General features: G+C 40.8%; 1 protein-coding gene and 1 long non-coding RNA gene across 2 annotated transcripts; one reads left to right on the forward strand and one right to left on the reverse strand.

The window, feature by feature from the left end:
- Positions 1 to 15,612: 15,612 nt before the first annotated feature.
- Positions 15,613 to 34,626, reverse strand: RAB33B (RAB33B, member RAS oncogene family). The gene is made up of 2 exons (XM_040250480.1): positions 33,962 to 34,626; positions 15,613 to 18,407 (listed from the first exon to the last, which is right to left on the reverse strand). Exons 1-2 carry the CDS (start codon positions 34,208 to 34,210, stop codon positions 17,967 to 17,969), a joined length of 690 nt encoding a protein of 229 aa, XP_040106414.1. The 5' UTR covers positions 34,211 to 34,626; the 3' UTR covers positions 15,613 to 17,966.
- A 1,149-nt stretch (positions 34,627 to 35,775) lies between these two features.
- LOC120870921 lies at positions 35,776 to 38,813 on the forward strand. Its single transcript, XR_005722895.1, has 2 exons — positions 35,776 to 35,987; positions 36,541 to 38,813. It is a non-coding gene; the product is annotated as an uncharacterized LOC120870921 (long non-coding RNA).
- Positions 38,814 to 60,948: the final 22,135 nt, after the last annotated feature.

The raw sequence follows: 60,948 nt of genomic DNA on the forward strand, positions 1-60,948 counted from the left end.
ATGGGATTCTCCAGGCAAGAACACTGGAGTGGGTTGCCATTTCCTTCTCCAGCGGATCTTCCCGACCCAGGGATCGAACCCAAGTCTCCCACATTGCAGGCAGATGCTTTAACCTCTCAGCCACCAGGGAAGCCCTCAAAGACTTAGGAACAGATTTACAGTTGCTAACAGGGAGGAATGGATTGGGATCTTGGAATTAGCAGACGCAAACTGTCATATATAAAATGGAAAAGCAAAAAGGTCCTATTATATAGCACAGGGAACTGTCTTCAATATTCTCTAATAAACCATGATGAAAAATAATACAAAATATATAGATAGATATGTATATGGGTTTCCCAGGTGGCTCAGTGGTAAAGAATCCACCTGCTAAGGCAGGAGATGCAGGTTGGATCCCTGGGTCAGGAACCTCCCCTGGAGAAGGGAATGGCAACCCACTCCAGTATTCTTGCCTGGGAAATCCCATGAACAGAGGGGCCTGGTGGGCTGTAGCCCATGGGGTCACAAAAGAGTTGGATACGACTTAGTGACTGAACAATACTTAAAATAAGTAGGTATGTAAAACATTCACTTTCCTGCACACCAGAAACCAACACAACATTGTAAATCAACTACATTTCAATTAAAATAAATTTAAAAAACAAAAACAAAAAGAATCCCTTGCAGCTAGGGCTGGCCAGAAGACCCAGTTCTGGCCCAAGAGATGTTGGCGGCGAGTGGTGAGTCAGTGAGTCAAGCCTACGTGAAAGAAAGAGACTCCAGCAGGCGTGCTGTCTTCATCTCCTGAAGGTGAAAGTGAAGTCGCTCACTTGTGTCTGGCTCTTTTCGACCCTATGGGCTATAGCCCGCCAGGCTCCTCCTTCCATGAGATTTTCCAGCCAAGAGTACTGGAGTGAGTTCCCATTTTCTTCTCCAGGGGATCATCCTGACCCAGGGATTGAACTCAGGCCTCCAACATTGCAGGCAGACTCTTTACCCTCTGAGCCACCAGGGAGTCCTAACATTCTCCACTTTTCACCCAGCAACCAGAGACGAGCTTTTCAAGTAGTGATGTGGGTCATTCCATTGCCTTATTGAATCCCTTTCCATTGCGTTTAGAATAAAATCCGAACTAGGCACACTGGCCTGGCTCCCTCCACATCCCCAGTATCAGCCAGCCCATTCCCCTACACCCATCCTCCAGTCGGACCTTCTGTCCCTCAGACTTGCCAAGTGTAGCCCTGGCTCGAGGCCTTGACACCTGCTGATTCCTCTACCCAGCGCACTGCTCCAGGTCTTTGCACGGCTGGTATCACCTGTCAGCCCTTCACTCACGAGTTTGCCTTTGAGATGGCTTCCTGACCGTCCTCCACTCAGCCTCTCTATCTCCCGACCCAATTTGTTTCATTGTTATCTAGTACCCCAACCCAGTTATGTTGTTTCTTTGCTTATGTTAGTTGTCTGTCTTCTATCACTAGAATAAAGGCATTCCTGAGGTACAGCCTTTTGTCTCATTTATTGCTGTGTCTTTAGCACCTTGCCTGGTACATGAAACATAGCAGACACTCATTCAGTACTTGCTGAATAAGTGAATGGGTTTTGCCTATCCATCTCCATCTTCTATTCACTTGTTGCTGTTCAGTCGCTAAGTCATGTCTGACTCTTTGTGACCCCATGGACTGCAGCACGCCAGGCTTCCCTAACTTTCACTGTCTTCCAGTGTTTGCTCAAATTCATGTCCACTGAGTAGTGGACTAACAATTCATAGTGGGAATAACAAGTGCCTAACACAGAACATGTATAACCACTTGATCAACTCCAGGAATGGATAATCAGGGAAGCCAATCTGGTACCAAAAAAAACCCCAAAACTGTAAGGGAACAATTGTGATTGGCCAAGAATGGAATGTAGTAAAAAATACTGTGTTACTCTCATTGCCCAATAGCTGTTTGGGTTTTTTGATTGCTGTTTGATTTTTCTTTTTCACTTTTGTAAAAAATTGAAGTATGGATGGTTTACAGTGTTGCCCAATAGCTGTGTGGATTGCCCCAGCTCTGAGCACCGCAGGGGTTCTTGGGAGGAGACATTTGGAAGTGAAGGTGACCCAGCCAGTCAAAATGAAATGCCTGCTTCTGGCAAACTCAGCCTCACATGCCTGTGAGGTAGCTTTCACTGTCTGTTTAAATTTCCATTCCTCTTTACTTCCCCTCCTAATAGGCCTCCTTTGTTCAAACCAACTGCTCTGATTCATCTCCTTAGGATTCCCTGTACTGAATAAATTTCAACTCAAGAGGTAGCAAAGATTTCTGGGACGAAAAGAGCCTGCGAAGTTAGACAAGCTTTGATCAATCCCCTTGTAGCATATAGTTTTAGGAAAGTTACTTCTCTAAGAGAAGGAATAATACCTCCCTCATAGGGTTATTGTCAAGATCGAAGGAAATAATACATAAAGCACCTGGCCCAGGATGGACCAGAATAATAAAGTTATAAACTGAAAACAAACAGGTGAGCTTGGAGGGAATTTAATGAGGAAAAGAAGGGGGGAAATGTGTGATGTTTGATTTATAACAAGAAATATATATCCGGTCTTCATTCCCAGTTCCTGGCTCACAGATCCCCAAACTCTTGGGATTTCCTAAGTGATAAAAACAGAGGGAGCATCTTTTGTTATAATATTTGATCTTTTGCCCTCAGTTCCTAAACAACAAAGGTAAAATTGGTGTCTTGTTATTAATAACAAGTCTCTTTTAACCACATGCACGTTTATGTCAATGTAAGGTGACTTCTGGACACCTGGAGGTCATCTAAGGATGGAGGCTGGTTCCCAGTGGAAACAGCCATGTGATTAGAGGGTTGGAACTTTCGGGCCCATCCCCTAACCTCCAGGGAGGAGACAGGGGCTGATTGATTCACCATCCATCACCCATGGTCCACGATTTAATCAATCGTGCTTATGTAATTAGGCCTCCATAAAATTTCCTAAACTATGGGGTTCAGAGAGCTTCAGAGTTGGCGAATCAGAATGGATCCATGTGACCGGAGGCTGGCCCATCTCGAACTCCGCAGGACAGAAGCTCCTGTGTTCAAGAACACCCCAGACCTCACCCCATGTATCTCTTCATTCCTTTAAGATCCTGTTATAAACTAGAAAATAATCTAGAAAGTAAAATGGTTTTCCTGAGTTCTATGAGTGTCTCTAGCAAATTAATTGAAGCCAAGGAGGGGTCACGAGAACGTCCAGTTTATCACCAGTTGGCCAGAAGCACAGGTAACAACCTGGACTTGCTCCTGCTTGGCATGTGACGTGGGGGCTGTCTTGAGAGACTGAGCTCCTAACCTGTGAGACCTATCTCCAGATTGAAAGTGTCAGAATTTAGTTAACTTTGTAGGACAACTTGTCAGTGTCTGCTGAGAACTGGAGAATTGCTTGGTGGTGTTGGAAAACACATGTTAGAAAAGGTTTCCGTGAAAAACCTACAGCAGACCTCATATTCTGTGAAATGCCTGAAGCATTTTCTTTAAGATCAGGAATAAGACATATATGTCAGCTGTCACCTCCCTATTTAATATTGTGTTGGACATCTTGGTCAGTGCAATAAAAAAAGGATAAAGGTAAAACATGTATAAGAATTGGAAATAATGATAAAGGTTGTTCTTATTTGCAAGTTATTATTTATGTAAAACACCAAAAAGAATCTACAATAATTAGAATTATTGTTTTACCTGGTTCCTAGATAAAATCAATACACAGATATCAGTTGCATTTTCAAACAACAGCAAAAAACAATTAAAAGCTGTGTAAAGATAACCTTCAAAAAATAACAAAAAAAAATGAAGTTCTTAGACCTGTCAAGTCCTTTAAGAAAAAATTATAAATTATTGAAAGACTAAAGAAAAATCTGGGGACCTCCCTGGTGGGTTGGTGGTTAAGAATCTGCCCTCTAATGCAGGGGGCACAAGTTCAATCCCTGGTCGGGGAACTAAGACCCCACATGCCTTGGAGCAGCTATGCTGGTATGCCACAACACTAAGCCCACACCCCACAACTTGGAGAGAAGCCTGCCAGCTGCAAGGAAGGGCCCCCCCTGCAGCAACCACAGACCAAATGCAGCCAAATAAATGAATAAATTGAAAAAAATGTAAAAACCTAAATAAATAGAAAGACGTACCGTACTGAAGACTCAACACTGTTAAGATGTCAATTCCCTTAAGTTCAGAGCATTCCAATCAAAATCCCAACAGAGCTTTTCGTAGAACTTGGAAAGTTGAATGGAAATTTTAGGTAGAAGAACAAAGGTCAAAAAATAACCAAGACTCCGCATAAAGGCAAGGGACTTGCCTCACCAAATATCAAGATATAAAGCTCTAGAAATTAAGACAGGTAGTCTTAATTGGTCCAGTAACAGCCACATAGATGAATGGAATAAAATTAGCCCAGAAACAGATCCAAGAATATATGGCGCCCTTATTGACAAAGAGTGATCACTACAGATCATTAGAGAGAGAGTGGCTACTTAATACATGGTGCCAGAAAAATTAGATATTCAATATGGGAAAAATACAAAAGTGGGTTCTCACCTTATACTGTATAAAAATCAATTTTAGGCGGATTAAAGACATCAGTGTGAAAAACAATCATAAAACATTTAGAGTAGCTTAGTGGGACATCCTTTTTCACTTCAGGGTAAGAAAAATGGTCTTAATTAAGACACAAAAATGCACACCATAAATAAAATGACTGATAAACTCAATGGAATTAAAATTAATAGCACCTATTCCTTGAAAGACACCCTAAAAAGACAGAAAAGATCCATAAATAGGAAGAAGATAATGCCACACATATAATGGGCAAAGGAGTCATTATCCAGAATATAAAGACTATAGACCAATAAGAAAAAGACAACCCAATAGAACAATAGACAAAAGATAAGAATTTCACAAAAAATGAAGCACACATAAAAATAAATATACTAAAAATGTCTTATTAGTAAACAGGGAAATACAAATTTTAAATAATTAAAGTCTGTTTTACTGTCATTAGATTAACAACAGCAAAAAATTTGTTGGACAGTATCAGGTGTTTTGAAGTTCTGCCTCAGGGCCTTTGCATATGCCTAAAAATACTTCCAGAGAAGGCAATGGCACCCCACTCCAGCGTTCTTGCCTGGAGAATCCCAGGGACAGTAGAGCCTGGTGGGCTGCCGTCTTGGGGTCGCACAGAGTCGGACACGACTGAAGTGACTTAGCAGCAGCAGCAACAACAAATACTTCCTTCAAATCTTCATATATCTTGTTCATTCATATCTGACTCAGATCCAGTTCAGATGTTACCCTCCAAAGGCCTTCCTGATTGTGCTATCCAAACAATGCCCCTTGGCTTCCATCATTCTTATTCCTCTAACCTGCTTTACTAGTCTTCAAAACACTTGTTAACATTTCACCGCATTTATCCTATACATGTGTGTGTATATAAACACACATATATTTGCTATTATCATTTTTCAGAAACTTTTGAAAGTGGGTGGCTGACATGCTGAGTAATTTTCAAATGACAAACACTCAAGAGAAAAGGATGACTGTGTAGGAAACAAATGACATTCAAATAAAAGATACTGACCACAAAGATACATAAATTTTTATCCATAATCAAGGCTACCCATAAGCAGAAGAAATGGAATTAGTGCTTCCTTCTTTCCATCATATAGTTATTATTTTTCAGTACACTTTGATGGCAAGTTGCTAATATCAAGGTACTTTACCCCTAAATATACTTCCATAAGTAGCTCCTCAGATTCTTCCACTTAATCTCAGTATCATTATCACAACTAAAAATATTAACAATCATTCTGTAATGCCATCTAGTATATATATACAGTCTTCATTCAAATTCCCAAGCCCTCTACATCATGTCAAACATATTAAAATGCACCTACAGTACTGTTTTTCTGAGATAAAAAAGTTTTAACAATTTAGCTACAAAGTCAGCCATTTCATCTGTAATCAATTTCTCAGCAAGCATGGTACATGGTCCTTTTGAAGGGGAATAATTAACCTCCTTTTTTTAATTATTATGATTTTTGAATATTAACATTTTGCTAATAATAGCCTAATTATTAGTTTGTAGACATTTAATTAAATGATTCTTAGCTGTGTTTTATTTTCATATTTTGGGGTCAATCCCTTTTTTTTCTAGGTCTCAAAAATTGTCATCAGTCTTCAGAAAGCTCTTTGTCTTAGGCTCCATATAGTGGCTGCCTAAAGAGTAAAGAGCCTGTGGAGGCAGGAGTTAGAAATGGGTGACTCAGCGAAGGGCCTCCAGAACAGAGATCCATTTAAGCCTGGGAGGTCCCTCTTTCTGCTCAGTAAAGGGCCTCCAGAACAGAGGTCCATTTAAGCCTGGGAAGTCCCTCTTTCTGCTCAGTAAAGGGCCTCCAGAACAGAGATCCATTTAAGCCTGGGAAGTCCCTCTTTCTGCTCAGTAAAGGGCCTCCAGAACAGAGATCCATTTAAGCCTGGGAGGTCCCTCTTTCTGAGACACCTGTCATTGCACAAGTTCCAAAACTTGGGCTGCAGTGAGAAGCCCTGAGTCTCCAAGGGCGGCAAGGGTGAGAGATTCCTGCCTATGCAGTCCAGTGTCAATGGGCCACCTCTGAGGAAAACAGCCTTTAAGACAGCAGCCAAACAGGGCAAATTCCCATTGGCTACCTAGTTTCACATGGTAATGTATGTTTCAGCGCTGGTTTGCTGTACGACACAGGAAGCCCAGATCTGGTGCTCTGTGACAATCTAGAGGGATGGGATGGGCGGGAAGTGGGAGGGAGGTTCAACAGGGAGGAAACATATATATTATCTATGGCTGATTCGTGATGATGTATGGCAGAAACCAACACAATATTGTAAAGCAATTATCCTCCAATTAAAAATAAATAATTTTTAAATTAAAAAATAAATACCATATACACTAAAAAAAAAAAAAAAACAGTAACCAGATATAATCTGAGCAAGGCTCTGGGTTGGTCAGGAACTCCAGACTGGCACAACCAGTTTGGAAGAGTCTGATGGCTTTTTGTTTGTTTCATTCCATTTCTGCAGTGGAGGATATCCATTGCAGAAATCAAGAGTATCTGGTCTAAATTCAGTTCATAAGGCTAAAAGAGACTCTGGCTATAGGAAATGTGGGGACAATGGTTCCCACCAGACAAAATACAATACAAAGCAGAGAAGTTTGTATTAGAAACAACTTTGTCAACAGCAGAAGAAGTCTTACGCTTCTAAGAGGATTTCATTAGCATATATCAATTTAATAATAACTATGTTAAGGCATAAAAGGGAGTAGGTATTATTACAAACTGTTACTGGCCCCATTTTACAATGGGGAAACTGAGGCTGAGGGACGTGTAACACGGCTTGTAGGGTCTTGCCCAGGTTCAGCTGGCAGAACCTGATCTCACTTGCCATCACGATACAAGAGAAAAACATGAGGACCTCAGTGTTTTAAGTTTACTAACATTAAGAAAGCCTGCTTTGATTTTGTTTTGTTTTTGTTTTTTTAAGCTTAGCAAAGGAGTTAAAAGCAGAGTGACTTCATTTTTACTTTCATGTAACAAAATTCCCAGAAGATACATGTTCTCGCCAAAATCTGAATGCAGTATTGCTCTAGCATCGTGCCGGGCTTGAACTGCTCATTTCACCAGACATGACTCAACCATCATGTCAGGAATATTTTTTCCTTTTGAAAGCCCTTGGAGTCAAATCATTAACGAATCAAGAATTGTTTGAATATGAGTGATTTTCAAATGGCGAGCACTTCGGGAAAGTGGGTGACTGTGGAGGAAACAAATGACATTCAAAGACTAGATGCTGACTGTGAAAATGTGGAGATTATTATAGATAATCAAGGCTACCGCCAGCAGAATTAAGGCAAGTGGTTCCTTCTCATTCCCCCTGGGATATCCTAGGAAGGGATGGACTAAGGGGAGTATGCCTAGCACAAATCCCCAAGCAGTGGCTTCTGCCTCTTCCCACGTCGTTGAGAGTTGCTGCTGTTCAGTCGCTAAGTCACGTCCAGCTCTTTGTGACTCCATGAACTGCAGCACAGAAGGCTTCTCTGTCCTCCACTATCTTCCAGAGTTTGCTCAAATTCATGTCCATTGAGTCGTGATGCCATCCAAGCATCTCATCCTCTGTTGCCCCATTCTCTCCCTGCCCTCAGTCTTTCCCAGATGCTGCTACTGCTAAGTCACTTCAGTCATGTCCAACTCTGTGACCTCATGAATCGCAGCACGCCAGGCCTCCCTGTCCATCACCAACTCTTGGAGTTTACCCAAGCTCATGTCCATTGAGTCGGTGATGCCATCCAGCCATCTCATCCTCTGTCGTCCCCTTCTCTCCCTGCCCTCAATCTTTCCCAGCTGCTGGTGCTGCTAAGTCCCTTCAGTCGTTGTCCGACTGTGTGCAACCCCATAGACGGCAGCCCCCCAGGCTCCCCCCATCCATGGGATTCTCCAGGCAAGAACACTGGAGTGGGGTGCCATTTCCTTCTCCAATGCATGAAAGTGAAAAGTGAAAGTGAAGTCACTCAGTCATGTCCAACTCTTAGTTGACCCCATCGACTGCAGCCCACCAGGCTCCTCCATCCATGGAATTTTCCAGGCAAGAGTACTGGAGTGGGGTGCCATTGCCTTCTCTGATCTTTCCCAGCATTAGGTTTTTTTCCCAATGATTATCTCTTTGCATCAATTGGCCAAAAAGAATCGGAGCTTCAGCATCAATGAATATTCAGCGTTGATTTCGTTTAGGATTGACTGGTTTGATCTCCTGGCTGTCCAAAGGACTTTCAAGAGTTTTCTCCACACCACAATTCAAAAGCATCAATTACTCGGCGTTCAGCCTTCTTTCATAAAGAGACACAGCCCAAATCCACAAAGTACAGGAGGACATGCATGCCAGCAGCTCAGGGTGTTTCACAGACGCTGATGGAAGTGTGCACCTCAGTGGTCTTCAAACTCTTCAGACCAGACACTCTTATCAGAAAGAGTGTGTGACCAGCACTTCTGTAACTAAGCAGGACCCTCTGAGGCCTTCCCAAAATAGATTCCCCCTCATGTCCTCCGCTGACCTTCTGTCTGTATAAAAAAACTTTAGTCAAAGGAAAACTTCATCAGAGAAGTAAGAAAATGCAGGGGGGGGAAAAGGAAAACAAGCAAGGCGAAAAAAAAAATTTTTTTTTTAGCCATTAAGCCAAGCCAAGGACATTTAGTTCCTCCTCAAGGGTTATAAACAATATTCTGAGTCATGTCCTTTGAGGTGTTTTGCAGATACTGAAACCCCCCAACAGGAGGAAGAAGTCAACTGACCCCAGAGAAAGAACACAGATCCCAGACTAGTTGGAACCAGAAGGTTGATGACATTCTCTCTCACCACCAATCAGAAGGATGTCCATAAGTTGATCAAAACCCCACAATCCCCCTCTCACTCTGTCTTTAAAAATCTTGAAAGCCTTTGGGGAGTGTGAGTCTTTCAAATACTAGCTACCCTGAACTCCACACTTGGCGCCCTGCACTGAACACTGGGCTTTTCTTCACCGCAGCCTTGTGTTGGTAAACTGGCTTTAGTGTGCACGTGGGCGAGCACACCCAAGATCGCTTTGGTAACACTTCCAGTGACTATCCATTGGTTCACCTAAAACTATAGCCACAATCAAGGGACTTCCCTGGCAGTCCAGGAGTTACAACTCCATGCTCCCACTGCTGGCATGGGCACAGGTTCAATTCCTGGTCAGGGAACAAAGATTCCCACACTACATGGTAAAAAAATAATAAATAAATATGTAAAAAACAAAGGAACTTGCAACTGTTTAATAAAAAAAAACAACTGTAACTACAGTCTGTACTGATAACCTTAAGTAGATTACGAAACATACACAAAATAGAAATTTAAGAGATGAGGTGAAGTATAGTTTTAAATAATTATTGTATTTTTCACATAGTCTTAAAGATCCTTTTTATTCTATCTCTCACATAGCCCTATTTAGCTGAAAATAATTTTCAGTGAAAATGGTAGGATTAAATATGCTTCATTATTTTGAAAATCTTTAATACTTCAACATAAAGCATGGCAAAAGTCTAAATATAAACTCAGTCTACATTGATACTCACATTTTATGACTACCAAAGTTAAGAAAAAAATTAAAAACCCATGAAGATCCTTAGGTCCAAATAGAAGAACATCATTCACAGGCCTAATTAAACCTTGATGCTGAGTTCTCAATTCCATCTATCAGATATGCAAAGGTTTTTACTGGAAACCATTTGCTAGATATCCACCTCCCCAATTCATTCTTGCAAACTAATTGTTTCATTTTAACAAACAGATCCAAAGTCTAGCGTAAAGTCTTAGTTTGGAAGAACTTTAAACAGAATGGAAAATTCTAACTTTCAGAATGCTCAGATAGAATTTTTATAGGTGACACAGACTTTAGAAATGAAAGCACATCAGATAAAAGCATTTTCAGACACCCACTAGGAAGAAATAGTGCTTTTCTAAAAAACAACTATTAAGGTAGCATATTCTTTAGGATGAAATACATTCCAGACATTCATCATTATAGAAATGGCCAGTAATTTGAATCATATTTTTTTGTGACAGAAAAACATACAGCACATCTCAGTTCCAGTCTTTTAATAAGACCGCCATGAGATACGCAGTGAGTCATCTGAACAAAACATTCTCGTGGTCACTCTCTGTGATGGTTTTAAGAAAGGTCCACAGGTGTTCCGACAGGCCTCCATGCAGATTGGAGTTTATGTCTTCCCACTTTCAATCCTGGCAGGTTTTTTGTGGGGTTTTTGTTTTACAACATTCCACCAGTGCCTCTTTGATTCATCATTTTATCCGCTATATTTGTCCTTTAGGATTCCTATTATTCCCTTCCCAGCCTCCCTTTTATTCTCTTTGTTGTTGTTCAGTTACTAAGTCGTGTCCAACTCTTTGTGACACCACGGTCTGCAGCACCAGGCTTCCCTGTCCTTCACTGTCTCCTGGAGTTTGCTCAAACTCATGTTCACTGAGTCAGTGATGCCATCCAACCGTCTCATCCTCTTGCCCTCAATGTTTCCTGGCATCAGGGTCCCTTCCAATGAGTCAGCTCTTATTCTAATCCAACTTCATTCTTTCTCTTTCTTTAGATCTTCTTTCCCCAGCAGGTTTTCCTCGATCAAGACAATAGAGCAGGGCTTCTGAGCCAAGTGAGAAAAGAGCCTGAGCATCTGCAGGTGTGTCTGGGGCTATTGCTCAGGGTACCTCCAGCCATCCTAGCAGAAGTCTAGCTACCGTGAGGCCACCATGTGGGGATACCAAACAGGAGATGCCTGGGCAGTGCCAACTGTTCCAGCCCCAGCTGTTAGATGCCTACAGCCTCATGAGAGACCCAAGCCAGAACTGCCTTGCTGGACAGCTCCCCAATTCCTAACTCACCTCAACAGTGAGAGGTAACACACGAGTGTGGTTTTATCTATTAAGTTGTGGAAATCTTTGTTATGCAACACTGGAGAACATGCATATTAACTCATTGAATTCTCATAATAACCCTATCAATTATTGTCAGTCCCCTTTAAAAATGAGAGGTCCCTGGCGGTCCAGTGGTTGAGACTTCACCTTCCAAAGCAGGATCAGGAAACTAAGATCCCACATGCCTCTCAGTCAAAAAACTAAAATATAAAATGGAAACAATACTATAACAAATTCAATAAAGACTTTTTAAAAATGAGAGGATATTGAAGCCCTGAGAGATTTTATCATTAGATTCAGTCCCCCTGTAGCTAGACCTCAGAGTCTATGTGCAGTGTCCATGGCCTCTCAGAAAGAAGAGGACAGATGCAAGGGTCAGAAGCAGTGGAAGCAATGGATCCTGGCAGGAGACCAGACACGGGAGGTGCAAGAAAGGATGCCTCAAACAGAGCCTGGGGGTTTTGAGGAAACATGAGGGGGGTGGGAAGTTTAGGGCAGAGGATTGTAAGTTTGGATTTTGACGTATCTAGTTGCGTGTGTCACTGGTACCCTAAAAGGAAGATGGCCCACAGGAATTCAGGGGCCAAGTCAAGGCCCTGGAAGTGGGTTGGGGAATCAAGAGCCCTCTGAAGATGAGCTCACAAAGGGAAAGGGTGTTCAGCTAGAAGAGAAGAGGAAGAAGGATGAAGGCTTAGGGAGTGCCTCCTTGTCCAGTTTATGATACACATGACCTGTGATTAAGTTCCCAGAGTTTTCAGAAAGTTTAAATGTGTGCAATACAGCGTCTGTGGATATACAGTGAACTAATAGACTCCACAAAGCAGATAACATTTACTAATCTTATATTTGCTTAAGAAGTTTGTGAATTGTGGGCCTGACCAACTGGAGGCTCTCTGTCAGTAAGCCAAACTTAGAGGACACGTGATGGAACGGGGACTGGCAGACATAAACGCGAGGAACACTGATGAACCACTTGTGTGTTCTCAAGTATCCTGCAGAGCGAATACACCACTTCAGATGCATATCCGGGTTTGGGGAGACCAGATTTCTTTTTGGTGGATTTTACTTTGGTCCACCTTTTCTTTAAGCAAATGACTACATAACAACAAAAGCAAAAATAAGCAAGTGGGACTCCGTGAAACTAAACAGCTTCTTTGCAGCAAAGGACGCCATCAACAGATTAAAAGACAACCTGTGGAATGGCAGAAACTTCACACACCACAGATCCAGTAGGGAGTTACTATCCAAAATACACAAGAATCTCATGCAACTCAATAGCAAAAGTAAGTAAATAGTGTAGAAGTAGGAGAAGAGCCTGAACATGCTTCCAAAGAAGAAATACCAGAGGCTGACAGGCACCTGAGAAGGTGCTCAGTATCACTAATCGTCAGGGAAATGCAAATAAAAAACCACAATGAGATATCACCTCACATCTCTTAGGATGACTATCATCAAAAAGAAGGATGTGGAGAAAAGAGAGCCTTTGTGTACTGCTGCTGGGAATGTAAACTCTACAGCTACTATGGACAACAGTATGGAGATACCTCAAGAAATTAAACATGGACCTACCATATGATCCAACAATCCCACTTCCGGGTATACAAAGCAAAAAAATCACTCTCTCAAAAGGATCTGTACTACCATACTCATTGGATCCTTAATTCACAATAGCCAAGGTATGGAAACAATCTAAGTGCCCACTGACAAATGAATAAAGAAAATATGATACATACACCCCCATGCAGGAATATTATTGTCTTAGAAAGATGGAAATCCAGACATTTGAGACAACATGGATAAATCTGGAGGGGCTCGTGCGAAGTGAAATAAGCTAGCCAGAGGAAGATAAGTGCTGTATGGCATATTGTTCTGTCAACATCCCAGTTGAAAGTTCTTTCTTCTAGGCTATTACAGTAAACTAGCCCCCATATCTCCATTCTCAACCTTCCCCTTGCCAATGGAATTTTAGGCATAAATCTGATTATTTTACTTACTTCCTTGCTAAAATGCTTTCACGCTTTCTTAAGCATTTCATGTTTAAACGCTTTTTCTACCGATAGCATCGCCAACTCAATGAACGTTGAGTTTGAGCAAACTCTGGGAGATAGTGAAGGACAGGGAAGCCTGGCGTGCTATAGTCCATGGGGTCATAAGGAGTCAGACACGACTTAGCAGCTGAACAACCCATTGTCTCAACAGTAAAGCTCAAATGATTTCATGTGGCTTTTTCCCTTCAGTTCCCCAAAATTCCTTCTTCCCCAAACATGGAAATTTGCTAACTGGTCTTTTCTTAGCTACTGGTCTTATGCTGGGCACCTGAATCTAGCCAAGTCATCCTAGACATTTTGACTTGGGACTGACGGTCAGTTTCTCTTTGGATTTCTGCAGCATGCAAAAGCTCAGAAGCGGTCAGTGGCCATGTTTTCTGCCAAGTGAACCAGAAAAGTGGAGAAATCCAGTAACAAAGGAGAGAGAGAATGAGGTGTGGAGAGAGAGAGAATGAAGGTATGCAGCGAGTTGAGCCCACAGATAGGAAACTGCTCCATCCCAGCTCTTCTTTAGATTCCAGGACAAGGATGCAGCTTGACCCAAAGTCAAACAAGTCAGGCTCTGGCAATAAATGTCCGCTTGTAGACTGATGTGTGGAGAAGGCAATGGCAGCCCACTCCAGTACTCTTGCCTGGAAAATCCCATGGACGGAGGAGCCTGGTAGGCTGCAGTCCATGGGATTGCTAAGAGTCGGACACGACTCAGCGACTTCTCTTTGACTTTTCACTTTCATGCATTGGAGAAGGAAATGGCAACCTACTCCAGTATTCTTGCCTAGAGAATCCCAGGGATGGGGGAGCCCGGTGGGCTGCTATCTATGGGGTCGCACAGAGTCAGACACTACTGAAGCGACTTAGCAGCAGCAGCAGCAGCAGCAGCAGGCTGATGTGAACTGAACTTCTGATACCTGCCCCCAAGTCAGTCCTAATTCCACTACATATGGCAACTTGGAGGTTCAACCACACCCTGCCTTGCTGGTTTCATTTCCCAGTGTTCTGACCACCCCTTCATTTCACCACACACTCACACCTCTGCACCAGAGCCACAAGGTCATGCCATTTCTGTGCTCATGGTCTTTTGTATCTGCCTCTTTAATTACATCTACCCCATGACATTGTAGAATTCCTACTGGTTTATGTATTATTTTCTAAGTTCTTCAAGGACAATCTTGTTTATCTATGTAGCTCACCACCTAACACAACTGGAAAGTGCATAGCAGGTATGTGACAAATGTTTGATAAATCAGGTTATTTCAGCAAACGCAGTGTTAGCGTTTGCAACAGAGGATTCCCAGGTGGCACAGTGGTAAAGAATCAGCTTGGAAATGCAGGAGAGGCAGGAGACTTGGGTTTGATCCCTGGTCGGGAAGACTGATCCCCTGGGAGAGAAAATGGCAACCCACTCCAGTATTCTTGCCTGGACAATTCCATGGACAGAGGTGCCTGGCAGGCTACAATATCCAGGGGGTCGCAAAGAGTCGGACACGACTGAGTGGCTGAATGTGCACATACAGAGGCTCTAGTAAGTCTGCCCCCAAAAGACCAACCTATTGTCTTATTATTCAATTAAAAAAGCAGTCTTTCATGCATAATGCAATTTTGTGTTTGAACAGAAGAGGAACATATATGAGATAAACGGACCAGGGAAAGCAGTATGAACTTGAGGCCCCAAGCCCCAGTCCACATTCTCCTAGAGCAATTATCTGATACAGAGACTGTAATTTACATTTGGCACATCTTTCCCAAACATTTTATAGTTATTCATGCTTCTAAATCCTTTGACCTCTAAATCTAGAAATGTTAATCACTCCTGTGGTATCTGCCAATTGCACTGAAGTGTTTGTTCTTAAACAAGGTGGACTACACAGCCTCACAAATAAAAAAGCTACCCTATCAGCTCATTTTAAAATTTAGGGATTTTACCTGAAAACTTCTTTAACCTCAAATGTATTTCCAAATAAATTTTCAAATGAGTGTTTTTGTTTGTTTAATATATTACACATTACCTAGAAGCCAAAGAAAAAAAGAGAAACTTTTTTTATTTTCTACTCAACCAAAGAAAGAAAATAAGCTACAATTTCCTTATGTCAAAGCTGGTTTATTGAACTTCATGAGGGCAAAATTACAGTGACGCTACTCCACAACAAAATTATTTAACTCTGGTTTAGATTTCATGAAGAAATGTATTAGCAACATACTGTCAATAAAGCACTGTCATTAAGAACTAACTTTCTTATAGCCTGGATTAGCTTCCTTTGGTGTTCTCCCAAACTACGACTTTTCCAAAACATATCTGAGGTTTTCAACTATAGGACACAGTTAAAATAAACTCGCACAGAAGTTATAAAACTTGTGACTTGTGCTTTAAAAATTAATAGCCACCATTTTGGAAGTGATTTGTCAATAGTTGGTGAAGTGTTTTATAAATGTTTTGGAAAATATCTAAAAGCTTCATCCCCATTCAACTGATAAGTATGTTCTTTTTAAAAATGAAAACATGTATCAAAAAAATTGAAACAATAAATCACCACCAATGGGATACAAATATTTTTAAATTAATAAATATTAAGGTGGAAAAAATAAGTCCTTTCAGAGAACTTTAAAGGATACTTACTACTAACTCCTTACAAAAAGAAATAAAGTTAAATTACTTTTTTAAAAATTATTAATAACAGCACTGAAAAAACATAAATGTGCTTGGAAAGTCTGTAAACTTTCTTCCCCCACTTTAGAAAATGTTTTGATAAGCAATAAACAGATTCCCTTCTTTAAAAAACTGTTAATACCCACAACAATTGTAACAGCTGTCATTGTTTTGCTATAAAAATAGTTACAAATTAATATCAATTTAGATAAAGTCAAACCACTTTTAATTCTAGTATGATAAGAAAAATGGATTAATCTCATTAAAAACAAAGAATTTCTCTTTCCTTAAGGTCTCATGTTTAAAACAGGATAATTATTTCCTCTAATTATTATTTTCAGTTAGTTTATTTAATAGAATTATCTTGTTTTTATAACTAAATTACTCAGCCAGGACCACCATGATGATTAAGTAAAAAATTCTAAACTAGATCACATATTTCATTGGTTTCCCACATTCTGAAAATATTTTAAATATAATCACCTTTTGGCTTAATTTCCTCTAAAATGGTAAATTCAGCAATCTTTCAGTATTAGCGAATGTGCACACTTCAGTAAGAGTTCATGGCTTACGTTCCATTCATGTAATAGCTTCATATGCAAGCTTATTACTTCCTATGTGCAAAGTCTTACATTCAAAACAAAAGTATTTAGGGTAAAATACTTTCTGAAATATTCTTTCCATCACTGAGGGATTGACTAGATATTTTTTAATACCTAATTTATTTTTCCTACTGAGAAGGAGTGGTTTGTTGTGACCATAAACTTTGAAGATTTAAACAGCAGTATACTATGACACAATTCTATCACAGAAATAAATGGAGACTCACAGCAATTACAGGTATGCCCTCAGAGTTACAATCCAAATGGAAGAGAGGATGAATGCGTTTAGGCATTAAGTTGATTGGGGGTGGGGGGAGCATGAGATCCTACGTCAGACACACAGCTTGAAATGACTAAATGCCAGGGATTGGAAGGTCTCTTGTGGCAGCCAGGAGCCATGTCCACTTATTTCCTCTCAACTATAACTTCTCAAATCTTTCCATTAGTTTTTTACTATTTAAATATATCAAAGTAAAGTATAAAGCACCTTATGATGTCATTTCATTTGCATTAAAATCTGATTTACTTCTGCATATTTTATAGAATTACTCTTTTTAAAAATAATGATGACATTTTTAAAGACCTGATTGACACTGATTACAAAGATCAAACGTCTAGAACTGTTGGGAAAGTCATTCTTTCTGGGCTGAGAACCAGAAAACATTCTAGGTCTTCTTCCACCAGATCTGAAGTCTTGGCTCTTAAAATGTATCAATAATAATGCAGTTAATATACTAACAATACACAGAAAGAACTCTATGGAGAGGCAAATACCAGTTTTTATCCTATTGAGAATACTTCTTATTCAAAGGACATACCAGTAAGTGTCCTAAACCCTTAATATATTTTTTCAATTTCAGGAACACAGGATTAAACAATCACTGACTCTTAAAATCCCATTATGCTCTCATATGAAGCCTCCTCCTTGAGCTCTCAACGCAAAGATGTTCTGATTCATCCTAATATTGCTTCATTTCAACCTCACCTGAACAACTTTTTCCTTGTGGTGTCACAGTGACAAACTGGATTAAGTAGACACAAAATACAAAAATAAGCATGACAATAATAAACAGTAACATGTCAGGATGATCCACTGTATCTGAGATTAAATTCTATGACTTATCACTGTCATACTTCGGAAGTATTTCTTTAGTCAATATTAGATACTGTAATAAAGACTGTGATTTAGCACCAGCATGTCATTGCAGGCTTTGGTTCAGGCTTCAGGGTAATTCCGTTATCAGGGGGTTGACTAAGCATTAAGGGTTTGTGGCTCTTAAGCTTATGAGCCAAGGTCATAAATATAGCTTCCACATGGTCATTATCATTGGGGTTTTTAGCAGAGGTTTCAAACAAAGGCATACTGTGTGTGTCAGCAAATTTTTGTGCCAAGTCTGTGGGTACCTGAATGGCACTTCTCAAGTCACATTTATTTCCAACAAGAATCCGTGGTATATCAGTGGCTAGCAAATGCTGTTTGCATTCTTCTATCCAAGACGGCAGGCTATGAAAACTCGCCATGTTGGTCATATCATACACGAAGACAACAGCATGCACATTTCTGTAGTAGTGCTGGACCATGCTTTTTCTGAATCGTTCTTGTCCCGCTGTGTCCCATAACTGGATCTGAAAGTGGAAAAAAGAAGAGAAAAACTGAAAATTTCATCCAGTTACATACATAGAAAAATTTCACTACCATTGCATGGCCCTTTGTACTTCTTCGCTTATACTACTTTGCTCGCTTCTGCTGCTGCTACTGCTGCTAAGTCGTTTAAGTCGTGTCCGACTCTGTGCGACCCCAGAGACGGCAGCCCACCAGGCTCCCCCGACTCTGGCATTCTCCAGGCAAGAACACTGGAGTGGGTTGCCATTTCCTTCTCCAATGCATCAAAGTGAAAAGTGAAAGTGAAGTCGCTCAGTCGTATCCGACTCTTAGCGACTCCATGGATTGCAGCCCACCAGGCTCCTCCATCCATGGGATTCTCCAGGAAAGAGTACTGGAGTGGGGTGCCATTGCCTTCTCCGTTGCTCCCTTCTAAAATGCTTTTTTGGTCTTATTTATGTGATTTAAATGTCATGATACTAGTCCAGTTACTTCATGATTAACACAAGCATCAGAACAAGTACTTCAATTTAGCACTTTAATTCAGTAAGTCAAGTTTGTTTGGAAAAATTATACCTCAAAAATTGATTTTAAAATGCTAAAAGAAACAGATATCAGATTTTAAAACGTTAAGTGTCTAATTTCCACAAATTTGGTTACAATATGCCCTTCCCTGCCTTTCACTCATGTAATTTAAAATAGTAGAATTAGGATAGATGTGAAAAGTCATGAGGTCTAGCCCCCACATCAACATATATATACATCTGACAAAATCCAGGCCCCTTTAAAAAAATTTAAATGACTAGGAAATCACTTATCTATTTTAAACATCTCTACCATCTACCTAAACATCTCTACCAATAAAAATATTCCAATACCTCCCAAAGGAAATACAGGGTGGCAGAGGGGGAATGATATCTAAAGTTAAATATAAGTCATGTGTTATGATTCTCTTAAAACATGGAATTTATTGTGCCTGTGCTGCATTCCTAAGAAAAATTAAATGATGAGAGTACTAATCACAATGGAAAAGACTAGGGACAGAGATGCTCAGACAGCTTTTGTTTTTTTTAAATTTTTGGTTGTGCTGGGTTATCATGACACATGGGCTTTCTCTAGTTTCAGCAAGTGGGGGCTTCATGTTGTGGAACATGGGCTCTAGGTAAACGGGCTTCACTAACTATGGCACATGGGCTCAGCTGCTCTGACCCACGTAGGATCTTCCAGGACCAGGGATCGAACCTGTGTCTCCAGCACTAGCTGGAGGATTCTTATCCACTGTGCCACCAGAGAAGTCCCTTAGATGATTTTTACCTGAAAGACTTGTATCATTTATAGATACTCCAAGTATGGAAACCTAAATAGATGACTTCTCTAGAGAATATCAATAACCTCAGATATGCAGATGACACCATCCTCAGGGCAGAAAGCAAAGAGGAACTAAAGAGCCTCTTGATGAAAGTGAAAGAGGAGAGTGAAAAAGCTGGCTTAAAACTCAACATTCAAAAAACTAAGATCATGGCATCTGGTCCCATCACTTCATGGCAAATAGATGGGAAAACAATGGAAACAGGGGCTGACTTTCTTTTCTCGGGCTCCAAAATCACTGCAGATGGGGACTGCAGTCATGAAATTAAAAGACGCTTGCTCCTTAGAAGAAAAGGTATGATCAACCTAGACAGCAGTTTAATCTTTGCCAACAAAGGTCTGTCTAGTCAAGGCAATGGTTTTTCCAGTGGTCATGTATGGATGTGAGAGTTGGACTATAAAGAAAGCTGAGCCCCAAAGAATTGATGCTTTTGAACTGTGGTGCTGGAGAAGACTCTTGAGAGTCCCTTGGACCACAAGGAGATCAAACCAGTCAATCCTAAAGGAAATCAGTTCTAAATATTCATTGGAAGGACTGATGTTGAAGCTCAAACTCCCAATACTTTGGCTACCTGATGCGAAGAACTGACTTATTAGAAAAGACCCTGATGCTGGGAAAGACTGAAGGCAGGAAGAGAATGGGACAACAGAGGATGAGATGGTTGGATAGCATCACCAACTCCATGGACATGAGTGTGAGAAAGCTCTAGGAGCTGGTGATGGATAGGGAAGCCCAGCATTCTGCAGTCTATGCAATGGCAAAGAGTCGGACATGACTGAGTGAATGAACTGAAAGCAATACCAAAGGAGAGGAAAACTGAGGGGATACTGTAGATGGCCCGCAAAGTAAGTAGTATATAAAAGAGGAAGTGCTGAAACATGGCAGTAAGTGTTCAATTAAGATTAATGAATTAATGAATACACTTTAAAAATGTGGTTAGAGATGGAAAACTGATCACCACTCTCAGGCTATCTTAATTTTTCAGTTCTGATTTTTTTCATCTTTTTTTCTATGGTAGCTCTTCTTAGTCCAAGTGTATACATTTTTGAAATAGTCTCCCCTTCTTCCTAAGTCTCACTTTGTTCAAGGTAGAAATATAATATAAGGCATATCCTGGAGATGTTGTGGATTCAGTTCCAGACCACTGCAATAAAGCAAATATCACAATAATGCAAGTCACATGAATTTTTTGGTTTCCTACTGCATATAAAAGTTACATTTACACTATATTGGTAAAGAATCCACCTGCAATGCAGGAGACCCTGGCTCAATCCTTGAGTTGGAAAGATCCCCTGGAGAAGGGAATGGCAACCCGCTCCAGTATTCCTGCCTGGAGAATTCCATGGACAGAGAAGCCTGGTGGGTTACTGAGTGACTAACATGTTGAACTTTCAAAAGGTGGAAACAATCCAAATACCCACCAACTTATGAATGGGTAAATAAAATATATATCCATATAATGGAACATTAAAGTGAAGTGAAGTCGCTCAGTCGTGTCCAACTCTTTGTGACCCCGTGAACTGTAGACTGCCAGGCTCCTCTGTCCATGGGATTCTCCAGGCAAGAATACTGGAGTAGGTTGCCATTTCCTTCTCCAGGGGATCTTCCCAACCCAGGGATCAAACCTGGGTCTCCCGAATTGCAGGCAGATGCTTTATTCTCTGAGCCACCAGGGAATAATGGAACATTATTCAGCCATAAAAAGGAATGAAATATTGACACATGCTACAACATGGATGAAGAAGCCAGACACAAAAGACCACACATCATAAGATTCTGTGGATATGAAACGTCCACTATAAGGCAAGTCTCCAGAGATAGTAAGCAGACTCATGGTTGCCAGGGTCTGAGGGAACGGGAAGAATGAGGAGTGACTGATAATGGGTAAGTGGTTTCTTTCTGGTGAGATGTTCTGCAATTCATAAGTGATGATGTGACACAGGCTTGTGAATACACTAAAAACCACTGAATGGTTTATTTTCAAAGCACAAATCTTAAATATCTCAGTTTTTTAGAATGAAAAAAAAATCCCACTTCAAACTGTATCTTTAACATTCAGAAAGATATTTTGGGAATAATTTGGATGATCTATATAAAAGCTGTCCAAAGAACTGGAACTGACTTCTTTCTCTTTTAATAACGTTTTCCCAGCTCAAGTAATCAAAATTCATTTCATCGATGAAGAATAATGATTTATAATGTTTTAACCAGAGGACATATTTAAGTTAAAAAAAATTAAAAGTACACAGGAAGGTAACTGACCAAAACGTGAACAATGGTTGTCTTTCGTAGAGAACATACATACCATGGACACAGCAGGGGAAGGAGAGGGTGGGGCGAATTGCGAGAGCAGGACTGAAATACACTGAAATATATACATTACCATGTGTGAGACAGAGAGCTAGTGGGAAGTCTCTGAATAGCGCAGGGAGCTCAGCCTAGTACACTGTGACAACCTAGAGTAGGACGGGGTGGGAAGTGGGAGGGAGGTTCAAGAGGGAGGGGACATATATATTACCCATGGCTGATTCATACTGATAAAAGGCAGAAAAAAACACAACACTGTAAAACAATTATCCTCCAATTAAAAGTAATTTTTAAAATGGTTTTTAAGGCAAATTTTCCCCCCTTTATTTCTACTTTTCTGTTTTCTGTAACAAACATACATTTGTTTTAACAAACTAAAGTTAAAAAAAAAATCATGCAGAATTTAGACCTGTCTCAAAGAACTGTGAAAGTCCTCAATAAATGCAAGTGGTGATGATGAGGATATTCATCCTTAAGAAAACTGTTTAAGCTAGGATAGAACCAACAATAAGCCTCTTCCCATCAATCTTACTCAAAACATTCTGATCATATCAAGACTTCCAGGAAACAAGAAGTATGGGATAATAACATCTCACACTTTACCGGAGAGCCTTAAAAGTATATACTATGTTAGTGAGTCACTTACAAAGAAATACCGCTGTCTCTCAGTATCCATGGGGGACTGGTTCCAGGAACCCCCACCAAAATCTAACGCCAAAATCCACGGATGCTCAAGTCCTTTATATAAAATGGCATAGTATTTGCATTTAACTTACATCTGTATACTTTAAGTCATCTTTAAATTACTTATAATACCTAATGCAATGTAAATGCTATGTAAACAGTTGCCAGCAGTGGGCAAATTCAAGTTTTGCTTTGGGGAATTTTTTTTCCCCAAATATTCTCCCATAGATACAGAGGGTCAACTGAATTTAAAAGGAAGCTTCAAAATTTCACTCACTGAATTACGAGAACAAGTGAAAGCCTAGAACAAGTGAAAGCCTAGGACACACTGTTACACTGTCTGCTGCCTCTCAGGTCTGCAATGAGGTGAGGGCAAAGAGAGGACAGGACAACTGATAAAAACTGTCAGCCACGAAGACTAGAGAGAACCATCACTGAAAGAGAGACAGATATAGCTCTCCAATGGGGAACAAACCTTATGATAACCTAGAAAAATCTTTAGGTTTAGCTCTGAGTGCAATGGTTCACAATGCTTAGGAAAGAAGAGAAAATGACACTTTGGAAACTAAGGAAGTGACATGCTTATGTCTGGCAGATGTTAAGTTAGGAAGTGTTTTCAGAGCAATTATCCCCAATTTAATACTTAATATCTTAGGAAAGAGAATGACTCAAATGCGCTTTTATAAGATATTCTCCCATTTGAGACACTATAAAGACAACATAAAATATACTTTAAAAATATTTCATGAATCCCTACTTTAAATCCAAGTATCAAGTTCCAATACAAATGGCAACCTGTTTGCTAAATCTTAGAAGAAGTTTCTTACTATTCATGAAAGCTCTTTTTAGTAGTTTTATTACCAAAATGAGAAATGATCTGGCAAACTGATTTAATACTTTTTTGCTTGACTAAAGAAGATAAAGTATTAGCCCAAAGGATCTTTCTTTCTTTGATCAGCTATCAAATTTCCTCTTCCCCTATTCTTTCAAAGACCACATTTTTATTGTAGCTCAGCTGGTAACAGCTCAGTTGGTAAAGAATCCGCCTCCAATGCAGGAGACCCCAGATGGATTCGTGGCTTGGGAAGATCCCCTGGAGAAGGGATAGGCTATCCACTCCAGTATTCGTGGGTTTCCCTTGGAGCTCAACTGGTAAAGAATCTGCCCACAATGTGGGAGACCTGGGTTCGATACCTGGGTTGGGAAGATCCCCTGGAGAAGGGAAAGGCTACCCACTCCAGTATTCTAGCCTGGAGAATTCCATGCACTATATAGTTCATGGGGTCGCAAAGTCGGACACGACTGAGTGACTTTCACTTTCACTTGCAGCCGGTAAAGAATCTGCCTGCAATGCATGAGACCCCAGTTTGATTCCTGGTTCAGGAAGATCCCCTGGAGAAAGGATAGGCTACCAGTCTTCTTGGATTTCCCTGGTGGCTCAGATGATAAAGAATCTGCCTGCAATGCAGCAGGAGGGCATGGCAACCCCCTCCAGTATTCTTGCCTGGAGAATTCCCAAGGACAGCAGAGCCTGGCAGGCTATACAGTCCACGGGGTTGCAAAGAGTAGGACGCAACTGAGTGACTAAGCATGGCACTGTTCTTTCAAAGAACACATTTTTATTATTTTGCTTCTAAGCAGCCTATATGAGAGATCATCTGATGATTACATAAAACCTTCTATTAATAGCTTGATGATGTAAATCAACATCATAACTAGTATTAGTAACACTGTAACAGAACTCTTTTTCCTTTTAGTATACTGTAGAGAGTAGTAATATGTTTCTGACAAATAGATCTACATGGCAAATTTAAAAAATAAATGTTAGCTTCCCTAACAAGGAGAAGTGACACATTTTGTGTGACTAGAAATACTTTAAAGGAAGTCAGCAAGGAGAGAAAGGAAGCAAGAGCTGGGCTGTAAATTCCCGCCCAGCCACCAATTTGTGGGACCTTGATCCAGTCATTCACCTTTTCAAAAGCCTGTTTTAACCTTAAAATCAGGGCTAATTTACGTAACATAATGAGCTCATCTTCTTTTCATTAGCTGTGGTCTTAAGAGTAAAGAATACACATAATTTGGAAACAGCAATCTTAGCTATCTCCGCTCCCTATTCTTTCTCTGCTTATTTATGCATTTTCCATTATTACCATCTCTCCCGAAGGTATTAGTGTTCACTCAAAGAATTGATGCTTTTGAACTGTGGTGTTGGAGAAGACTCTTGGGAGTCCCTTGGACCACAATGAGATCAAACCAGTCAATCCTAAAGGAAATCAGTTCTGAATATTCATTGGAAGGACTGATGCTGAAGCTGAAATTCCAATACTTTAGCCACCTGATGCAAAGAACTGACTCACTGGAAAAGACCCTGATGCTTGGAAAGATTGAAGGCAGGAGAAGAAGGGAACAACAGAGGATGGGATGGTTGGATGGCATCACCAACTCGATAGACATGAGTCTGAGCAAGCTCCGTCAGTTGGTGATGGACAGGGAAGCCTGGTGTGCTGGAGTCCATGAGGCTGCAGAGTCAGACACGACTGAGCTGAACTGAACTTAAACTATTCATATTTACTTGGGGTTTTGCACAGCCCAAGCATGTTCCAGGCACTATGCTGAGTCCTTTACAAGCACTACCTTATTTAATGTACATGGCCCTAATGTAACAATTACTCAGTCTTGCAGATGAGCAACTTGAGGTTTGCTAAGGTTATGTAACTCACCCGAGGACACAGAGACTATGAAGCCTCTTTTTTAATTGAAGCACAGTTTACAATTTAACTGGTTTACAAAGTTGTGTTAGTTTCAGGTGTACACCACAGTGATTCGGTTATGCTACGAAGCCTTTTTTTTTTTTTAAACAGATCCACACGTTTATTTACTTTCTGTTCAATAAATTTAAATCCTTGATGGGTACAGCAACACAGGGATTCTGCATCCAAGAACCTTAACAGGAAGGTTGCTTCAGAATTTGATACAAACCATGCCACTATCTCCACAAGTGCCACTTACCTTTCCCCACATAACTCTGCTTTTGTTAAGTTTTTCCACCAGAAGTTACTGAGTTGTTTTTGCTTTGTACATATAAGTACTTCTCTTGCCTAGCCAGACTTCAGTTTCATCTTGAGCACAAACATCTTCAGTTTTACAAAGGGCCGTATGCTCCCTCTGGATCCAGAGACCCTGCTTACAGCCAGCAAATCTGGCCTTGGACCACAGTCTTCCAGACATATTATTAAGAGTTGTGCTAGAAGTCTGTTCCCAGCGGGCCTCCACAGGTTCCAAGATCGTTGAAAGAGCTGTACTACTATGGTCTTAACAGCCAGGATTTAAATCTGGGCTGAGTGACTCTATTACAGATGAGTGTTGGTTTTCCCAGCCTAGCATACAACCCCAATTCTGTTTTTTGTTGTTTGCTTTTCAGTCTTTATGTCCAACTCTCTGGGACCCATGGACTGTAGCACACCAGGCTTCCTGGTTCTTCACCATCTCCCAGAGTTTGCTCAAACTCATGTCTGTTGAGTTGGTGACGCCATCCAACCATCTCATCCTTCTTCGCCCTCTTCTCCTCCTGCCCTCCACCTTTCCCACCATCAGGGTCTTTTCCAGTGAGTTGGCTCTTCACCGGGTACTGTTTTCCTTGGGGAACCACCCCTCCTCTGCCTTCAATTCACGTGAACCCCCAGCCAGGCACACGACCCATTTCCACACCCATGTCACCACCACAGTTTGGGGGTGGGCGTATGTCACAGTCCCCAAGCAGAATCTCTCAGTCTCCATTTTAGTACTGGTGTTAGAACTGACAGGAAAAGAAGTACTTTCTTCCGAGTTTTCAGCTAGGTGGGAAAACAATCTCATTTTGCTTAAGCTAATTTGAATACAGAAATCTGACACAGACTCTAAAACAAAAGATCTTAACTACTGATGAAAGATCCTTGGAAAATTAATAATTCCATCACATCTCACATCTGAGTACAAACACCAATGTTGCTACTTTTCAAAAAGAGCTATAAGAATCACAGGCTTCTGATCAGGCTGGAAGAACAATGGGAGCTCTGGCCTGGTTCCCGGGATCCTTCAGATAGTGGAATGGCTTGGGTCTGCGAAAATGGAGACTGCTTATACCATATAGGACTCAAGACCAAACCACTGCAGACTCAAATATCCCAGTTTTCTGAGTTAAGGAGTCATAGATTAAGATTACTTTTTAGGGTACCCCAACTGACAATACTCCCATTTACTGAATTCCAGTGCAGATCAAATCAAGAAGGCCAATTTGGTATCTTGCTAACCACCATCACCACTTCTTTTGTTTTTTTTAATTTTTTTAAATTTTAATTGGAGGCTAATTACTTTACAATATTGCACATCACCACTTCTAAGATGAATTCTCAATTTAATTCTAGTTAGGTAAGGTGTAAGATGTCTTATAAAATATCCTTTGAATTATAAACATTGGATTACTTTTAATTTAATAAAGATTAAGACAAAACAATGGAGAAGGGTAAATAATCTGATTTCTATTTGGGTTCAGCATTCATGGCATATCCTCTTCATTACACTCTGAAGCAAGTTCTAGTCCACTCTCAGCATGTTAACTACACCGGGCATTTTGTCTTCATCTACCCACGCTCCCGAACTTTATCTTCATAGTCATGATTATTTCCTCCAGTTCCACACTTCTAGCTGCCAATCCAACATTTCCATTTGAATATAACACCATCTCAACAAAGAAATGATTAACACAAAATTTTTTTTACAGAGCCTCTCAAAAATCAATCTTCCATGAAAGTGAAAGTGAAGTCGCTCAGTCATGTCCAACTCTTTGTGACCCCATGGACTGTAGCCTGTCAGGCTCCTCCATCCATGGGGTTTTCCAGGCAAGAATACAGGAATGGGTTGCTGTTTCCTTCTCCAGGAGATCTTCCTGACCCAGGGATTGAACCCGGGTCTCCCTCATTGTAGGCACACGCTTCACCATCTGAGCCACCAAGGAAGTCTGTATTCCTTATCTCTACTAAAGATACTACCTACCTTCAGTCAATCAGACCGACAACCTCAGTCTGATCCTCATCCTCCTCTTCACAAAAAGCCAGTTACTGAGGCCTTTTGGCTTTATCATCAAAATATCTCTTGTGTCATCTGTTTCTTTCCATTAGCTTCCCTCATCACCCCAATTCTGGATTTCCAGAGCAGGCTACCAACTGATCTCCTGTTTCCAAAATATGCAACACTTATCTGAGCCCTATATAGTTTAGAACCTGAGCTGGACACCGGAAGATGTCTATGGAATTATCAGACATGGTCTCTGTCCTGAATAAAACTGAGTAAGAACTAATAAAGGAGGCAGACACACATATAGTACAAACAGCAGAGATTTAAAGACTCAGGTAAGGTGCTAAAGGAAGCTGAGAGAAAGAAGAAATAGAAAGGAGAATGAGAGGTCGGGAGATTCCTGACAGAGACACACTGAGGTGAATCAGGAAGAATTACATGTGGTGAAATATGGAAGGGAAGTTATTCCAGGCAAGGAGTGGGAAATGCAACAGGAAAACATAGGGGTAAGCAAACAATTGGCTGGACGATAGGGTACTCAAAGGAATTAATGCGGGGGGGGGGGGGGGCGCCCGGGGGGGAGTTAGGTTAGAAAAGCAGTCTGGAGCAAGAGAAGGAAGTTCTTATGTTAATTTTAAAAGCTGGAACTTTTTACAATACAATGGAGAAACTACTCTGGGCTTCTGAGGCAGGGGAGATTACTCTCCCTAAGAGCGCACAGAGTCCGGCACACTGAAGCGACTTAGCAGCAGCAGCAAAGAGCAACATTAATCTGGCATTTTGGCAACAATGTATAAAACAAATTAATTGAGGGCTGGGGTTGGGAGATTAGCTGAACTGCTACAATAGAGCAGAGCATAAAAAAGATGAACTAAGTCCCCATTTGCTTTGCAAATAGGTTCATCAGTACCATTTTTCTAGATTCCAGATATATGTATTAATATATGTTATTTGTTTTTCTCTTTCTGACTTACTTCATACTGTATGACAGTCTTCAGGTCCATCCACATCTCAGCAAATGGCACAATTTTGTTCCTTTTTATGGCTGAGGAGTATCCCATTGTATAGGGGGTGAAAAAGATGAACTAAGATTTTGAAAGAAGAATGAACGAGAGAAATCATCCACGTAGAAAACTAACTGGATTTAGGGAGCAAAGGAGAATGGTGAGGCCTCTGGGATGAGGAGGACAACATCAGGTCACATAGAGGAGAAACAGAAGAGGCAGACTTGAGAGGAAATTCGAACCCACCTCAGAATTTTGAGGTGAGGGAGGGCTTATTCAAATAGCCATGTCTACAAAACAATAGGGAACACAGAGGGACAGATGAGGAGTGATAGCTGGGCAAAACAAAGATTTGGAAGTTATCTTCATAGAAGTGATACCCAAAGTCAAGAGTCTATTAAAGGAGAGAATGCAGACAGAAAACCAGTTCATCAAGGGGCAGATCCAGGCTCACTCAGGATTCATCCTCAATCGCTGCCCCATTTATCTTCCTAAAACACTTGGACTTTTTAGCATGCATACAAAATGAAATCTAGATTCTAGCTGTTCAGAAACTCTTCAGAAATGTTGCTACCAACACCTATGCAATTCTTGTCACTTGCCACTTTTCCACGGGAATCTTTAATCCTGCTGGAGCATCCCACTAATGTTACTCATCAAAATATCCCTCCAGTGAGAATGAGCCCTCCACTAACATCCAAAAATAACTTGGCAGTCACCTACTGCCTGGTTTTGCTAGTCATCTTTCTGTTGTGCTTGTTGTTCAGTCACTCAGTCGTGTCCAATTCTTTGGGACCCCACGGACTGCAGCACACCAGGCTTCCCTGTCCTTTGCTATCTCCCAGAGTTTGCTCATGTCCAGTGAGTCAATGATGCTATCCAATCATCTCATCCTCTGTTGCCCCCTTCTCCTCCTGCCCTCAATCACCTTTTTAGGTATATAAATTTTATCCCTATGCAGGACAGCAAATCATCTATGCAGTATATCAGGGTCAGCAAACTTTTCCTGTTAAGGGTCAGAACACTAAGTATCTTCGGCTTCACAGTTCTAACAGTCTCTGTCACAACTACTCAATTCAGCCACTGTGGTGCAAAAGCAAGCACAATATATAAACAAATGAGCCTGGTTGTGTTTCAATACAACTTTATTATTTATGGACACTGAAATTTAAATTTCATGTAACTTTCACTTGTCATGAAATCTTATTCTTTTGGTTCTTTTTCCCCCAGTCATCTGCAAATGTCAAACTCAGCTGGCAGGCCACATAGAAACAAGCAGCAGGGCACAGACAGTTTCTGGACTTACGGTGGCGATCATTTCATAATGTATGCAAATAGCAAACGACAATGTAGGACCCTTGAAACTAACATAATATTGTATATCAACGATATTGCACTTAAAAAAAAAACAAACAGAAAAATAAATTAAAAAACCAAGCAGCAGGCCGTTATTTAGCCCTCAAGCATGGTTTGCTGATTCTTGCACTGTATCATAATTATTTTTGCCTAACAAAATGTCTTCTTTCCATTAAATGTTTACTCATTAAATGTTTGCTTTACCTATGGAGGGAGAGGCCCTGATTATTTTTCTTTAGTTAATATTACCATCTTGCATTTAACATGTAAAATTTCATTCACTACAAATGACAGGTAAGCTATCCCAATATTCAAGTAGAAACTGAGGATCCCTAGTGAGAGACAGTGATCAAATCCAACACTAGGTTTTAATGATTCTGTTGGTGTCTGACATTGTCACGTGCTGCTATGAAAGAAAAATAGCTGCCATGGTGAGGACACACAGAGACAGACGGAGCATAAGGATTAAATACCTTGATTTAAGTACCAAATGTATTTTTATTTAAGGAATTAACTATATAATTTTATCCAACTTTCAAAATTCTCCAAACAAGATTTTACACTTTCCATTATACATATATAGTACTTAAGAACAGATTAGCAAACAGACTTTATCACATTTCATAAAAACATTTTAAGTGATTCTGAAACAGCACTCCTGTAAGATACGCTTTCTGAAAAACTTACAGTCCATAAAACATTTAACACAACCTCTCACTTTTACCAAACACATAAAAATACTGTCTACTTACTAATAAATAATAAAGTAACATAGGGCTTTCCAGCTTTCAAGATGAAGTTAGAAGAAATGTCATTTCAGGTTAGGCTTACAAGGTTCCAAAGAGATAATATGAACATCTCAGCAGCACTTAAGACATAATATAGGTTAACAAAAAAGCAGCAGCAATATATGGAATAAAGCTGTTCTGTATCACCTCATTTTTAAGACACCAAAAAACACCTTAAACTTTTCCCCCACCAAAATACTCATATCTTTTTCTATTACAGAAATCTCTGTAATCTTTTTGACCACAATAAAAACCTCAAATCTTACAGTTGGAAATACAAGTCAACAGATAAGGCCTAAGAGAGAAGAAAAAGAAATCCAGTGTCTCTACCAACTAGGATACCAACTCAGGGGCCCTATCAACATATGAGGTCAGACTAAAGCTCAGGAAGGACAATCACAGAGAAAAATATTTTCTCCTGGCTCCTCTCAACCAGAGGATCAACTCTGCTCCCAGATTCATCCCATCTGAGGTTCTGCTTCACTTATCACCGCCAGCACCAATCTCGGAAGCGAAGCCTTCGATGTTACACACTGGACATAGTTCATATGTTTAATATGCTGTAAGTATCTCTTAAATTTGCACCTGATTCATCTGTGATCTAAAGTATAAATGGCAACCTGGAGGCAGGTAAAGGGTTACTAAACCCTGACTCCTTGCCTGCCTCCTGTCCCTCTACTTTGCTACTATTCTGAGTCCATTGGGCTTCCCTGGTGGCTCAGAGGTTAAAGCGTCTGCCTGCAATGAGGGAGACCTAGGTTCGATCTCTGGGTCGGGAATCCCCTGAAGAAGGAAATGGCAACCCACTCCAGTTCTCTTGCCTGGAGAATCCCATGGACAGAGGAGCCTGGTGGGCTACAGTCCACTGGTCGCAAAGAGTCGGACACGATTGAGCGACTGCACTTTCACTTTCTTTCACTTTCACCTTCCCTTCAGCTGTCTGCCTATGCCCTACTCTATCTCTGTTTCACTCTGGTTGTGCAGTCACAGAATTGATGGTGCCAAAGAGAAATCATGATGTTAAACCACCAGGGGAAAAAAAATTAAAAAAATAAATAAATAAATAAACCACCAGGGGAGAAGAATCTTTTCAAGATCACTGACTCTGAGCCAAGTACCTTCTACCTGTTCTCATCTAACCCTCATGTGAGCCTGATGGGGTACTATTATCCCCATTTTTCAGATGAGAAAAATAGACTGAAAGATTAAGGAAACTGCCTAACCACTAGACTAGCCAACCATGCCAATTCGCCTAAGACTGAGAGGGTTCCTGGAATGTGAGACTTTACATTGAAAACTGGGTAGTGCTGATCTCTGTACGAAGGACACATAGCCCTTTCACAGGTTCAGATTTGAGCCAGGCCAGCTGGGCTTCAAAACCCAGGCACTTTCTCTCAGAACTCCTTCTGCCAAACAAAATTCCCCTCTAACCTCAGAAGTCCTATTATTTTCCTCCCCCAGAGGTTCCTGGGCCTAACTCAATTCTGATGGAAAATATTCACTCTTATTCTACCTTTTTCTTTGCAATGTATGCAGATCTTTCTTAACTCCCTAATACAGTGCATCCAAAAGACCACCATTCCCAGCTTGAATGGGACAATGAAAAATTAAAGCTAAGATTAAAAGGCAAAAGGGCCTACAAAGGACTGCTGCATTTTCAACCCTATTTCTCCTTTACTATCATTGGCAGTAAAACCCCTTTGGGGTGGGGAGATGGGCCAGAGATTATGCTATGCTATGCTACACCGCTTCAGTCATGTCGGACTCTTTGTGACCCCACTGAGTGTAGCCCACCAGGCTGCTCAGACCATGGGATTCTCTAGGCATGAATACTGGAGTGGGTTGCCATGTCCTTCTCTAGGGGATCTTTCTGACCCAGGGATCAATCCCAACTCTCATAATGTCTCCTGCATTGGCAGGTGGGTTCTTTACCACTAGCACTACTGGGGAAGCCCCTAAATTGGGGAACCAAAAACTAAATTGTTCATGTCTGAAGAATGTGGGTGTGGGAATGAAGTGAGCCTATTTTTTTCCCCTACAGTGGACTGAGGTAAAGATGAACATCCTAATTTAAAGCAAAAAATAAATAAATTAAAAAACACAGTATAAGGAAGGCAGAGTAGTTCCTCGAGTGCACCTGTTTTAAGGGATTGTATCAGCAGGTGGCTGAACATCAAGTCAGAGTGAAGTGTGTCTAAGGTTTACACTACCTTAGGCCTCAATCCGGTCACTGATGCCTTATTCTCCAATGCTTCTGTTCCAATCCCTGAGAATCCCAGGCTTGGCCTTGAGCTTACTACCTTCTCCACTTTTACTGTGTTCTCCAGTCTCAGGAGCCATCAATAAGACTTAAGACTTGAAAGAGGGTGGCACCAAGAATGTGGTCTGGCAACCCAATGAGGAACCAAGTACAAACTACAGAATGTTTCAGCAGGAAAACATAATTTTCTAAACAACTCAATGTCATCTGGAAACTACTGTAACAAAGCTGCACGCAAGAGAATGCCTAGGTACTTCCTCAAAGGCAACGGGGGTTTTACTTCCACAAAACCTAGGGCAGTGTTCAAATGAATGTTTAACAAATAATATTTACTAAATGAAATTCCCATGCCTGAGAAATTTCACTGTATTTCCTCTGGCCTTACTTCACTAACTCCCAATACGTGAAACCCGGCCCATAAGTCAGTCCTACACGCTGGCTACTCGATGTGTGCTCCACTGACTAGCTGATGTGCAACACCGGAGACCTGACCAAATCAGAACCTTTACTTGGGGGGGTGGAGGGGGTGGTGGGGAACAAACCCAGGTAAGTCTCCTGTACAATAAAGTTTGAGAAACACTGCCTTAGAAGTTTGCTATATACAAATCCTTCCAATCTCCAACTCCCATCTTCGCATCAGCGTTAGAAAAGATGAAGCGCACGCCCTGCACCGGGCCCCAGCAATTAACCCACGAAGGGGTTGGCACACGTGTCAGCCCGGGATAACCTTCCTCCCGACAGTCTCCCATCCGCTCACCTTGATACGCTCCCCATCAATCTCCACCGCTCGTTCTCGGAAATCCACCCCGATCGTAGCCTCGGTGCGATCAGGGAAGCGGCCGGCGCAGAAGCGGTAGGTCAGGCACGTCTTGCCCACGTTGGAGTCGCCAATCACGATTATCTTGAAGATGCGGGAGCGAGCCGGTGGCAGAAACCCTGAGCCCCCTGACACTGCACCGCTGGATGAGAAGCTCGCCTCGAGCGACGACTCTATGTCCGAAGCCATTCTCCTGACCCGCCCCAAACTGAGGCGGAGGGAAGGAGACGCTGAGGGGCTGCGAGATTACGCCACCGCCACCCCGCGCGCCCAGCCCGCGGGTTTCGCTGCTCAGCGTCCCCGGAGCCACCGCCCTCCCGCAGGCAGCGCGCGTGCGCACCTTCCCGCCGGCCTCCGCCCGCGCAGGTGTGGTGCCCACCAGCCCAGGCTCGCTGACCCTTCCGCCCGGCCTACGGCTCCACCGCAGCGGCAGTCAGGCCGGAGCCCGTCTACCTGCGAAGGCACTGGGCCTGTCGGGGGCTTATCGGGGGCGCGGAAGGCCGGTTGCTGAGAAGCCGAGCAGACCGCCCCGGGCCCGGCACCCTGGCTGGCCCGGCCCCGCCACGTCCAAGGCTCCCGCCCCCGGGAGGAAGCGGCGCGAGCACTCTGGGGGCGGGGAGAGAAAGCTGAAAGGAAGGAGGTACCGCCAGGCACTCTCTCGCGAGAGGGCGGGAGAGCCGCTTCGACGCTGGCGTGCGCCCGACGGGGACGAGCGAGGCCTTCGGAAGGTTCGGCGCTGCCCTTGGCTTCTCGTTCGGGCTCCCCGGACTTGAAGTGGAGGCGGGTCCCCTCGGCTTGCAGCTGGGGGCCGACTCCGCGTTCCCTGCTCCCTCTGGACTCTCGGGATCGCGGGAGATGAGACAGCGACCGGGGCTGAGGGGCCTAGGCGCCGCCAGAAGCCCGCGCCTGGGCGCGGGAAACCCTTAGAGGCGAGCTCCGGCCGCGCGGAGCTTGAGTCTCGGCAGGAGCAGGGCTGTCAGTGAGCAGGCGGGAGTTCGAGGCCGCCTGCCGCCTTCGCACGGAGAATTTCATTAGGCGCCGAAGCAATGTTCCGATATCCGCAGGACTCAGGTTCCCAAGGCCCGCGCCCAGAAGATCACAGGAGGGCCGCTTGGTGGCATTGAACCCAGGAGCTGGTACTAGATGGCCTCTCTCATGAGAGTATAACCTGCTGTGCCCAAGTTATGTCTTCGTGCCTGGGTGACGATGATGTAGCCGTTGAATATTACGGAGCACACACAGTTGTCTTCAGCCATATATCGCAGGAAAATATTAATAGACGAGATCACCCAGCCTTAAAGAGGATTCTCCGGATCACTGAGAGTTTTCCGAGGAAACCTACCATACACTGTCATAGAATAATTCCAAAATGTGCAAAAATACTGCTTTTTGTGAGGAGTTTTGTTTTCTGATAAGACTGAAGTTTTGGGGGTGTTTTGTTTTCTGTTTGAGCGCATAGTTTGCAAATTCAAGGTCTATGGCGAGGAAGACATGGCATGCCTTAAACAGAATGAGGGGAACAACAGAGAACCAAAAGCCCTTTCAGTCCATAAAATGAAAATGTGGTCAGAGCAAATTAGTAGTAAAAGCTGAGCATGCTGAGCTGCAGCAATTTGCAAAAGCCTTTAATACGACAATAATTTCTGTTGCGGTAGAAAAACTTTATACAGTTACTGATATACCAAGTTATGTTAGCTAGGGGGAAGAAGGTTACACACCTGGCTGAATGTGTGTACCAGGTGAGTAAATTACATTAGTCAGTTTCCTGTTATAGAAACCAGAACATGGCCTGGAAAATCCTAATCGTTTACCTGTGACTTTATTTCCATAAAGATAAATCATCCCAGAGACTATTAGAGAGCCTTGGAAATATTCCTCTAATCTACTCTACTTATCCCAGTTAAAGGATAGCATCTGAAGATTTAATAACAAAAAACATTTGAAGACTCCAAAGCTGGATAATCAGGTAATTTTAAAGGATCGTGAAAAAGCATCGTCTCTACACCCCAAAACCCTTGCTCTGTATTTTTTGTATTCTGTTTTTTTCGTTTGTTTAGTCTTTTTCTTGTCTGTTTATTTAGATCCTATTTACATTTCATATCCTAGTTCAAAAGTCTCATCTCTGAGAAGCCACTCCTGATTACTTCAGCTCAGAATGTTCTCGATTTATTCTAAATCTAGTACACTTTTGGGGTATCGCTCTTTGGTCTCAGCAATACTGTCTTCGCTCTTTGTTTCATGGTTATGTGTTGTGCCTTCCAACTAGAATGTCAGCTCTTGACTACTGACGGAGAGCTCATTGTTACTCAGAAAATGATGAATAAATGAGTTTAGTGAGAAATTTCTTGTGTAAGCATTGTCAGTTTGCACCCTTTACCAGTTATACAAAGTTCAGCACCACTTAGGTGGGAAAGACCCTTGACATTGTTACAAAGAGTTTTGTATTTTTAGTCTGCAGTTTGAGAGATTCCTTGTGTGAGTAAAGCAAATGTTACTCTTTTTTTATTGAATAATTCCAGAACCTCCAGGTTTGACTCTTGAAGAAGATGCTACTGTTGGGAAGAGTGGATGGATTATGCAGCCCTGTTTTCTGAGAATTCATTTGTTCTTGGAGGTTTTCACTGCTTGCCACCTCTACCACTTGGCCTCCAAGTATAAGCATGTAACCCTTCCATCCCTTCATATTTTACTACACAGCTGAGAAGAGACTGAATTTGGATCCTTTAGTGGTACAACTGGAATATTATATATAGTTTAGGATAAGATGGCTTATTTAAAAATATTTTTCTAATAGGAGATAGAAACTGGATATTAACAAAATAAAGGTACTCTTATGTACAAAATACAACTACTTATGGTCAACTTTTATTTATTAAGAGATGCCACCAGCCTGTGGCAGAGGCCATTTTTTAACTGGTGTTAACCAAGGAGTAGCTCCTAGAAAACTTTCCTGTTTAAGTTCAGGCCTGAGTACAAAGGACAAAAGAGAGTTTACCTGCTTGCCTTTATTGGCACTACTGACATTTTGCGCCAGATAATTCTTTTTTTGTAAATTTTTGAAGTATGGTTGACTTATTATGTTAGTTTCAAGTATATAGCATAGTGATTCAGTACTTTTGCAGATGAAACTCCATTATAGGTTATTACAAGATAATGGCTATAATTCACTGTGCTATACAGTATATCCTTACTGTTTATTTTATAAACATAGTAGTTTGTCCCTAACGTGTCTATCTTTTGGTAACCACAGGTTTGTTGTCTATATCTCTGAGTCTGTTTCTGTTTTGGATATACAGTCAGTTGTATTGTTAGATTCCACATATAAGTGATATCATGCAGTATTTGTCAGTAAGCCAGACAATTCCTTGATGTGGGGAGCTGTCCTGTGCATTATAAGATATTTAGTAGCATACTTGGCTTCTACCCACTACCTGCCAGTAGTACCCCACCCCTACTTGGAACAACCCAAATCAACTCTAGACATTGCCAAATGCCCCTGAGGGGTGTTATGTCCCTTTTCCACTTTCATTGAGAATCACTTGCCAATATAAGGGCTTTTCTGCTAATTCTGGTTTCCTGTCCATCCCATTTGACATCAGGAATCATCTCTCCCTTAAAGACAGAATTCCAGTTCCCCAGAGAAGTATAGCTTTGGTCTTGTTGCCCTCCACCAGATTACCAAATCACTGGTCAATAGTAACCCCAAATATTTTATGAGAGATACTACATTATAAATAACAAGGACTTTAGTTTTAGCATCTAAGTAGCAAATTACCATCAACATTTTATAGGTAAATTTCAGAATTCTGCATTTCAGAATTCTTCAAGTTACATCTTCATAAGCAGGATCATTGAGGATTTATGAAATTTAACTATTCTGTATATCTCCACTGTGCTTGTGGTTGGGGCAGGGGAGAAGACTTTAGAGATTCTAGATGGGTTCAAGTGTGGAGGCAGACAAGGAGCTAGGATGGAAGGTCTTCTTGTAGTGGACGATAAGTTAAAGGTGAGTGTGTCTGTGGTACTGCCATTCTTCTCGATAATAAACTCAAATTATGAGTAAGCAAGACTCACAAACATTTGACATATGCAAAATGCCCCAGTCATGGTGGTCTTTGCTGTTTCATTTCATGCCCTTTCTCCCTCCTCGCCTTTAGAATGTTTGATTCTATAGCATTCCCTGTTTTTGATATAACAAAGGCAACTGATAATTCTGAAGATGATCTAAGTAACTAGGAGATTTAAAATTAAACTTTCCTACCTTGAAGATGATGTACTTTTTTAATGTCCACATTTATAAACATTTATTTCTAAATAACTACACAGAAAAATCTCAATTTTAAGTTATACTGTCTGATACCAAAGCAGTAAAAACAAGCTATTCTTTCTTTTTCTTTTTTCTTTAAGTAGAAGGAAAAAAGAAAATTTATCTACTATACTTGGAAGCTAAGAGGAAAATCTCTAATTCTGGTTCAGGAGAAAAAAATCACAATTGCTGATTTACAAACTATTTAGAAAGTAATGACAATGAGAACAATAAAACAACATAAGGATTCAGCTTAAGTAGTACATAAAGGAAAATCACAAATCAATGTTTTAATACTAACCAACATAGAAGAATATTAGTAAATCATATTAGTAAATGTTAGTAAAATCATAGTAAAAATATGGTTTACCTATCACTTATATAGTACTTAATGTGTCAGATACTGTTGTGTTCTATAAAAATTAACTGGTATGAAGCAACTAACATTCTCCCTTTTTTATCAATAAAGAATCTGAGGCTCAGAGAGTTAACTGTTTTCCTGAAGTTCACTCAGCTGATAAGTGATAAAGTCAATAACCAAACACAGTCCTTTGACCACTACATTACACTGCCTTTTATCTTAAATGAGAAAAGCACAAAGTTTAAAGGCGCAGCAGGCAAAATAATCATAGTAGACTGCAGTGAATTGGAATCCAGAAATACAGAACAGATCATAAAAGAAAAGAGCTGGTTATTTGACATGTTCAATAAAATAAATATGGCAAAACAAAAGTAGCAAAGATTTTAACACAGGAGAGATGATGTTAGAAATGAAAAAGGAGGGACTTCCCTGGTAGTCCGGTGGTTGAGAATCGACCTTCCAGTGCAGGAGACTCAGTTTCAATTCCTAATCGGGAAACTAAGATCTTACATGCTGCAGGTCAGCTAAGCCCGTGTGCCACAATGAAGACCCAGTGCAGTCAAGAAAAATAAATGAAAAAGGAGATAGACTCTGATAAAGGAAACTTTAAATATAAAAGAATACAAGCCCATGTATTCATAAAAGTATTTTGTTGAACACCTACCACATAACATGCAGGCCCTATACATGTGGCTAAGGCTATCGTGGTTAGCAAAAAGATGCAATTTGTGGAATTTGCTTGAAAGAATACTGGAGAAAAAGGAATCTTCTTTAAGAAGATTTACAGAAATCTTGAGCCTTTGGCTGACTGCTTGTGACTACACATGCTAAATCTGAGCATGTGTAGAGTAATACTGTGCAAGGCCAAGCAAAGATCAACTACCAAGAAAAGAACAATTACCAGGGAGCTATAAATGGAAAAATTCCCAGAGCTCATAATGGACTGGATGACTTCAGAGTTAACAGCTGGAGTAAATACCTCACTGAACACTGAGGAATTAAGTAGAGACACCTGAAAGCTTACACGTTAGCAGTAGGGCTACATTAGCCCTAGATTAAAAGCTACTCTAGATGTAACCTGCTGCTTCTGCTGCTAAGTTGCTTCAGTCGTGTCCGACTCTGTGCGACCCCATAGACGGCAGCCAACCAGGCTCCACCGTCCCTGGGATTCTCCAGGCAAGAACACTGGAGTGGGTTGCCATTTCCTTCTCCAGTGCATGAAAGTGAAAAGTGAAAGTGAAGTCGATCAGTCGTGTCCAACTCATCGAGACCCCATGGACTGCAACCCACCAGGCTCCTCCATCCATGGGATTTTCCAGCCAAGAGTACTGGAGTGGGGTGCCATCGCCTTCTCCTAGTAACATTTAAAAACAAGCCTTGAAAGGATCAAGCTGATCCAAAAGTAACTTAATTTCCTCCCAAAACAAGACTCAACACTTACACACACACACACAACAATCAGCAAAATAATGTTTACAATGACCAGTATACAAAAAATTACTAGATATGTGAAGCTTCAGCAAAATTTGACCCATAACAAGACAAAAATCAGTTGACAGAACCAGAGATGACAGAGATCACAGAATTAGCAATAAGACATTTTAAAGGCTATATGAATATAATCAAGAATTTACAATTAAATATGAACATTATGATAAAAATGGAAGATATGTAGAAGAATGAAATCCAACTTCTGGAGATGAAAAATGCAATATATGAAAAAAAATTTAAATCAATGTAGAACCTTAACAGCAAATTAGATACTGTAGAAGATTGGTGAACTTGAAGCCAGCAATAGAAGCTATTCAAACTATAGCACGATTTAAAAAAAATTATAACACATAGTTTCAAAAGCAAGAGTTTCAGTTTCATGGGGAACAATATGACATGGTCCAATATACAGGGCTTCCCTAATAGCTCAATTGGTAAAGAATCTGCCTGCAATGCAGGACACCCCAGTTTGATTCCTGGGTTGGGAAGATCCACTGGAAAAGGGATAGGCTACCCACTCCAGTACTCGGGCTTCCCTTGTGGCTCAGCTGGTAAAGAATATGCCCATGATGTGGGAGACCTGGGTTTGATCCTCGGGTTGGGAAGATCCCCTGCAGAAGGGAAAGGCTACCCACTTCAATATTCTGGGGTCGCTAAGAGTTGGACATGACTGAGCAACTTTCACTTTCACTTCAATATACAGGTAATTGGAGTACCCCTGAGAGAGGGCAGTATTTGAAAAAACAATGCAGCAAATATTTCCAAATTTGATGAAAACTATACTATCATAGATCTTAGAGGCTCCATGAACCCCAAGTAAGATAAACAAAAAGAAAACATCAAAGCACTTTATGATCAACTGCTGAAAACCAGTGAGAAGAGAAACTCTTAAAAGCAGCCAGAAAAAAAAAAAAAAAAAAAAACATAAGAACAAAGAATCGTCACTATATATCAGAAACAGAAAAAACAAGACAGTATCTCTAAAGTGCTGAAAGAATAAAAAGTCAATCTAGAATCTTTTTATAGAGCAAACTTTTCTTTCAAAGGCAAAATAAGGACATTTTCAAATAAAAGCCAAGAGAATGTGTCACAACAGACCTATGCTATGTAAAATATTAAAGGAAGTTCTTGAGATCAAAGGCAAATGATATCAGGTGGAAATGCAGAACTACACAAGGGGATGAAAAGCACCAGAAATGGTAAATATCTGGATAAATTTTAAAAGACCCCTTTCTCATTTTAAAATTTCTTTCAGAGTTGACTGTTTAAAGCAAAAATAATAGCAGTATACTATGGGGATTATAACATATAGAAAGAAAATATATGCCCATAATATCACAAAGAATAAGAGGGAAAAACAGAAGTAAACATATATATATATATATATATTATACTATGTATTATAGTATGATTAATAAAAGTAGACTATGATGAGTTAAAGATGCATGTTGTAAAACTTAGAGCAACAACAGAAATGATGAAAGAAGAGTAGCTAAGGCAGTCAATAGATTAATTAAATGGAATATTCTACATATTACTCAAAAAGGAAGCCAAGAAAGAGAAAAAAATTTTAAATGTAGATTGGACAAATGGAAAACAAATATCAACTATATCAATAATTAAATTCATTGTAAGTGGTCTAAACCATGCAATTAAAAAGACAAACCTCTCCAAATAAAAAAGCAAGGTCCAATTATGTATTGTTTACAAAATATGATGTACTTCTTACAAAAAAGTCATCATCAACATAAAGACACAGGCTAAATTCAAAGTAAAATGGTAAAAGATGTGCAAATACAATAAAGCTGGAATACCTATATTATTGTCAGACAAAGTAGACTTTAGAAAAAAGAATTTGGCCTATCCTCAAGACCAGGGATAAAGAGGATGTTTCATAATAATAAAAGGGTCAATTCATCAAGCAGGTATAGTAACAAAGCTTCAAATTACATGAATTAAAAACTGACAACAGAAAAGAGAAATAGACAAATCCACAATTATAACAGATTTCAAAGTTTACCTCACAGTTTTGATAGATAAGTTGATTTAAAAAATCAGCAATGATATGGAAGACTCAAACAATTTTATCAACTAATTTGACCAAATTAATATTTATAGAATTCTACATTAAACAATGGCAGAGTACACATTTATTTCAAAATGCATATGGAACGTTCCACCAAGATACACCATAAACTTGGAGAATTTTTTAAAAATTTCAGTCAATTTAGAAATGACTGAAAGTACTAGTCAAGGTCCAATCAGGAAACAGAAACCACAGTAATTTGACCATGCAGTTTAATATAGAGAATTATAACTATGATGAGACTGGGATAACAACAGGTTCACTAGTAGAAAGTAAAGAGAACTCAATATTATAGGACTATCAGATAAAAGAATTACTTACTACCCCTAGGGCTAAGATAGATTCCCCATGGTACACCTGGGCCATGCCCCAACCCCAGGCTGAGATCCAGACCTTGCAAGAGGACAAGTTGTTGTGTTGTTGTTTAGTTGCTAAGTTGTGTCCAACTCTTTTGCGACTGCATGGACTGTAGCCCGCCAATCTCCTCTGTCCGTGGGATTTCCCAGGTAAAGATCCTGGAGTGGGCTGCCATTTCCTTCTCCAGGGGGTCTTCCTGACCCAGGGATCAAACTCGTATCTCCTGCATTAGAAGCAGACTCTTCACCACTGAGCCACCAGGGAAGCCCATAGGGGACAAGGCCATGGCTTCTAACTGACAAGCAGTTCGCTTTGTCTCTGTACCAGTGAGGCGTACTGGAAATCCACCTTCTGGAATTCATTGAAAATGCACCTTCTGGGGTGCCAGAGAAAGTCGTTCACGGGTAGGAGTCTTGTGGGAGCCACTCTGCTCCAAAATGGTCTGAAGGTAGGGGATCGAGGGGAGCTGCTGAGTGCTGGAGAAACTGCCCATACTGCAGGAGCCTGGTGCTGGGGGACACGCTTGTACTGCAGGAGTCAGGCACTAGGAAGCCACCGAGAGTGCAGGAGCCAGGCAAAGGAAAAGCTGCAGGCGCTGCAAGATGAGGGGTGCAAGAGAAGCTATATGTGGTCCAAGTGCCAAGCAACAAAGCAAGCAAGAAATTCTTTCCAGCACTCTCTACTGACATAGCTTAACACTGTACCAACTGCCAAAGGAAAAATATTTCAAGAGCATAGTTCCAGTTTTAGAACAGGCAATGAATCAAGGAGATAAAACAGTTCTTAACACTACTGGTTAAAGAAGAAAAATCTTATCTGTCTTTTCTACAGATGCTGAAAAGGTATTTGATGTTAAAATTTAACACCCATTTTTAATTTAAAAATCTTTGATAAATTAGGAGTTGAATACATCCTTTACTAATAAAGTCAAATATTTTCTTTTAGAAGCATGGCTGATAAGGTTCTTAGAGGGGCCCTCCTCCTATAGAATGGGTATAATCTGCCTAAGACATGCTCTATTATTCTCAAGAGGTTAAGAAAGTCCTAAGGAATCTCTTCTACCACCACACGTGAGGACCTGTGCTGATATCAGCTGTTATGCTGATACATTGCCCTGGCCCAGTTGCGAGGTGGAAAGCCAAGCATGAGAGTCCCTGCTGAAACAAGATTCTCTAAGGGAGCTGAATTCATTTCAAGTCTGTATTGCTCCCTGGCTATGAGCAGAAAAAGAAGCAAAACTTTCTGAAAGTAAACATCCCCAGTTTTGGTTAAGAGGATTCCCAAAATTAAGGTCAAGAAATGAGGTGAAGGGAGTTTTCTGGAAGCCCAGTAGTTTAAGACTCCACTCTTTCACTGCCAAGTCCCCAGGTTCTATCCCTGGTTGAGGAACTAAGATCCTAAAGCCAGGTGGCATGGCCAAAAAAAAAACAAACAAACAGAAGAGCTTATGATCAAAGAACTACAAGCACCAAGAAGCCAACCTTTTATGACTGAGTATATGCAGAAATAATAGTCAATAGACATATAACTGCAAAGGCCATAGTAGTAGAACTGATAAAGTATAGAATATCTATGTTCCAAATGTTTAAAAAAGTGAGGGATCTTCACGTTGTTGTACTGCTGAAACCAACACAACATTGTAAAGCAATTATCTGCCAACTATTTTTTTTTAAAGGACATAATCTGATTTCGGTATTGACCATCTGGTGATATCCATGTGTAGAGTCTTCTCTTGTGTTGTTGGAAGAGGGTGTTTGCTATGACCAGTGCTTTCTCTTGGCAAAACTCTACTAGCCTTTGCCCTGCTTCATTCTGTACTCCAAAGCCAAATTTGCCTGTTACTCCAGGTATTTCTTGACTTCCTACTTTAGCATTCCAGTCATCTATAATGAAAAGGACAAATTTTGGAGGTGTTAGTTCTAGAAGGTCTTGTAGGTCTTAATAGAACCATTTAACTTCAGCTTCCTCAGCATTACTGATTGGGGCATAGACTTGGATTACTGTAATATTGAATGGTTTGCCTTGTAAATGAACAGAGATCATTCTGTCATTTTTGAGATTGTATCCAAGTACTGCATTTTGGACTCTACTGTTGACTATGATGGCTACTCCATTTCTTCTAAGGGATTCTTGCCCAACTAAAAATAACTAAAATATGAAACTTAACTAAAATATAAAATATGAAAATAACTAAAAATATGAAAGAGATAATTAAGAGGTGGAGGCTAGGATGAGAGGGTCAGTCGTATAAATAGCAGTAGTGTCAGAAGAATAGAGTAGAATAAAGAAGAGGCAGTAGTCTCCCCTAACATTTTACAAAACTTTTCAAATACACAGAAAAGTTAAAAGAATTGTGGAGTGAACACTCATATATACCACCTAAATTCTAATTAATATTTTGTTACATTTGCTATATCATTTAAAGAATCTGCCTGCCAATGCAAGAGATGCAAGAGACATCAGTTTGATCCCTGGGTCAGGAAGATCCCCTGGAATAGGAAATGGCAACCCACTCCAGTATTCTGGCCCGGAAAATTCCAAGGACAGAGGAGCCTGGTGGGCTACAGTCCATGCGGTGGCAAAAAGTCAGACATGACTGAGCATGCACACACATATTCATTCTTTTCCCCATCCATCAATGCATTTTTGTTTTGTTTTTCTGGTGCATTTTAGAGTAAGTTGCAGACCTCACCCCTAAAAATTTCAGTGTTTCCATTAACTAGCGTTCAATATTGTTCTATAGTTCTTTTTCCCCACCTAGGTAAATTTTACGTATAGTAAAATGCACACATCTTAAATGCATCACTCAGTGAGTTTTTATAAGTGCATATATGGTTATAACTTGGAGGAGGAAATGGCAACCCACTCCAGTATTCTTGCCTGGAGGGCTACAGTCCATGGGGTCGCAAAGAGTCAGAAACAACTGAACGACTAACACACACACACACACACACACACACACACACACACATATATACAGCTATAACGCAAAACAGAACATATTCATCACCCCAGAAAGTTCCCTCAGGCCTCCTGTCAGTCAACCCCTGCCCTCTATCTTCACTGGTTACTAGTGTCCTAATGAGATTAAAATTGTAATAGTTAGTAAATATTTAATATTTATTAAATTATTCAAATATTTATATAAAATATGTGATATCAAATATTATAAAATATATTTTATAAATATACACTTTTTTGCAGAAAGGATGAAAACAGGTACTTGCTGTTTTAAGAATCACAACATAACCAAAGCAGGATAAATAAAAAGAAATGCATAATGACACATAGTAAACGAATGAAGAACTCTTAAGACTTTAAAAGCAGCCAAAGGACAGACCACTAGCAGAAGAACAATTAAAATGACAATGATGTCAATCTATGCCAAAACCAATACAGAATTGTAAAGTAAAAATTAAAAATAAATAAATAAATTAAAAAAAAAAATGAAAAAAAAAAAAAAAATGACAATGGATTTCTCAGCATCAGTGGAAGCCAAAAATTAATGGAATAATAGCTCTCAAGTGCTGAAAGAAAATAGGTCAGCTAGAATTGTGTACTTACCCAAGCTATTGTTCAAGAACAAGAGTAAAAAAGAAATATTTAAGATAAATGAGAAATGAGAGTTTACCTCAGAGACCTGCATCAGTGTTTCAAACAGGTTAAGAGTATTTACTTTGGAGACTGCCTGGTGTGAACCCCTGCTCAGCCATTTGCTAGTTGTGGGACATCAGGCAAGTGACTTAACATCTCTGTGCTTCAGTTTTCTCATTTGTAAAATGTTGACAGTAACAGTATATACCTCAGGGACTTGCTATGAGAATTGAATGAGTTAGTAAAAAATAGCAATTTAGAACAAAGCCTGGCATAAAGTGAGAATTTTTAAAAAAATTTACAAGGGAATTATCCTAAAATAGTCTGAGATGCAAGACAGAACTGAGAGTGAATCAAAGGTAAACAAACTTGTCAATCTAGTTCAGTTCAGTTGCTCAGTTGTGTCCAACTCTTTGCGACCCCATGGACTGCAGCATACCAGGCTAAACACTGTCTAAAAAACATGTAATCTGTGAGGTTTAAAAAATGGACAGAACTAATATCTTGAATAAATAATAATAGCATGTAGGTGTTGGGAGGAAGAGTAGTCAGTGGAGTTAAAATGATTCTAAGATCATTGTTTTGTTTAGAAGAAGGGTTAATATATTGTTTACATTTTGTTAAATTAGAGGTACAAGAAAACATCTAAAAAGAACAAATATAGAGTGTACCAATTATAAATAAAGAGAGAAAAATGGAATTTTAAAACTCTGAACAAAAGTTAATTTTTTAAAAAAATCCCCCCAAAAAAGGGCAAAAAAACCACACCCCAGCTCGGGAAAAGTAAGGTACACATAAAGGATTTAGAAATAAATTCAAATATATCAAGAATCAAAATAAATATATATGTATTAAAATTGCTTTCATTCCAATCCCAAAGAAAGGCAATACCAGAGAATGTTCAACCTACTGTACAGTTGCACTCATTTCACATGCTAGCAAGGTTATGCTCAGCTGGTTTCAGCAGTATGTGAACCAAAAACTTCCAGACGTACAAACTGAGTTTAGAAAAGGCAGAGGAACCAGAGATCAAATTGCCAACATTCATTGGATCATGGAAAAGCAAGGGAGTTTCAGAAAAACAACTATTTCTGCTTCATTGACTATACTAAAGCCTTTGACTATGTGGATTCCAACAAACTGTGGAAAATTCTTAAAGAGATGGGAATACCAGACCACTTTACCCATGTTCTGAGAAAGCTGTATTATGGGTCAAGAAGCAACAGAACCAGACATGGAACAACTGACTGGTTCAAAATTGGGAAAGGAGTATGACAAGGCTGTATATTGTCACTGTGCTTATTTAACATCTAGGCAGAATACATCATGCAAAATGCCAGGCTGAATGAGAATTACAGGCTGCAATCAAGATTGCTGGGAAAATACCAACAACTTCAGATACGCAGATGATAACACTCTTATGGCAGAAACTGAAGAGGAACTAAAGAGCCTCTTGATGAAGGTGAAAGAGGAGAGTGAAAAAGCTGGCTTGAAACTCAACATTCAAAAAACTAAGAACATGGCATCTAGTCCCATCACTTCATGGCAAATAGAAGAAGAAAAATTGGAAGCAGTGACAAATTTCATTTCTTGGCCCCCAAATCACTGTGGACAGTGAGTAACTGCAACCATGAAATTAAAAGACACTTGCTCCTTGGAAAAAAAGTTATGACAAATCTAGACAATGTATTCAAAAGTAGAGTCACTTTGCTACAAAAGTCCATATAGTCAAAGCTATGGTTTTTCCAGTAGTTATGTATGGATGTGAGAGTTGGACCATAAAGAAGGCTGAGCACCAAAGAATTGATGCTTTTGAACTGTGGTGTTGGAGAAGACTCTTGAGCGTCCCTCGGACCGCAAGGAAATTAAACCAGTCAATCCTAAAGGAAATCAACCCTGAATATTCACTGGAAGAACTGTTGCTAAAGCTGAAGCTCCAGTACTTTAGCTACCTGATTCAAAGAGCCCACTCACTGGAAAAGACCCTGATACTGGGAAAGACTGAAGGCAAAAGGAGAAGGGGACAACAGAGGATGAGATGGTTTAGACAGCATCACTGACTCAATGGAAGTGAATCTGAGCAAACTCTGGGAGATAGAGGACAGAGAAGCCTGGGATGCTACAGTCCATGGGGTTGTAAAGAGTCGGACATAACTTAGTGACTCAACAACAACAATTAAAATTACCAAAGATAGAAACTGAAATTTTTAAAAAAATCTAGCTATATGCCACATAAAAAACACTCTCAATTTCAGGGAACTGTTCCCAGGATCCCCTGAGGATACCAAAATCCATAAATGCTCAGTGCCCATATATAAAATGGAGTTGTATTTAACCTAATACATACATTCTCCCATACACTTTAAATCATCTCCAGATTACATATAATATCTAATAGAATGTTAATGCTATGTAAGTAGTTGTTGCTGCTGCTGCTGCTAAGTCGCTTCAGTCATGTCCAACTCTGTGCGACCCCATAGATGGCAGCCCACCAGGCTCCCCAGTCCCTGGGATTCTCCAGGCAAGAACCCTGGGGTGGGTTGCCATTTCCTTCTCCAATGAATGAAAGTGAAAAGTGAAAGTATTTGTTAGCACGCGGCAAATTCAAGTTTCACTCTTTGGAACTTTCTGAAAATTTTTTCCCAAAGATTTTTAATCTGAGGTTGGTTGACTCCACCAATGCAGAGCCCTCAGATAGGGAGGGCTGACGGTATATATAAGGAAATGGTTTTTCAGACATAGGAAAAAACAGCTGCAAAGCCCTTGAAGCAAAAACAAAGTTCAAGGAAGGCAAATATTAAAACTTTTAAAATTGGTATAGAATCAATGTTTTTTTTTCTTTTCAAGTGAAATATAGAACCCTTACCACCACATAGGCCCATTTATCTTCTCTCCTTTATGTTCTGCTGCTGCTGCTAAGTCGATTCAGTCGTGTCCGACTCTGTGCGACCCCATAGACAGCAGCCCACCAGGCTCCCGAGTCCCTGGGATTCTCCAGGCAAGAACATTGGAGTGGGTTGCCATTTCCTTCTCCAGTGCATGAAAGTAAAAAGTGAAAGTGAAGTCGCTCAGTCATGTCCGACTCATCGAGACCCCATGGACTGCAGCCTACCAGGCTCCTCGGTCCATGGGATTTTCCAGGCAAGAGTACTGGAGTGGGGTGCCATCGCCTTCTCCGCCTTTATGTTCTAATTGTCATCAATTACATCTACATATGTCCCAGGTAGCCCTAGTAGTAAAGAAGCCATCTGCCAATGCAGGAGACTTAAGAGACACAGGTTCAATCCCAGGATCAGGAAGATCTCCTGAAGGAGGGCATGGCAACCCACTCCAGTATTCTTGCCTAAAGAATACCATGGACAGAGGAGCCTGGTGGGCTCCTCCATAGGGTGGCAGAGTCGGACACAACTGAAGCGACTTAGCATGCATGTCAAAAAAACCCTTCAGACAAAGGTGTAATTTTTGCTTTTAACATCAAATAAGTTTTATAAACTCGAGAATAATCTACCACATTTATACAAATATTTACCATTTCTCGTGCTCTTTCTTCACTCCTGATGTTCCAGGTTTTCTCCTAGTATCATTTCTCTTCTGTCTGAAGAACTTCTTTTAGCAATTCTTTCAGAACAGACCAACTGGCCACGAGTTCTTTAAGTTTTCCTTCATCTGAGAAGGCTTTTATTTCACCTTAGTTTCTGAAACATATTTTTACTGCATATACTATTATATGTTGACCATTCTTCTACTGCAGGACTCTAAAAATGTGTTACTTCCTTCTGGACTACATGGTTCCTGATGAGAAATCTATAGTAATTCAAACTGATGTTACCCTGGAGTAATACGTTGCATTTCTCTGGCTGCTTTCAAGATTTTTTTTTTTTTTTTGTCTTTTTCAGCATTTTGATGAAGATGTGTCTGGACACAGATTTATGTTCATTGTTTGGGCTTTGTTGAGCTTCTTGAATCGATAGGTTTATATCTTTTGCCAAACTTGACACTTTTCATTCATTATGTATTCAAAAAATTTTCAACATCTTTTGCTATTATCCCACAGGTCCCTGAGATTCTATTCATTGTTTATTCAATTCCCACCGCACCCCTCCCTGTTGTTCAGGCTGGATAATTTGTATTGATGTTTTCAATTTCACTGACACTTTCCTCTGTCATCTCCTCTGCTACTGAGACCATGCGGTGAATTTTTATAATTAATTTTGGCTATTACACTTTTCAATTTTAAAGTAAACATTTGTTTCTTTATATTTTCTGTTTCTTGCTGATACTTTATATTTTCCCACTGGTTTCAAAAGTGCTTTTTTTATTGCTTGTTAAGAGAATTTTTATAACAGAATTCGGAATTTTGAAAGGTCTGGCATTTTACTTTACTTCGAAGTTAACAAGTTAGGCTGTTGCAGTTTAATGCATAGTGGTGAAGGTGTGAGTCTCCTGAATCAGAGACAAAGGACAGTTTATCACTCAGGAAGTAGAATATCAGGAACTGAGTCCCAGTTCCTACCAATTAATGCCTGGAGGACCAGGTGATACCTGTGTATGCAGTGAGTTTCCTGATAGGAGAGGAACTTTATGGGGAAATTCCAGTTTGTAATAAAGGACTCGCAATGGAGAGAAACTCATCTTTTTTATTCTAGACAGCAAACAAATCTCGCCATGGGCCCAGAGGAAGACATTATCTCTGTCTTCTAAGGATGTTTGCTACAGAAACATCCCTTAAAAAGATCAGGAAAAAGCTGTTAATGCCCTTGCCCAAAAGATATGCAGAAATACAAGAGCAATAGAGAGCTGTCTTCCAACAAATGACTGCTTCAGAGCCTTCATCAGGTAAGTCCACTAGGTGTTCTCTCAGCATTGACGTCTCTTTTTCCCATGTGAGTTGAGATTCTCCTGGTTCTTTGTATGCTTAGTAATTTTAGATTGTATCCTGGACATTTTGATTCTTCTGTTTTGAGCCTCTGTGTATCGCTTACATTCTATTGAGAATGTTTACATTTTTGTTTTAGCAGGCTTCCCAGGTATTGCTAGTGGTAAAGAACCCACTTGCCAATGCAGGAGACCTAAGAGAAATGGGATTGATCCCTGGGCAGCAAAATCCCCTGGGGAAGGGCATGGCAACCCACTCCAATATTCTTCCCTGGAGAATCCCATAGACGGAGGAGCCTGGCGGGCTGCAGTCCATGGGGTCGCAGAGAGTCGGAGATGGCTAAAGTGACTGAGCACAGACACAACCTGGGCTGATTCAGGCTGTCGTGTAACGGTATGCACCTCAAAGGAACTAGGATTTTCGAAGGAAGGGGAAATGTTTGGAACTGGGAGCAAGCAGGACCTGAGGGATTTAAAGCAGAACAAAACAGCTACAACTTGAGAGTATTGCAAGGAAACAATATTACAGGAGATGACTAGGTTTGGGGTTAGAGTAAAGGGAATGTTTAGAAAAATTGTTAAGGATAATAGGGGATTTGACTGATAACAGCACAATAAAAGAATCAAAACAGATTAAGAGAAGTGGGAAGTTAGGCTAGATTTAAACAAAGCGTTATGGGGTTAAGGATCTGTATGTCAGGGCTTCCCTGCTGGCTCAGTGATAAAGCATCCGCCTGCCAAGGCAGGAGACGTGGGTTTGATCCCTCACCCGGGAAGATCTCGCACACTTTGGAGCAACTAAAGCCTGAGTGCCACACCACTGAGCCTGTTTCCTAGAGCCTGGGAGCCTCAGCTGCCGAAGCCTGCAGACCCCAGGGCCTGCGCTCCACAAGAGACACCACCGCGATGAGAAGCCCTCACACCACAGCTGGAGAGCAGCCACTGCTCACAGCTAGAGAAGAGCCCGCACGGCAGCCAAGTCCCAGCACAGCCAACAAATACATAGAAGTGTTACTTTAAAACTCCATGTGATGGACTTGACCTGATAAAAGAGGCAAACAGGCATATAAGTAATGATGGAATTATTTCTAATTTTTTTAAAGAGGAAATTATAGCCAGTTGGGATTGTTCTTTCAAACAGTTTGTAGCCTGCAATAATGGTCTCTTGGGGCTGTCCCCTTAGGCAGCTTATATCGGTGAAGCAGGTAGATCCCGTGATTTGGGAGGGGAAGGGAAGAGTAAACTGGCCAGCAGCGCACTGAACTCTGTGAACCTCTAAACTTCGCTTGGGGTTGCGGCTAGAAAGACTTCCGGAGCCATTATTTAAATCTTTGAACACTGACAGTGTTGAAACACTGCCACTGAAAACCCTAGAAGCCTCCTTCACAGGCTAGATCTTTGGTGTCACTGCCGCTGGACAGACAGTCTTCCAGGAGCATGGAGGCCCTGGTGTGGGGTGGCGTGAGGGGGGCACTTGATGACATAAATATCTACTGGGAAAGCCCAAGAAAAACAACATCAGTTTCGGTCTCTCCTCAAAGTTCAACTGATCAGAGGGGGCTTCTTTAAACACATTATCCAAAATAGTGCTTTTTTATGGTCCGTTTCCCTCCTCTTACTATGCTTTCCCACCTTCTTAGCACTTAGCACCACCTGTCATGTATTTATTTGTTTAGTATTTTCTCTCAGTAGAATGTAAAGATCTTGAGAACAGGTTTTTTTGTTTTTTTTTTTAACTACTTACTTCCAAGACCCAGAATAGTGCATTGCACACTGTAAGCACTCAATGAGTACTTACAAAATGAGTGAAAGGATAGATAAGAGTATTAGACCCATTAAGTGAGTTTAGTAACATGGCCAACTACAGAATCAATAACCCTGAAATTAATAGTGTTTCTACATACCAGCACAAGCCATTAGAAAAATATTTTTACAGATAGTATTTATTAACAACAGCAACAACAAAAATATCCTGAAGCAAACTAAATGAAAACTAAATAACATTGAAATTTTTCTGACAGAATTGAGTGACTAGAGAAGTACACCATACTGCTGGGAGGAAAGACAAAATATTGGAATGATGCAGATTCTACCCCCCCCCAAATTAATCTGTAATTTTAACACAGTATCAATCAAAATCCCAGTGAAATTTTTAGGGGCGACAGAGGGTCAGAATTTGATTAAAAGATTTAAAATTTCATCAAGAAGAATAAGGCTTTAGATAGTCAATTAAATTCTGAAGGAAGGCACTAATAAAGGACCTTGCTCTACCAGATGCAAAAACAAACAGAGAAAAGGGGCACAACAGCCCAGGCGTCTCACTGCTGGAAATGTTTCCAATCAGTGTTTGCTAAGTGGAGGATAGTTCAAACAAATTATGGTTTAAACAAATACCTGTGGAATACCATGGAACTTCTAAGAATGATGATGTAGAACTACATCAATTGCTATGGAAAATGTTCACCATATAATTTTGTGTTTAAAAAAACTGATTACAAAATATGTTACCCCATTTCTCATAAAATTGAAAAATAGTAATTTACATGTCTATGTGAAGAAATAACCTGGATGGAAGGTTATACATCAAAATTTTATTGGTATTTCCTTGGGAATAGGGATTATGAGTGATTAAACTTTTTTTTTTGTTTACTGAAAAAGGAAGTTTCCCCCCAAAGTGGGACGTCCGTAAAACTCACTACCGCCACCTGGTGGCTACCATGGGAAGATTTCTTCTTTCCTATCACCCTGCTGCTGCTGCTGCTGCTGCTGCTAAGTCGCTTCAGTCGTGTCCGACTCTGTGCGACTCCATGGACGGCAGCTCATTAGGCTCCCCCGTCCCTGGGATTCTCCAGGCAAGAACACTGGAGTGGGTTGCCATTTCCTTCTCCAATGCAGGAAAGTGAAAAGTGAAAGGGAAGTCACTCAGTCGTGTCCGACTCTTGGCGACCCCATGGACTGCAGCCCACCAGGCTCCTCCGTCCATGGGATTTTCCAGGCAAGAGGACTGGAGTGGGGCGCCACTGCCTTCTCCGTCCTATCACCCTAAGAAACAACGTACATAACAAACGTCGTAACTAGAAAGTTGTAAAGAAATCTGCAGTGTCACTTGGTCCTATCCATCATTGTACAGCTGAGGAAATAAAGGCAAAAAAGTTTAAGCTGTCTGTCTAGAGTCACACTGATAGTGAAACTTATTAATAGTAACAAACTCGTGTGGAGCCCTTTGGCTAAGTACTTTATGGACTGACTCATTTTAGTCTCATAGGAACCCATGAGGTAGTTCCTATTTTTACTCTCATTTATCCCTATTTAACAAATGAGGATCCTAAGGCTCAGAGAAAATGACCTACTTGAGGTTGCCCATTTGGGGCAGCGCAGGCATTCTGAGGTCCACATTCCTCTCCCAAACCTCCGCTAAGGTGCCATTTTAGTCTCTGAATTGCCCTTGCCCTTTCCATTATATCCCACTGCCTCTTCCTTCAGTGATTTTGGTGAGAACTCTTAAATATGTCCAGGGTTAAATTCCTCCAGGTTAAAAAGAGTAAAACATTAAGGGAGAGCAATATAAAGAAACAAAGTAGCCCTGCCCCAGCTGCTTGTAAGAATCCTGTCCAGATAGAAACAGACTTACTCTGCATGGTTCCGGTGTCCAGATGCTAAAGAATCTTGGGACTATAGGTAGGCTTCCCTGGGTTCCCCTGCTCCTGCTTTCTCCAGGGTATGTTCTCCCACTTAAGTTCTCATTCACCAGAGCTGAAGAGTTACCATCGCAACATGCACGTGTTCATGAACTTCTTCCCCTCGCCTAGCTCTTGCCCAAATTCTTAGGAGAAATGGTCTCTAGCTCTGGATGATTCTTCAGAAAGTGGGATTAGAATTGTGAAATAACTAATGCCATTAGCTTCTGAGAGCCTTGAAAACCTAAACAGTCTCTCAGAACTGCTCCCAAAACGATACATACCTTTGAATCATCATCTAATTAAAGCTGACTTTTCTTAAGTATCAGTTTGCCTCAAAATAGATTAAATATTTTAATTTGATTAAACTTAATACTAGTGCTATAAAAGTGTTATTTTCTAAGTTAGTGACAAGAGCTTAGTTGTTAAATTAAAATTCACAAATAAGATGACTTGAATAAACTATTAAATCTAACCTAAATTATAATTTTGATCTCTAAAATCAAGAATAACAACATTACCATAGGTGGTGGGGAGAATTCAACGAGTTGATACATAAAAACCACACATTATAGGCATCTAGCAAACACATCCAATACATTTCCTTCCCTTCTCGCTGTGTAATGTGCTTATCTCACCCAAAGGTTCTTCACATACCTGGGCCAGGGTTTCTTTGAAGGAATCAATTGTATGTTAGCCAGTGTTCTATCATCTGAGGTGTCTGAGGCTCTTAACTTCCTTTATTTCACATTCCATCTTCAGTCTCTCAGTAACACCTGTGGGCATTGCTTTCAGAATAGATTCCCAACTGGACTTATTTTTTACCCTTTCACAACTACCATGCAGGTGCAAGCCATCATCATCTCCCATCTGACGGTGTAGTAACTTCCTAACTGAACTCCCTACTTTCACTCTTGTTCTCTACCATCTGTTCTGCACAGGCAGCCTGATTATTTGTTCACAGATTATATCAGATCACTTCTCTGTTCACAACCTTCCAAGAGTCCTCATCATGTTCAGACTAAAGGTCTAAAATCCCCACCAAAGCCTACTAGACCTCTGTGACCAGAACCTTGCCTACCATTCTCATACCTCTCTCCTGCCTTCCTCTGCTGCAGCTGTACTGGCCTCCTTTTTTTTTTTTTAATTGAAGTATAACTGATTTACAATATTAGTTTCAGCGCTTCCTTACTATTACTCTTTGATGCTGCCGAATGTACTCCTGCCTCAGAGCCTGTATATCTGTTGTTTCCTCTGCCTGGAATAATTCTTGTAGATCTTTAATGCCTTGGCTTTTCATTTCCCATCTCAAAGAGGCTGATCCTAGACACCCTATTTAAACAGATACCCTTTCAAGTCTCCTTCCCTAAGTTTCTTTACATTTTCTCATAGTGTTGACCAACTACTGGGGCTTTGAAAAATACATACATATGTATTTCTCTATCCACTTGCCTGACATGTAAGTTCTATGGAGACGGAGACCTTGTTTTGTTCTCTTTGTATTGCTAGCATCTAGAACAGTGCCTGGCATGTGCCAGGCATTCAAAAATATTTGTTGAATGAATAAACGAAAAAACATAGCCACCTGCCATCAGATCAGCAAACTTACCTCCTTCTATAGGCATCCTTTCCCCTCTTCCTCCACTAAGCAGAAGAGATGTTTTCCTTTTTTTTGTTTGCTTCCCTGTTTTTTTTGACCATGCCTCAGGGCATGTGGATCTTGGTTCCCAAACCAGGGATCAAACCCAGGCCCCCTACAGTGGAAGTGTCCTACCCACTGGACAGCCAAAGAATTCCTTCTTATCTCCAGATAATGTCTCATCTATGTCCTGCCTCCTCAATGACTTTGACTTGGCCTTTACATTCAACGCTCCGGCCTACAGAATTTTCTTGCAAGCAGGCACAAGTCTACCCCATCTTGAGTAAAAATTAAATGGAAAAAAATCTTCTGTCTGCATCTCCTATCACCTGCCAATCTCACCTGCTCCTACAGCCAAACTCTTTGCAATGTTTCTTTCTGCTCTTTGCACTGTCTCACCTCTTTCATTCTGGTTTCTCCTAAACTCCTTAGAAACAGCTCACTCCTGCTGTCGTCATTTTCTTCCCTGGCCTTTTCCAAGGCTTTCCTCTCTTGATGTTTTCTACTCCTTCCCTGACTGCTACTCTTTTTGTCCCTCCCCAAAACTCTTGTGTGTCTGAATTCTGATCAGGGTTCTTCTTACTCTACAGACTCTCCCTTGGCAATCTTACCCATGTCCATAGTTGCAGTTATCACCCGAAACTGCATGCCCAGCCCTCTTCTCCATCCACTGGACTCACGATTTACATGACCAACTGCTACCTGACCCCACTTGGACTTCCACAAGCACCTCAAAATAAAGATGTCACTTTCTTCCTCTAAACCTGTTTCTCCTCCACTGTTACTTAGTAAACAGCACCATCTGCCACCCAGTCATTCATGGATGTCACCCCTAGTTTCCCCTTCCCCTCCAAACCCCTCACCCCCATCCAGCCAATCAGTAGGGTTCCATTAATTCTTCTATGTTGGGTCAAATTGTGTCCCCCTCTCCCCAAAACATAAATCCATGTCCTAAACTCCTGGTGCTTTGAATGTGACTTTATTTGGAAACAGGCTCTTTGCAGGTATGATCAAAACTGTCTCGAGATAAGAGCATCCTGGATTTTGGATGGGCCCTAAATCCAATGACCGGGCTCCTTATGTGAGAAAGGAGAGGAGGATGAAGAGGGAGATGTGAGATGCAGGCACGGGGAGAAGGCCAGTGAAGATGGAGAGCGTTACCAGAGTTATGAGGCTACAAGCCGGGGAACAAGGATGACCAGCCCTGCGACGGACACCTTGCTTTCAGACTTCTGGCTGTGAAAGAATGAATTTCTGTTGTTTCATTCCCCAAGTTTGTAGTAATTTGTTATGGTAGTCCAGGAAACTGACATATCCACCTTCCAAATATCTTGAAATCCACCCACATTTCCCCATTATCATTATCCACATCTAGTTCAGACTGTGATTACAACAGTCTTCTGCCTTGTCTCCAAGCTACTAGTCCCAGCCCATCTTTCTAAAATGCAGGAATTTTACTCCACTATTCACAATCTGTGAGTTTGCCAGTGACTTCTGGATTAAGGCTAAATGCCTGGTACAGAATCTATAGTTTTCTGCTTACTTGTGTAGCCTTATTTCTCACCTCTTTTCATCCTCACCCTTAATTCTATGCTCCAGGCCCAGTAATAATTTCTGTCTAGCAGTTCTGCAGGCTGAAAGTCTGGTATCAGGGTGCCAGCATGGTCAGGCGAGGACCCCCTTGCAGGCTGCAGACTTCTCACTGCATCCTCACATGATGGGAGGGGTAAGTAAACTCCTTCTGGGGCCTCTTTTATAAGGGCACCAATCCCATTCAAGACCTGGTCATCTCCCAAATGTCTCACTTCCTCATACCATCACCTTGGTACAGATTTGAGCCAGGATTTCAACATAAGCATTTTGGAAGAACACAAACATTCAGACCATTCAACAGGCCTATAGCTCAGACTATATGTTTCCTGTGCAAAGAGGCTGTTCAATCTCTTGCCATTGTAACCCCAAACCCAGAGTCTAGCACAGTGCCTGGCACACAAGAGATGTTCAATCAACATATTTGGGTAAATCAAAGAGGCTTGAATAAAGGCTGTGAGTAGCATATGTCGCTACTGACATAGGGTAGGAAAAAATGCACCCCTGATGCTTTTGAACATGGTGTTGGAGAAGACTCTTGAGAGGCCCATGGACTGCAAGGAGATCCAATCAGTCCATTCTAAAGGAGATCAGTCCTGGGTGTTCTTTGGAAGGAATGATGCTAAAGCTGAAACTCCAGTACTCTGGCCACCTCATGTGAAGAGTTGACTCATTGGAAAAGACTCTGATGCTGAGAGGGATTGGGGACAGGAGGAGAAGGGGACGACAGAGGATGAGATGGCTGGATGGCATCACCGACTCGATGCACATGAGTTTGAGTGAACTTTGGGAGTTGGTGATGGACAGGGAGGCCTGGTGTGCTGCGATTCGTGGGGTCACAAAGAGTTGGACACGGCTGAGCGACTGAACTGAACTGAGCTGACCTAGTTGCCAAATGTCCCCTTCTTCAGAGTCTGTGCCTCCTAGGCCTTTGCTTGGGCCAGTTCTGAAACACTCTTTTCATAGGAGTTTCCTAGACTCGTGAGGCCAGTTAATCCTCACTTCCCTATCACACTCAGTACCTGTGAAACAAAAGGCTGGAATAAAAAAATCTTTATAAATAAAAATATCAAATAAGAACTAAATAACAGTTTGAGCTGACGCAAACATCAGATATTCTGATGTGAGTAGAAAGGACGGTAAAGCTGAATTTCTAGGAGGGGAGAATCACTGTGGGTTAACATGATCAGGGACACATCACAGAGAAAGTGAGACATATGGTGTACTCAGAAAGGAATGGGAATTGCACGGTGAATTCCATGCCAGAAGAATGGAATGGGCAAAAGCTCCAACTTTAAAGGCTGGTATGTTAGTTTGGCTGGAAGGGAGTTGTGACTAGGAGAGTTGTGGGAAATCAGATTGCAAAGGTAAGAGGAAGCGAGACTATGCTTGTTGCCAATGACAGATATTGTATGCAACTGTCAAAATTCCGCTTATATATATAATACATATTTCATCTTAAATGTCCGTCATAGCAAAAGTACTCATTCTAATGCTAAGACCACAAGCCTGGGACATGGTGGAATAACAGTATCATGGCAACAACACTGTTTTTAATGTCGGTGAAGGACACAGTAAAAAGCTCACATGGCTCCAAGTGTATTTAAGTGTCCAATGGATGCTCCCCTTGGAGTCCGAGCACAATCCTCAAGAAGGCTGATAATGGAACTAATCATGACTTTCCTGTTTATCACAATATGCTGAGTACCAACCAGGCATCTAACATACACTTTGGGGGATTTAAAGATGAATAAATGTGATTTCTGCCCTTAAAGAGCTTACAATAGTATAAAAATAAGATAAACAGTCAAAAAAGTTTAAGTTAACACTACATATAAAGATGAATAAAAGAAAGATGATATGTGCTAAGAAAGATTAGAGAAGCAATTCTACTTGGCTGAGAAAAAGATGGGCAGAATTTGCTCAGTTGGTAACTGAGGAAAGAACATTTCAGCAAGAAAGAGAAGTATGAAAAGACTTGACATGGGAAAGCATGGGGAACGTTTGCAGAACTGTGAATAATCCAGTGACTTATCTGTTCACAGATTAAAAGAAAGCAGATTTCTAGTTTTTTAATTATGATGTGCCGATTTCCACTTGGGTAAGACACTGCACAACAATGGAAGTGGGCCATTCTTTCAACTTTCAAAGTTATTATTTTTAACGAGCCTCCAGTGTGGTCCTCTTGACCACATGATGAATAAAGCTAAACCTGAGACTTTCACGAGCAAGGATGAAAGAGCATATGAGGCACAATATTAATATAGACTAATATCATTTTATTGGCATATAGTTGCTCATGTGCACCCATGGTTGATTCATGTCGATGGAATACGTAACGGAATTATCCTCCAATTAAAATAATCAAAAACTATATAGATTAGTATCAGACCATTTTGATCAGAAAGTTTCATTTAAATGTCTGAAAAACAGAAGTCCCTGTGCTTCATGGTAATTTCTTCATCTAACAGCTCAAAATTGTTTTTTCTAGAGCACCTCTAGGGGGTTATTACTCAACCCTAAAAAGGAATTAGCCACTGATACATGCAACAACACAGATGATTCTCAAAATAATTATGATGCGCGGAGGAAACCTGATTTTAAAAAGTAAACACTGTATGATGATCTTTGACATAAAACTCTAGGAAATGTCGACTAACCTACAGACATAGAAAGTTGAGGCTGGGGGCTGGGACGGATGGGAGGGAAGGATTACAGTCGGGCCTGAGGAACTTTCTGGGGTAATGGGTATGTTCATTGTGGTGATGATTCGTGGGTGTGCACATGTGTCAGTGGTATATTTTAAATATACGTCAGTAAAACTGTTTTTAAAAATATACCTCCCTTTGAGGACCATCAACTTCATCTTTTATACCATTCTACGTCAAATCTGAGTAAATGGTTAGTGTAATGTTTTAATAAGATCTATGTATGTGTGTGTTTTAATTTCC

Source organism: Oryx dammah, unplaced genomic scaffold (assembly GCF_014754425.2).
Source record: "Oryx dammah isolate SB20612 unplaced genomic scaffold, SCBI_Odam_1.1 HiC_scaffold_12, whole genome shotgun sequence".
Lineage (NCBI taxonomy): Eukaryota > Metazoa > Chordata > Mammalia > Artiodactyla > Bovidae > Oryx > Oryx dammah.

Excerpts from the sequence above, each read along its gene's own strand:
- RAB33B (XM_040250480.1), bottom strand. The coding sequence starts at position 34,210 with ATGGCTTCGGACATAGAGTCGTCGCTCGAGGCGAGCTTCTCATCCAGC. Across the intron at positions 18,408-33,961 it reads TTGATGGGGAGCGTATCAAG|ATCCAGTTATGGGACACAGC; the intron begins GTGAGCGGATGG and ends TTCCACTTTCAG.